Below are 72089 nucleotides of genomic sequence, written 5' to 3'. Positions count from 1 at the left end.
TGCTTAGCAACTAGGTGAGTGGACCGTACGCACTGTTTCTTAAACACAGCACGGTGCATTTATTTTTCTTTCTAACAACCTCTGGAATCAAGTTTTCAGTAACGCGTTTAAAGGCATTGTCGTGCCCGCGAAAATAAAACAACCCAAATCTCTATGCGCGGCAAGACATGATCGAGCCAGTATAAGAGTATCAAAAGACACGCATAGCAAAATCTCTGGTCTTTTCAAATCCTTTTTCGACCATCCTATCACGTGTCCTCGTTTTATGATGTGTGCATTCCGCCCGGCCAACATACGTTTTTGCAAAGAAGTGTCTTTAGGCAAGCTTTAATCCGTCGCCGGCAAATATTCATCGCTTTCCCGCGTGTCGACACCGCGTTTCCCGAGAAAAGGTGACATTTTTGAAATTTCGGACGAATAAAGTCCCACCAAATACCTGCCGCTTGAACTGTAACTAATCAACTTGCGGCTTTAAGAACGCGGTTTACGTGCTGTGCGTGAGACGCTTGTAGACAAAGCTAACCGGTGGTTATTATCTTTTTGTTGAATATTATCTTTTTTAAACAATGTTGTCGAATATGGAGTATCTTTTTAGATTTGTTAGATTGAAAATGTATTGCCTATATTTCATTCAAGAATTATTTTAGCTTCTGGCTGCTTCAGTCACGGCCGGGCGGCTAGATCGAGCGGCACACTGGCAGACATACATACATACGGACAGACAGTTTTCGCGGTTGAGTAGCCCAGGAAGGACAACCACATCTTTAAAACTAAAATCCGTGCGCTGGCTATGTCTCTTCTCTCAGTCGGCGCAAGCGCTCGCCTACGGGGACCGCCCCGCTCTGTCCCGACACCAGTCCCCGAACGCTAGCGCCGCGAGGGAGTCAAGCGGCGGCAAACGTAAACACCGCCACTCACACCCTCGCCCGTTGAAATCCGGGCGACGCGGCAGGCCGTACCTTGCGTATGGTGCGTGCGCTCTCATCCAGCGGCCGTGCAAGAAGCCGTTGTGAGAAGGCGATGCCTTGCATTGCGTTTCGTTCGTTTTCGACGCTTATGTTTATGAGTACCTATGGTATCCTGCCGCTGGGAGATGTGATTTAATATTTCCGTATGTTTGAATAAAAAACTCAAGATAGAATAACAGAGAATTTCCATCCTGTGTTCGTTCCATGCAACTTACTGCTAACGTGATGCAGAGCTCTTTGATGTAAGTAGCTGTGAACGTGATGGCCAAAATAAATCCTCGCCGGTTTACAAAAAAAATTCCCCGCATTTCCCCGAGGGGAAGAATGTGAAAGTGCGAATGCAGGAGTTGAATTTGTGCGGTTCGGTAATGTTCGCGAAAGAGAGATCACACACACACACACACAACTACAAAGAAAGAAAGATGCATTTATTCACAGACACCTATTTGTGTTGTCGTTTTACTTGATTGCTAGAGCGGATCTCAGCTTTGAAATTTCGTGTCAGTACTCCTTTAAGCGGGTGCATTAGCCCTTCTCACGCCCGATTCCTGGCCAATCCCCCACGTGGGTATGTGCCATGCACAGACACCTATTTGTGTTGTCGTTGTGCTTGATTGCTAGAGCGGATCTCAGCTTTGAAATTTCGTGTCAGTACTTCTTTAAGCGCGTGCATTAGCCGTGCACGCCCGATTCCTGGCCAATCCCCCACGTGGGTATGTGCCATGTCAGCGGCCAGGCAGCGCGCGCCCATCTCCCCCCGTTGCCAAGGAAGACGAGGAGATTCCTGGCCAATCCCCCACGTGGGTATGTGCCATGTCAGCGGCCAGGCAGCGCGCGCCCATCTCCCCCCGTTGCCAAGGAAGACGAGGAGCGCGCGCACCCGCAGCTGTTGCTATGTGGACGGACGGCGGTCAACGGAATTCAGGGTCGCTTATAAAGTGCATTCGCGCTTAAAATGTGTCACTGAACTGACTGCGCGCTTGCAGAATGCTCCTGGTTATCGATATTGCTTTTCCTCTTAATTTGCCATCTGTGTACCCTTTTCTCAACAAGGTATTTCCAAAGGCCGCAACTCACAGCGTATACTAGTAATCGCCCTTCCGCCGTCTAGATTGAAGTCAATATTTAAGGTCTTGTCGAATGGCGACAATAACTTCCAGAAAGCAAACAGAAAAGTAGTCATGGGAAATCACTACAACTTATAAGGTACGCTAAATACCAAGGCCAGAGCCGGCGCTGCTAGCACCCGAGAGGGGACAAGAATCCGACCCCGGGCAATGAGGGTTCTCGTTTTTCAAGGGGTCTTGACCCTTATTTATTGCCGGAAATAGTATTATTTTTTATTGCCCATTATAAAGTTTTATATCATCCGTCAAATAATTGTTTAGCTTGATTTAAAAACTTATAAGTGTTGCTCCCTGAAACAGTAGTTCTCTGGGGAACGCCTGTGCTCCATACATTTTTTTCATCGCAAAAGGGACCCTCGCTCTCCATTGGTTTTTTCCCCGCATGACACCCTTACCTTCTAGTAAAGACAGGGCCGGCACCAAAGTAGTTTAAGAACGTTGGCCGGCACAGTCAAGGCGGTTTTCAGTGTTGCCAAGAGAAGAAATCGCCCGCTAAACGTTTATGTGAATACCAGCTATAAGGGGTTGACAGGTGACGTGCGTGTTCTTGTACGGGAAGACACCAGCCAAAACATCGCTCCGAAAGCCATTCTACGTGCACGTGCAAAGGACGGCAAAAACAGAACTCCACGAGCCGTTCAAGACGGGGCACAAAACATAAGCTCTAAAGGCGAAACATTTCCGTTCTACTCCGAATTGTCTGCGCACGTTACACTTGGAAACCGAGGCATACACAGCTTCGTTGTAAAAGTAATAGAAAGCCCAGAAAATGAAAATTACAAGAAATCATTATAAAACACCACCAACAAAATTGGCTCCAATCCACGCTGTGAAGGTGGTTGGAATGCAAAGCTTTAAACGACACCCACAACAATTGCCCATGCGACATCACTTGAACTCACACACGTAGCCCTACAAAGAGTAAAACCAGACATTCTGCCAGCCGTTACCTGGAATTCGCGGGGGCGGCGTCCCGAACGCAGCCGCAGCGTCGGCCACGGCCGGGCTACAGCGGCGGACGCCGCCGCTGTAGCCCGGCCGTGAGTCGGGGGAAAGAAAACGGAGAGGGGCGTCTTTCGATGGGTGGAACAGAGGAACCTAGCCATTCTGAATTGCTAGCATGGGGCTACACCACCGCGCGACACAAGCGCGGACACTGAAACAATTCGGCATATGAGCTTAGTGATTTCCATTTCTGCCGATTTAAACTAGTTAGTTTAGTAAGTTTGAGAATTGTGAGAAAGCTGAGGGAGCTTTTATAATCACTATTTATCAAGACCAGTTGCTACTTTCGCCTATTCTAAACCCTTTTAAATCCCAACCGAATTGGTAATCACCAAATTAGAAAAAAAATTCCCCGCATTTCCCCGAGGGGAAGAATGTGAAAGTGCGAATGCATGAGTTGAATTTGCGCGGTTCGGTAATGTTCGCGAAAGAGAGATCACACACACACACACACACACACACAACTACAAAGAAAGAAAGATGCATTTATTCACAGACACCTATTTGTGTTGTCGTTGTACTTGATTGCTAGAGCGGATCTCAGCTGTGAAATTTCGTGTCAGTACTCCTTTAAGCGGGTGCATTAGCCCTTCTCAAGCCCGATTCCTGGCCAATCCCCCACGTGGGTATGTGCCATATCAGCGGCCAGGCAGCGCGCGCCCATCTTCCCCCGTTGCCAAAGAAGACGATGAGATTCCAGGCCAATCCCCCACGTGGGTATGTGCCATGTCAGCGGCCAGGCAGCGCGGGGTGCATTAGCCCTTCTCACGCCCGATTCCTGGCCAATCCCCCACGTGGGTATGTGCCATGTCAGCGGCCAGGCAGCGCGCGCCCATCTCCCCTCCGTTGCCAAAGAAGACGAGGAGATTCCTGGCCAATCCCCCACGTGGGTATGTGCCATGTCAGCGGCCAGGCAGCGCGCTCCCATCTCCCCCCGTTGCCAAGGAAGACGAGGAGCGCGCGCACCCGCAGCTGTTGCTATGCGGACGGCGGCGGAATGCGGACGGCGGCGGACGCTTCAGGCTCGCTTAATTCGTGCAAGCAGTGCGCAAAAAGTAGGGTTTCTCTAGCTGCCAGATGTCTGTATGTGGTCTCTACATTTTGTTTTCCCGCCCTGAAAACCAATCATTAACGTATGTTTGCCGTACGACCACTTAATTCCGTCGGGTGCGGGTTACCCAGGAGGTGCTGTCGTGCAAGATAATGAAGCCTTGCGAAGGCACCGCGCAATTGACACGAAGCTGCACTAAAATAGGCCCAAAACAACCGCGGCTAAAGCAGACAACTTAGTCGCACTGCCGCCGCCTGCGAGCAGGCACTCCAAAGCGGGAAACGCTGCATGGGTAAATTCGCGGCGCCATCTCTAGTGTGCTCCGAGGGTGGTACTGGGTGGTACTCGGCGTCTCGGCGTCGGAGGTTGTAGCGGCCGGCATCCACCAGCTGCTGGTCCGTTGTACGAACTCGAGCGAGCTGGTGGGCCTCGTCCGCACGCTGAAGGTATCCTTGGACGTCGCGGTTGAGGTCGTCGTCTTCTAGATGCGGAAGCATGGCGTCAAGCATCGTAGTCGGCAGTCTTCCGTAAACAAGCTCGAACGGTGTCATTTGCGTAGTTTCCTGGACAGCCGTGTTGTACGTAAACATGACAGATGGGAGCACTTCGTCCCAGGTCTTATAGCGCTTTCCATTGGGCGAACAGGAGCACTTCTAACTGCACTCAAAGTGCTCTCGCGAGGTCTGGCGTCTTCCAGTGGTCGGGCAGGAGCAGGGGCGTTGTGTTTCATTGGTCGAAGAGGAGCACTTTTTTGGCGCCGAGAACAGCCGAGAGCAGTTCTCGGTACTCCGTCGCCAGCGGCGGAGTAACAGGGAACGCCGAGGAAGTCACATGACCTCTTTTACGTCACTTCTGGTTTTATCCCCGGGGTGGCGGAGGAAAAATGGCGGAATCTAGCAGCCACGATAGTCGTTCAGTGCGTACGGCAGCAGCTAAGCGCCGCCGTCTGGACGAGGAATTGCTGCTACTTTAACACTCGTCGCCTACTTTATCATTCGTCACCGTGAGGAAGGCAGACACAAAACCACCGGCACGTATCTGGCAAAACTGGCGCGGAATAACTGCGGGCGGACAACGCGAGCGCGCGAAATGCTCCGGGAAACAAGCGCGGGAACAGTTTGGTCACACGACCCTTGACGCCACGCCCTCCCTCTCTTTTATCTGCTCCCGGAGCAGCGCGAATGTTTCATTCGCGGAACGAAAGCACACGTCCCCGTTACTCCCGTGTGCTGCTCTGGCTGCTCGCTGCATATGCTCCTGTTCGCCCAATGGATTCAACGTACATGGACAGCATATCCGCAATCGTCTTCTTCAAATGTTCCGTTAGTCCGTTCGTTTGGGGGTGGTGCGCCGTCGTTCTTTGGTGATCCGTGTGGCTGTAGCGTAAGATTCCTTGCATCAGCTCCACAGTAAAGGCCGTTCCGTGGTCCGTGATTAGGACTTCAGGGGCGCCGTGTCGCAGCACAACTTGGTTTATGAAGAACTTCTCGACTTCTTGTGCAGTCCCCCTCGGAAGGGAAGGTCGCTCTCTGTCCCGACTCCGTAGAACGCATTGTCTTTATACGAGTCTTGTGGTGGTGGGTCGACGGGAGTGCGCGACAGGCAGTCGACGTTAGGGTGTTTCCTGCCGGATTTATAGACGATTGTAACGTCGAACTCTTGCAGGCGCAAGCTCCACCGCCCAAGACGCCCAGAGGGGCCCTTCAAATTGGCGAGCCAACACAGCGCATGGTAGTCTGTCACAACCTTCAATGGTCTACTATACACGTATGGGCGAAATTTTTAAATTGCCCATATAATAGCGAGACACTCTTTCTCAGAGGCTGAGTAGTTTTTTTCCTCCTTCGACAGACCACGGCTGGCATAGGCGATTACTTTCTCGCAACCGCTTTGCTTTTGGACGAGGGCGGCACCCAAGGCTACACCACTGGCGTCCGTGTGCATTTCCGTTTCGGCGTTTTCGTTGAAATGAGCGAGCACGGGCGGGTTTTGCAGGCGTCGTTGCAGCTCGCAGAATGGTTTTAAATAAACGATAGTCTTTCTGGGGCTACTTAAACCCAGAAATTTTTGTCTGTCTGTATGTCTGTATGTCTGTCTCTCTGTCTGTCTCTGTCTCAGTGACTCGATTCATCCACCCGGCCAATGTAAAACAACGCCTGCGCAATCTATACCTATAAAAAGAAGTGCCCGACTGACTGACTGACTGACTCATCAACGCCCAGCCAAAACTGTTAGATCTAGAGACTTCAAATTTCGCGAGTTTATTTGCGTTATGGAGTAGGTGCTCACTAAGGCGGGTTTTTCACAAATTGCACTCCTAATCGAGGAAAATGGTGAAATTGTGGTTTCGCGAATTCGTGATTTTCTCGGTCGCCCTTTCACATATCGAAGCGCTTTTTGCCGATATATGTAGCGCTTAAGAATATCTAAAAAGTAGTTTTGGATTTCGCCCTACCCTACACTAGCGAGGTGATTCCGCATTCCGGAAATAAAACGATGTTCCTAAAGATTCTTAAATAAATCTTTCACCGATTCAGTTATCGAACTGATTTTTTGCTAGCATATGTTACTCATACAAATGCGCAGAACCGTTTTTAAGGATTTCACCCTGCGACGCCGTCAAAAGGGCCAAATTGTTTTTTACAAATGACACGGATGATGAGCTAAAAAGGCCTAAGAGATTATGTACACGTCTAGCCAAACTGCTCTTTCAAACGGCTACAGATTTCAAGGGCACATTCTGATTACGGTGTTGGAGGTCAATATTTCTAAAAATTTTAAAAATTCCAACATGGAGAGAGTAAAAAGCGGTAAAATAATTTTTCAGATAATATTTTTTTTACCGCCCGCCATTTAAGATATCGAACTGGTTTTTGTTGAAATAGGCCACTTACTAACGTATCTAAACACCGTTTTACAACATTTTTCAATGACACCCTCCCAATAGAGGCAAGCAGGATTTTGGGAAAACACTGTTTTTACACATTCGTGAATAACCACACAGCCAGTTGATATATCCCATTCGTTTTTTTTCTGGAAAATGCTGCCCATTTAATTGCCCAAAAACTATTTTCAGGATTTTGTCCTAACATGCGGATAAGAAGGCCAGCGAGATTTCTTAATCTGCATCCTTTTGGACGTAAAATTCAGTTGAGTTTTCTCGCGGTCGCTTAGCGGTCGCCATCTGTTGACAGCTTCGGCAACTACGCGTCTCCCGTAGGAGCAGGTGTCATATATCATAAATGTAAAAGAGATGTACCGATAAAAAGCGCAATGGTTAGCCCTCGGCATCTGTTGGGATTTCCCACAAACCCGCGCCTCCCGTAAAGAGCCCATGTTACTTATGATAAAACTGTAATGAGCATCGTTCATATCTTCTGAGATAGCACTTCCTACGACGAAGAATACCCCTCACCCAGCCGGCCTCCATCATGTGTTGCCAGCGCAATCTCCTGCCGTATTCAAGTTGTGTTTGCAACGTGGCCCTCTTCCTCATATCATATTAAGAGTGCAAGAGGGATTTATACACCCCCCCCCCAACACCCCCCCAACATTCCCTCAAGAGGATTCCTACACCCCCCCAAAAAAGATTCCACATGAGCACCCCGCCCCCATGCCCTCTGTCTAGACAGAGAAAAGGGGAGGGCAGAGTTCGCTTTTTTGAAAATGTGAAGGAGACCTAGTTTAACTACGCAATGGCTCTTCGCGTTTTATTTCTAAACCCTATATTTCCCTAGTTTTGAACTAGCCATATGAATGAAGAAGGTTAAAGGCAAAACACGACAGTTTTATGCATTTCTCCTTGGACTGCATGTGAGAGTGCTTGGCAGCTAAACGCCTACTTCCTTTAGTGGTGACTAGTCTTTTAAAGGCTGCAAATTAAGGTAAAAAAATGGCTGTGGCTTTGCTCGGCCAGGCCCGGTTATGCTGACATAACGAGCTCGGTAGAGTCGGCACAGATGGACCAGCGCCCTCACTCCTTCCTTCCATCGCACAACGGCTGAACTGAAGCTCGGGCCCTGCCGTAGTGAGAAACTGCGAGGTGGCAGAAAGAGTGGTGCTGTCTCTTATAACGCACGTTCTTGCAACGTTATAGAGGACCATGAAGGACAGCTCCACACAAGAGATTGCGTCTTCAGAAGGACACTCGTGCCGGCGCAAACAAAAGTCAAATAAGTGATTTACACTACTGATGCAAGCCTTCTTTGCGTGATAAGGTAGTGCTGAGAAATAAGCAACTAAAAATACAGATAAATGGGTTTTTGTGGGCTCGCAACTCAAGCTCGTTGTGCTTAAAATAAAAAAAAATGCGTTGTTTTGGAGGTGATAACAGAAATAAGATATCACCAGAGGGCAAGAATGCAGGAAAAACAGCATGGGTCGGAGGCAACCACTATAAGCGGTGAGGATGCTGCACTATCTCTTAATGGCTCCTATAACGGCGACGCAGCCGCTGAAATGGCCACATTGGGCCCGTCCTTTTCTTCGAATTCGCTCAAGTGAGCTCGAGTCATTTGAATAGGTCGTTTAACAGGTGAGCTCAAGTCAATCAACATTATCCAGTTTCACTGTCTGAAGCTAGACAAACACCATAATTACGCCATTTTGTTGCATAAATGTTATTACATGGTAAAATGCCCTGCGAGGTTTTATGAAGCTTAATGGGGATTCCAAAGTGCCTGTTCTTTCTTGACAGCGCTGAGCCAGTGTACTTGCTCACAGTTCTTCTGGAGGAGCCGATAATACCCACTCAATTTTCCAGCATGGTGGCTGATAGCCTAACAGGTCACATAGCTGGTTGTAGCAGCTAATCGCAGCTAATCGACAACTCATAGTGTCGCTAGGGCTGGGTCAGTGGGTGTCAATTAAAAGCTTTATTTCGATTAGTCGGCTTCCTTTTAATGATGAGTTACCCATTAATCGGGTGTGTTCATTTCGAGGCATAGGGCCTGAAAAGATTAAGGGTTAAGTTTTTCTTTGATTTTTGTTTTCATTGTCATGCTGTCGATGCTTCTGAATACAGATCACTTTAGGCTATCAATAACAATTCATCCAGTTGCCGAGGCAAACAAACTTGTTGACATTTTCCGGCCGCAAAGAGGTTCTTTGCTTGTTATAGCTACCCTTGGAAGTACTTTCTCCTCTGAGAGAGAGAGAGAGAGAGAGAGAGAGAGAGAGAGAGAGAGAGAGAGAGAGAGAGAGAGAGAGAGAGAGAGACTTTATTGAATGTTCCTGCGGAGCCGAAAAGCTGAGATACGCTTTCCGATAACAGCGCTGGACAGTGGAGACGCACACATGTTTAGGCGTCACTGTGAGCTCCTTTGGAGCTTTCCGTGTCGCGTGTTTTTGCACCTAATGAATTGTCTGTCGATGGTCGGAAGCTTGGGCGAAGTTGGGCGGGAAAACAGCGCGAAAAGACGCAAACACACTGAGAGTAAGAAGGACACAAATACAGCGCTGACTCAGAGGAGAAAAAATACAGCGCTGACTCAGAGGAGAAAAATTTTTTTTCTTCGTTTTTATTGCTTTTTTATCGTTTTTATCGTTTTTATTGCTTTGGCGTTTTCTTTTTTAATAATAGAACTTAATAAGAATGGCATATTTCTATTCAGTGTGTCATTCATTCAGTGTGTCAATAAGAATGGCATGTTTCTATTCAGTGTGTCATTTACTTGAGCATGAAGCAGGAGTGGCTAACGGAAGGTTAGCGGCAACCAAAGAGTTTTAGATGCAAACACTCCCAGGTTGGCAACTGTTTAGTTACCTTAAATACGGGCCAAGATGTACATGCTGTTCAGTCGGCTGAATGGGATCTTTTGCTCCAGTGTCCAGATCTTTCAGGCTACGGAAGTTCCTTCTTGACGCAATTTTTTTCTTATGCTCTCTTCAATAATCAGCACAAATCAGCACTCCTCACTACTCTTGGGCTATTGGAACTTCTGGGGCTCGTCGATGTGCGTGAATCGCCGAAGGCGATGATCACGCAGAAACCGTTCTGATCTGGGGCGTTTTTTTCAAGCTGCCTCCTTTTATCGCTCACGGCTGCTAAGTTCATGGGCCTATGTTCTGTTTGATACATTTTATTTTGCTGGGAATCATGAGATCATATTGTACTAAAACTAGGCAGGAAGTTCAACCGCCGTCCGTCAGTACTTATTTATTTCCGCCGGAACACTTCCGCCGATGCTACAAGTTAGCCTCAGCTCGGGCATAGTCTATGCTCCCCGGTGGCTACCGAGAGGCCCGGTGTATATGCGAGTGGGCCTACACAACGCGCACAGAAAAACAGTGAGCAGTGCATGAAGAAACGCATCCAGAAGAGCGAGTGCGCTAGCTTGAACGATCCACTTCGGGTGCCTTTCTACAACCTGTTAAAATGCAGCGTACTTTAGTCTCGCTTAATTTCAACAAAGCCGCTCACTGCAATGTTTGCTTAAGGATTTTCTAATTGCAACGACCAGTTATTGACCTACATTGCGTTCATAAGCTTCTTACAAACCATTTCATTACGTCACCGCAATACTGCTAACAAGGCCATATTTGGCGCTTTGCTGCTGCTGCAAAAAAAATTGCAAAATGTTTTTGATGAAGATGATGGAGAGCAACCTTAACTTTATTGTGTGAAAATTTGAAAAAAATCGAAGATAGTTATTTTTAATTGGCTTTAAAAATAAACCAAAATGCGTTACCTAGCTGCAGTAGACTGCTTTTTTAAAATTGAAGTCTTGACCACATAAACTAAAATTGGCCCGAAGATCGAACAAGAACCGAGGAATAACTCTAAAAAATTTGAACTACCTAGTTTTTTTAGATGCAGAGGGAAAAGAAAAAAACCCACATTTGGCCATTTTTCAAAAAAAATTTCTAATTCAAAAATTTTTATTAAAAAAACATTCGCTCCACACGCCAAACACGAATATACGTTAAATCATTTGAGAGTGTGCAAAGACTTCATATAGAAATAACTAGGGCACGAGCTGCGGTAGGTTTTGTTTTGCAGTGGTAGAAGTTTCAAATTTTCCGCTAGCCGCTCAATGCGCCAGTTACCCGAGCCGACATTTTTTTTTAGGAAAGGAAAGTTTTTTGCGCAAAAAAACTTCAGATATGTTTACCCCTGTGCACAAGGAGCTATATATAATTTTTTGTCTAAATTAAAGCTGTCGGCCAGACGCGCCTGACCATCTCTTGTGAAAAAAAAAAAACCGTCGAAGTTGTTTGCCTCCCAGATTGTAAAAAATGACATGTGTGCGCCCACCCATGCACGCACAAGAACACGAAGGGAGAAGCAGAACTGAAACCACATGTGAGCGCCGAAATGCACGTGCGGAAGAAAAGCTGGATGCCTTGAAGCAAGGACAAAGGCGGAGAAGAAAAATCGGTACTAGATGAGCGCATCAACTTGCGAAGCGTGCGTGCAACGGCGAACGTACGAGCGCGTGCGTGAAAAAAAGGCAGCAAAACTTAACGGAACCCCCAGCAAAAAAAAAAAAAAAAAAAAAAAAAAAAACACGCGACGTCACACGTGACGTAAGTTTAGTGGCCACGTGATGTCTTTTGCTCTTGCACTTCTTCGGCGTAGTGCAAAGATGCATTTATAAGTGCGGCGTGGCCTCCTTGTGCTCGAGCTGTGCCTTCCTCATACGAGCATCGGCTACTATGAGGAGGAGCTCTTATGAGCAGGAACTCTTCCAGCCACCCCTCAGTGTCCCGCAAGCGACAAGCGGAATCCCTGAAGCTGACAAGTTTTTTTCCTAAAGTGTCCAAGGTAAGCGCTCCACTTTGCCATAAATCCCAGTGGTGTTGTCTGGGCGTAAGGTCTTGCTCGTGAATGAAAATCTAGGTTCATGTTTGATCTTCTTTTCCACATCTAAGTCAACGTACGTACGCTCGATGCGCCGACTACGAGCACTACTCATATTTTTGTTTATAAAATTTACGATGTGCCACATTGCTTTTGTTGTATTTATACTTCAGATGAGCGGACAGAACATTCTGGTTCTTAATCTAGATACGAAGCAAAGAATAATTCAAGCGTTTCGTGCTTTAGCGCTCAGCGAATTGTCACACGCAAACCTTAGGGTCCACTCGTGCACTGTGAGAAGACAGACGGTCAGTGTGTATATCCAGTCGGGGACTTAATTTTGCAGACCACGCGAGCGCGTGGCAAAAGCCTCCGATGCGCGCTCAGGAGGCCCGGCGCCTGTTGTCGAGACCAGCGCGGCGCGCATGCGCGTCCTGTTTTACTCGCGGGCACGCCGATTTTCTCGCTTCCTGCAGCGGTGCTGCAATGGTCACTCAAGCACCGCATAGCGACGCCTTTGTAGCATTCCTTTCTTCCCGATGGCACATTTGGCGCCTAACGTGACGATTTCGAGAGCTTTGGCACAAGTGCTCCTCGCGTCCTGATAAACACTTGCGCGGAATGCTTTATTTGTTTGTTTGGGGCTTTATCGCTGATAGCCGATGAGACGAGGGGCTTGCGAACGGCGTCGCCGAATGAAGCGCGTACGAAGCAGTCTTACGGTACCGTGCTACCGACGACAAAATGCCAGCTATATGAGAAGCGAACCTTTATACACCTTGTTTATTTTGTAATTTGGCCACTGAACATAGATTTCAGCTCACTCTCCGCTGCTCATAAAGTAGGCGGTTTGCAAGTTTTATAAAAGCAATTATTTCGGTGTTGTTGCTGCCTAGTTAATTACATCAAAATGATAAAAATACGTGCTCACATAAATTGTCTGTTCACACTGCCCATCGCATTCGTAAAAATGGAACCTCGGGTTCCCATTGAATGCTGCAAAATTATTCGCTACCTTTGAGAAGCCGTTTTTCAAAGGGAACTTTGCCGGCTTACTAATAGACCAAGACATTCTGTTATCCCAGGAATTCTTGCTTACTGGGATGAATTGCTCCAAGGCCAGAACAGTTCTTCAAGGTCGGCTTGCATTGAATCATTATGAGGTTTTAACGCGCCGATACTACACAGGCGATTAGGCACGCCGCAGTAGAAAGCTCCGGATTAATTTTGATTACCTGGGGATATTTAACATGCGCCGAAATCCCGAACACACTTGACCATTTTCGCTTTTCGCCACCATTAGAAAAGGGCCACCTTGCAGATGCCCAGCGGACGGAAGGACAAGGTCAACAACGAAACCGGAGGACAAGCTGATTGTTTTTCAGTGGTTGAACACCCGTTCATTAGTGACAAAAACATTCGGAAGGCCCTAAGTAGCGATCAGTATTACGGCGAAAAGTAGCGAATAATGTTATGCCATTCTTCGATGGGAACCACGATGGGAGGTGCCGTTTTGAATAATGCCGACGCGCAGAACGAACAGACAATTAAAATGAGTACGTCTTTCAATCATTTTTAAGTAAGGAAGCAGACATTAAAAATAAAACAGCATTTCTTTTATAAAACTTGCAAATCGCCTACTTTATGGACAGCGGAGAGTGAGCTGAAATATATGTTCAGTGGCCAAATTACAAAATAAACAAGGTGAATAACGGTTCGCTATTCATATAGCCGGCATTTCGTCGTCGGTAGCGCGGTACCGTGAGACTGTGCTTCATACGCGCTTCATTCGGGGACGCGTTCGCAAGCCGCTAGTCTCATCGTCTATCAGCGATAAAGCACCAAACAAGCAAATAAAGCAATCAGCGCAAGTGTTTATCAGGACTCAAGGAGCACTTGCGTCAAAGCCCTCGCAATCGTCACGTTAGGCCCCAAATTTGCCATCGGGAAAAAAGGAATGCTACAAAGGCGTCGCTATGCGGTGTTTGAGTGACCATTGCAGCACCGCTGCAGGAAGCGAGAAAATCATCGTGCCTGCGAGTAAAACAGGACGGGCATGCGAGCCGCGCAGGTCTCGACAACAGGCGCCGGGCCTCCAGAGCGGTCATCGGTGGCTTTTGCCACGCGCTCGCGTGGTCTGCAAAATTAAGTCCCCGACTGTACATCAATTTTGCGGAACGGTGAGCATAGAATATTTGTTCATGAACTGGGCAAAGAAATAATCTACTTCAGAGTTTTTATGCTTCCATGGAAGTATGAAATTTGCGAATTGCTCCGTATGAACATTTTCTTAGATAGACGAACGTTGCTAAAGTGGGCCGAGGCGCATGGGCAGGTAGCATGGGAAGGGGGGTCCACCTTGTCGCGTTGTAAACATTTTACAGTTCGACTAAAAAAATCTGGACATTACAATAATCAGGTAATGATATAAAAATTTTAAGCAAATTTCAAGCCACCCTTTGTCCGTCTGATCAGAAATCACCCCATATAAACCACGATTAATCGACACCCACGCAATTTCGGCGAGTGTCGCTGTTCCTAATTATAGAAACAGTGCGAGGGACAAACGCTATGAGGAGCGTACCACCCTCATCAGCGCCACAACAATGGCGCTCACCTAATCCGGACTGTCGGTGCGACCAGGTCGAAAAGCGTATCTATGTTATTTTTCATTATTGCTATGAATATTACTAAAATATTTTTATCTTTTCTTTTTTAACCAACTCACTTGAATAATCAATCAATGAACTTATTAAGGTGTGCCGAATAATCGGTTTAAAATTTTTTAACCGACGCCCAGCCCTATCTGTTTGATTCCATAAGAAAAGGTTTATAGACTTTCTCACGACCGCAATCAATATGTTGGGAGCCTTGCACGCTCCATAGATACTCAATACGGGGTCCAATAAATTAAGTGCTTTGTTTTCGCAATGAAGAGTTTATTGAGTTCATGACAACCACAGTCGATAAACCTTGAGCTTTAACTGACATTTATTAGCAATATGGAAACACAACAGGGAGTTTATAAAAACTCAACGTTCATTTTCGAGAGCGATGGTAGCATTTTGTTAAAGGAACCGGAAATATCGGAATTATTTGTTAATGTTAAGTCTATAATGTTGACGATGCTCGATGCGTGACGCGTAGGATTAGCAATAAGTTGAGATAGTGAAAAATAAAGAAATAATTATAGAAAAAAACGCATGGGTTCACTTTATACTAGAGAAACCAGTTTAAACTAGAGAAATAATGTGTCCAGATATGATCAGAATAGAGATAGAGAAACGTGTACGTATTTCATACGGATCTCGATTAAATTGGAAAGAAAATAAACTATTCATATTGGGAAGACAGTAGATGACACCAATGAATACATCGATTGATAAGTATATTATAGAAATTCATACACATTCGAGGGAGGAACTAACCGTTACTGGCATTGTTACCAAATCAACTTTTATAAACAAGAGTGAACGATTTCCTGTAAGGTTTGCTCTATAGCATCAAAAGATTGAAACCCGTTTCGCTGACAAAAATAGTGTTATGTGGAATAATATCAGAGCCGTGTTTTTATTTCTGCTGCTAATTAGGCCGAGCACATACACTGATATAGCCTAATGAGACATATTATTACTCTTAAAAGGATGATCAGCCAGCACTGACTGCAACCGGACCATCACCGTGCACAGCACGCACACCCGAAGACGGTTCACCTGACAGAGAAGATGAAAGCGCAACGCCAACATATCCACGAGGCACGAGCACGTGTCATAATTCTGATTTGGAGCCCCAAGAAAAGTCATCAGACTACAAGCTCTCCGGACGCGGTAAGGAAGACCCACCAAAATGCTCTTCTCACAGTAAATTTCCCTGAATTGAGCGGACTACAGAGGGGTACAAGTGCAAGGAATGTAGCGTGGCATTCAAGAAAGGCCCATGGGTGACCATGCTGATTTCGCTGGCGTCTTCAAAAAAGCTAGGCGACAAGGTCTCCAAACATGCAAAAACTAACCAACACAAAACGGCTCTTGAAGCATCGCAGTGCCTATCGGGAGACACTGTAGAATCAATTCTAATAACCCAGTCACAAAAACAAGCCAAGCAGAATACTGGCTGCACGAAGAACCTCATGAAGCTCGCCTACTATCTCTTAAAATCGGAAATTCCACGCACGACTTCTAACTGGCCTGACTTGGTCGCAACAGCGGCATCTGTGGATGGATCTCGTGATTTTTTGAGAACATTGGCTACAAAGCCCCAGAACGCCCATTTCCTGTCATCATCTTCAATTACAGGATTGCTGGATGCCTTCGGAGAAGCCGTATCAGCGCACATAGCAAGCAAACTTAGCGAAGATCAGCCGTACTCTGTATGTGCGGATGAAGGCACGGCCGTGAACTGGTGTGCGGTTCTCAGCACTTTCATTCGACACATTAGAGCTTGTCACGAAAGTTTCCAAATGGAAGAGACATTTGTTTCAGCCGTATCCCTTGAGACGACGAAAGCTGAAGACATAACCAATATGCTCATTGGCAAGTTAAGAAAAGTCGGCTTGAAGCCAGAAAACATCTCCGCTGTCTCTTTTGATGGGGGTGCGAATTTCAGCGGAAACGTGAGCGGCGTGCGAGCGCGACTCAAAGAATATGCACCTGATTTGCTTTTCGTGCACTGCCGAAGCCACCTCCTCCAGCTTGCTCTCGCGCATAGTTGCAGGCAGACGCCCCCTATAAAAAAAAAGAGTACTGAGTGCGCCAAATAAATTGTACAGTACCTTTAGGGGAAGCCACAAGCGACTGACGATTTTGAAGAACGTTCAACTAGCGATGGAAGGGTTGTCTCATAAGCTTGTTCAGCCTGGAGAAACACGATGGCTTTCTTATGAGGGCAGTGTGAAAGTAGTGGTTGAGCACTACTGTTCTATTTGTAGCGCATTAGAGCACGTATACACGGACGCCGGAGACTATTCTTCTGGCGCCGGGGGACTCCTTCTCTTGTTCCGAAAGAAGTCCACCGTTTTCATATTGGTCTTATTGTCTCGACTTCTAGGGCCTCTTGCTCGTCTGAGCAAGTGCTTGCAATCCTCGAAGGGTAACCTAAGAGAGGCCTTGAAATTGGTGCGTGCAGTAATGTCATTCCTTGGAGAAATCCGTGTAAAAGATTTAAGGATGGAGGCTCAGAAGCTTGCCGAAGAAATTCAAGAAAACCAACTCAGAATGGATGATGACGAAACCATCACCGACGCGGATCTTCTAAAAATTGGATCAAGTTACCAGACTAAAATCCTGGAGAACATGCGTGCAAGGTTTTGCGACCAGTTTCAAGAGTTGGCATTATTCCACGACATCTTTCATGCAAAGCAGGAAACTCCTGATTTTAGGCGTGTCTCTCAACTGTGCGGAACATCAGAACAGGACATGGTAACCGAATATTCAATTTACAGACGATATCCCGGAGAACTGGCCTCGCAGCAAGCGCTATTAAGGCTTGCGTGCGAGGTCGAGAGGAAGACAATGTTCCCTGCTTTGGCATCAGCTGCAACGAGAATACTGCTTCTTCCCGTGGAAACGGCTGCCGTCGAACGAAGCTTTTCAACCATGAACAGAATCCTAACATCAGATAGATGTCGCATGACACCGTCCCATGTTGACGCGCTGATGAAGATTTCTATTGAAGGTCCAAGTATCCCTAGTATTAGGAACGCAACAGACGAAGAAAGGGGGGATACTTGAACTTTCTAGACAGTGCGTACATTATGTGGGCCAAGAAACCGCGGAAGTCACTGTGAACGGTCAAGGTGACGCGGTGTAACTATACAGTTTGTGTGCTCCAATTTAATTTCTTTAACCTTAATATTTTGTGAATGTGGCAACTACTGTCGGCCTATTAGTCACAGTGTACATACACTTTTTGTTCATTGTTACATTTTGCCTGTGTTGCTTCGATATATTGGCTCCATTTCTCTGGTGCTTATTTTTTTCTTGTGCCATATGATGTTGCACTAAGTTTGAAAACGTGTGAACTTTGTTCCATCAGGACCTGTAGATAAAAAACTTGCCTCACCTTGTTGTGTATATGAAGAAAGAAAAAAGAAGAATAAACTTTGTGCAACCGAATGAAAATTATACCGTTCCTTACGTTCTTGAAATTTTCAAACGTGGTGACAGCATGCTATGGGTTTTTAAATGTAGTATTGCATGATTCATCCTCCAAAACGAGGCCCACATTTTGACCCTCTATGCAGCCTTCCTTCGTGCCTTCCTGCCGCGACCTTCACCGTACACAGCCAAATAAACCAACATATCGAGGCCAACCCAAAGATTGGGGTTTACGTAGTAATTATAACTTAAAGGATACAGAAATTGACGCTTACAATAGAAAAAAAAAACAGCACAGAAACGAGCTTTCAAACTAACAGAGGAAGATTCTGGTTTGTACGCTGGCAAGCGTCGTAATACAAACGCCCACTGAAGTTCGTACTTTGTCTGCAATATCCGATCAGATTGTTTCAACACAGGGCAGTTATACATTTTTTTGAAGAGTACTGAACTGGATGCCAGATCTTAGGCCAACCATAGTGCTGCACGATTATTGTGTATACGCGTCACTTCCGTATTTTAATCATCATGTACAGCTCATCATTTCCCCCCGTGTAAGCTGCGAGCCAGAGCACACCAGACCGACCTCTTTCTCTCGTCCAATAAATTATCTTTACTTGTCTCTGCAATATGCTTGCTTAACAGTTTAGTTTACTTCTGGGAATTGGTAGCTTTTTCGTCACCATTACTCTACAAAAAACAACGTTAAGCCTTAATAAATAAAACAACCTGGTAAGCGCAAACCCCTTATACACACATCCATTCGCATACTATTTATGATATATATATATATATATATATATATATATATATATATATATATATATATATATATATATATATATATATATAAATCTAGAGAAAGATAAACTCACAAAGCGCGCAGAAATAGTGTAAGTAAAGAGTCGGATACACAGCAAGAACAATAACAAACAATGTTTACTTACGTAGCGGCAACGGGACTTGCCTTCATCAGAGTAAAGTTACATGATTTTGCTGTCGCAAACATTTTGAACACGTTTCTTATACAGGTTTGCATAAAACTGTGAGAAGGAGCGGAAAATGTTTCGGAAATGGAGAGTGTGCATACAGTCAGGCTACGCCTGTGTTACATCAACAAACAAACAAACAAACAAACAAACAAAAAAAAAGGGGGGGGGGGGAGCGAGAGAGAGAAAAAGGGGTCGTGTTAACAATGTAGCGTTCAAGGTTGCACCATGACGGGTCAACGTATGCCGCACGGGCTGCAAGTTCAGACAATGGGGGAAACTGGACAACCGCGGTTTGAAAAGAAAGGGAAGAGTATACAATAAGGTATTCAGTGGCTGGGGAGACTGGTTCCGGGGGAAGCGAAGATGGGTGTGCCCCCCGCGGATGAAGAGAATAGATAGGGGGCACAAAAGAGCATTTCACAGAAGCTAGCAATTGAACAGGAAATAGGTAGGGTCACAAAAGGTTAAACATGAATAGATCACAAAGAGTTCCTCTCCGAAAGAAAGAGGAACTACTTAGTCAGGAACTAAGCAAAAGAGAATTGAACCTTTTAAGCAACTACGAATCTAAGACGGCCTCCGCCATATCCCGAACAAAAGACCGAAAGTTTAACCGAGATAAGATTTCTAACACTGGCCACATGCGTAAGAACCTAACAAGCTCCGGCACTAGTAACTGCCCCAACTCTGACAATACGGCCGATAATGTCACTACGACTGTAATAAATGCTACGACTACTGCCACCCGAAACAGTTCAGTTAAACTCCTGTACTAATATTTTTCCCTCGCCGGCCGTCACAAAAGAAAACCTTATCGGGAATATAATGAACCTTTCAAGTATAACCCTCTCCCCAGCTCAGATGAACGTCTTGTCAAAGGGCCTAAACTTTTGCCCGGCTACTGGTGGTTTTGATGAATTTCAACTTTTTAAGGACTTAGATAACTTCGCCAGAAACATGAGGCTACGAGAATACTTCTACGATCACCCCTCGACGGAAGAAGCCCGCAGAACCCTACCTAGCTATAAGCACTGGACCCCTCCCACACAGCGTGATAGTAGCCTCGACATGTACATCAAAGCTGTCCAACGCGATGTGCGAAAAGCATACCAAACACAAATTTCTTTCCACCACAACATGACTACCAACGAAAAGAAAGCCCTAGAGGAACTCGCAAGCGTTCCCGACATAATTATTAAACCTGCCGACAAGGGAGGCGCAATCGTAATCCTTGACAAAACCGACTATGTTAACGAGGCCAATAAGCAACTATCAGTATTGACGTTCTATAAAGCACTACCCAATGATCCCACTCAAGATTATAAGCAAATTGTCAAAGATAAACTTGCTGAGCTTGTTAAAAATAAAACAATAAATGAAACCACGGCTCGTTCCCTGATCCCCTTAAGCCCAGTAGCCGGTAAATTCTATCTTCTCCCAAAGATTCACAAGGTGAACAACCCAGGGCGCCCCATTGTTTCTGGCATTGGCACTGTTACCGAAAACCTCTCGCGCTATGTGGATAATCTCATTTGCGACATTCCGCCCAGCTTTCCCTCCTTCATTAAGGATACCAATGACTTTCCCTCAGACATCTCAAAAATAGAAATTCCTGATAACTGCCTTCTAGTCACCCTTGATGTTGCGTCACTGTATACTAACATCCCCCATGAAGATGGCATCGCCGCTGTATCCCTTGCGTATGAGCAGTCATCGTGCGACAAACCTATCGATTCTTCTGCTCTCCAAACATTCCTTAGGCTTATTATTGAACTTAACAATTTTGAGTTCGACGGAGTTCATTACGTGCAAGTCAGCGGAACGTCAATGGGAACTCGAATCGGACCTAACTACGCTAATATCTTTATGGCTCACCTCGAATCAAACTTTCTTGACACCCAAAATTTAAAGCCAATGTACTATAAAAGGTATATTGATGACATATTCATGATCTGGCAACACGATGAGGCGGAGCTCCTCACCTTCATTGAGGCATTTAACCTAGCCCATCCTAGTATTTCCCTTGCTCATTCCTATTCGGAACACAGTGTAAACTTTCTGGACGTCACCGTTACTACCTTCCAAGGTCGGCTTCAAACTAAACTGTATAGAAAACCGACAGACACGCGGCAGTAGTTGCACTTCCGAAGTAGCCATGTCAGACACTGCAAGACAGCAATACCTTACAGCCAAGCCCAACGATTTAGGAGAATTTGCTCAAACCAAGCCGACTTTGACTCAAACTGTCGAGAACTCAAGACCGCCCTCCTGAATAAAAAATACCCGGAAAAAGTTATCGACGACGCTATTGTGCGAGCCAACCAATTAGACCGTAACGAAATCTGTAAGAAAAAAGCCCCGAACGGGAACCCGCCAACTAACATCCTCCGCTCCAAGAGTGTCTGATTGATGATTGTAGGGTTTAACGCGCCGACGCAACAGCGGCGATGAGGCGCGCCGTAGTGGAGGGCTCCGGATTAATTTTGACCACCTGGGGATCTTTAACGTGCGCCGAAATCTCGTACACACGGGCGTTTTTGCTTTTCGCCTCCATCAGAAAAGCGGCCGCCGCGGCCGGGAATCGAACCCGCGACCTCGTGCTCAGCAGCGCAACGCCTTAGCCACTGAGCTACCGCGGCGGGTCGCTCCAAGAGTGTCAACCGTGCTAAAAAAACATCACAATATCCTAATGCAAAGTGACCGCTTAAAAAGCATATTCCTCCACGTTTTCTACCACCACGCGTTTTCTACCGGCGTAATAAGAATTTAGGTGACTTTCTTACTAACTCTCGTATCAACCGACCGGCAACTACTGGCTGCATGCCCTGCAATAAACCCCGATGTAAAGTATGCCCACACATAACCACTACACAGCGCGCCACCAGCACGGCTTCAGACTACTACGTAAATATAAAAAGGTAACTTTAACTGTGACTCCGCTAATGTCGTATATCTTCTAGAGTGCACTGTTTGTAGGCAACAATATATCGGCCAAACTGAAACGCCCTTCCGAATGCGGTTCAATAATCACCGCTCTCATGCAAAAAGCTGCCCTTATTTGCCCCTGTCAAGACACGTGAACAGTCCCGGGCATGCATTTGAACATCTTAAAGCAACGATTTTAGAATCCGCCTTCAAAACGCACCACGACCGCGAGGTTCGGGAATCTTATCTCATTTATAAGTTTGGGTTAGCGACACTTGGAATCAATGAAAGTTACGGAAAACTAACGTGCTTATCCCTCGATTAAAATCAGCGGTTTCATAATTTTTATAACTATGTTCATTATTCCTACCCTCGAGTTTGCCCTCAGAATTCGCAGAAACTCTCCTAATACAGCAGCTTTATTAGCCTAATGCGGCTCAACAATGCCATTTGTCCTGGGGAAGGAGACCTCGTTCCCACCACCACTTAAGAATGTTTAACTCTTTGTGATCTATTCATGTTTAACCTTTTGTGACCCTACCTATTTCGTGTTCAATTGCTAGCTTCTGTGAAATGCTCTTTTGTGCCCCCTATCTATTCTCTTCATCCGCGGGGGGCACACCCATCTTCGCTTCCCCCGGAACCAGTCTCCCCAGCCACTGAATACCTTATTGTATACTCTTCCCTTTCTTTTCAAACCGCGGTTGTCCAGTTTCCCCCATTGTCTGAACTTGCAGCCCGTGCGGCATACGTTGACCCGTCATGGTGCAACCTTGAACGCTACATTGTTAACACGACCCCTTTTTCTCTCTCTCGCTCCCCCCCCCCCTTTTTTTTGTTTGTTTGTTTGTTTGTTTGTTTGTTTGTTGATGTAACACAGGCGTAGCCTGACTGTATGCACACTCTCCATTTCCGAAACATTTTCCGCTCCTTCTCACAGTTTTATGCAAACCTATATAAGAAACGTGTTCAAAATGTTTGCGACAGCAAAATCATGTAACTTTACTCTGGTGAAGGCAAGTCCCGTTGCCGCTACGTAAGTAAACATTGTTTGTTATTGTGCTTGCTGTGTATCCGACTCTTTACTTACACTATATATATATATATATATATATATATATATATAGCGATGAATAAGTTCCGGGATTCGGTTTCAAATATACACGAGAGGGTAGACACACGTACAAAAACGATGATCGAACTAACGTTTCGACCGGGGTCCGGTCTTCGTCAGAGAGTAAACTTCGGTAATTGAGCGCGCTGAATATATAGGCGCGAAATGATAAAGGCTGACGAATAGTCTTGCCACTTTGCAGATACAAATCAACAATAATAAAATAAGAAGAGCACACGTGGTGTTTGTACACGTGTGAATTAACGTGACGTTTTCAAATACAGAACTTGTACGGAATATAGGAACGGATCAGGGAGGATCAACAACTACCCTTTAGAAAGAAAATGATAACGTTCGTGGATTACAGCTTAGCACTTAATACGCAAACACATCAGGAGCAGTATGTAGATATAAAAAGAAAGAAAAGATGTCATCGTTTCTGGAAACATTTCATATCGCTTCCGTTCGCGTAAAAACACAAATGAATCGGTAAAGCCTCATTGAAAATGGTGGCTCTGCTTCTACGGTTCCAATGGGGATAATGCAATGACGCCAGCATATCAGGGCAAGAGGCACGTTAACGTTCCTACACTTTCATTGATACCGTGTTTGACTGTGCTAAATTTATGAATTAAAAAAACTCAGGCACTTCCCTTTCGTGATGCGAACGGAAACCTGATTCCAGTATAGTAGCCCTAATTTTTTCGAAAGAGTGACCGGGAATATTTACATGCTTAGACAAAGGAAGCCCAGGAGAGGAACGTGCGTGCGCCCGGTGGTTATTAAAACGGTGCCTGAAAGACGTCTCGGTTTGGCCGATATACTGGAGTGCACAGACTGAGCACTGTAGGAGATATACTACATTCGACGTATCGCAGTTAAAATTGCCTTTAATTTTTAAGGAAAAGTCAGAAGCTGTGCTGTTTACCGTTAGTGACGTGGTCATATGGGCGCACACTTTGCAACGAGTTTTTTGGCAAGGAGAACATCTATGCGAAGATGGCGATGCGATCGTGGAAGAGGTCAGCATGTCCCGTAGGTTTTTTGAACGGCGATAGACTACGTGTGGTGGCTCTTTAAAAATGCTTCTAAGTCGCTGACTTTGCATAAAGATATTATGATGCTTCTTTAAAATACCTGCGACTCTCGGCGCAAACGCCGAGTGGGTGAGAATGAGATTGGGTTGTGAATCAGCCGTTGTGTTATTCTGCGGTTCGAGAAGCGTTTTGCGGTCCAGGGAATCCGCACGCTTCAGAGCATCGTCAATTAATTCTTGAGGGTAGTTTTGCTTGATTAGAGATTTCCGGAGTTTGCCGCAGTTATCAACAAAATCTGATTGCTCAGAGCATATTCTTTTGAAACAAAGAGCTTGGCTGTATGGTATACTAGTTTTATTGTGTTTAACATGGCAGCTTTCGAAGTGCAGATACTGATGCCTGTCAGTGGGCTTTCTATAAAGTTTAGTCGACAATTTTCCATTGACTAGGTTCACGGTTACGTCGAGAAAGTCAATTGGAGATTCTGAGATATTGTGCGAGAAGTTAATAGACGGGTGGGCGTTATAAAATCAGCTATAAAAGCTCAGATTCCCCATGTTGCCAAATTAAGAAGATATCATCGATAAAACGCCTGTAGAAAAAGGGTTGAAGGCAGCGGTCGGCAAGAAATTTGTCTTCCAGGACACCCATAAAGATACTTGGCCCTGGCTTGACGGCGTTCTTGGTTGTGGTCAGGGTGCATATTCTTAGGGATAGGACTGACGTGAATATTGGCTCGGATCGTGTCGGGGAGGTTGGAAAGGTGTCTTCCCGTGACTTGGGGACCATAGCCGAGGATCTCCAGGATGTGGCGTCCCGTTCTTGTGGTTGCGAGGCGTTCGCGCTGGGCAGCGAGTTGTGCTTCGATGATTTCATCGACGCGGTTGTGAACCCCCAGGTGGGAGAAGCGCTCGTTGTCTGTGGACTCGCGTAGTCCGAGTGCCCGTTTGTAGAGCCTGCGTATCATGGCGTCTATCTTGTCCCTTTCGGTTGTGGTCCACGTGTGGTAGGCCGCCGTGTAGGCAATGTGGCTGACGGCGAAAGACTGTACTAATCGCATCATGCCGTCCTCCCGCATTCCTGCTCGGGCCGTGGAGACTCGACTCCCGCGCCCGCTACGTCGATGCGGCCGAGTACGGCAACGGCCGTTACGTGATGGTTGCGATCAACGCCTGCACGGGCCAAGCTACCCAAGCCGCCAGCGCATGCTGCAACAACGCCACTGCGGCCGAAGAGTTGGCTATCGCCCTCGCCATGACCGAACCGGACTGCGACACTATCCTCAGTGATTCACAACAAGCCCTCCGCAACTTCGCAAGAGGACGCATCAACCCCCAAGCCGCCCGCATTGTAGAGCGAACAGCAATCTCGCCAGGCCTACGCAAGGAACTAAGATGGATCCCCGCCCATGCGGGAAATTGTTCACCGTATGCACCGAACCACAATGAGACGGCCCACAGGGAAGCGCGCGCTCTCACCCACCGCGCCCCCACCGCAAGTGCCCGTCCGGAGTGGGAATGGTGGACGGCGGCTGAAGACTCACCGAGTGGATATGGAGAAATCCTCAAGAACATGAGGGCTGCTCGCCAGCTATACCCCTCACCCCACAAATCTCTAAGCAGGGAAGAAGCCGTACACCTACGACGCCTCCAAACTGCGTCGGTCCTCACACCGGCGCTCCTCCATCACATGTACCCCGACGATTATCCGAGCGCACAGTGCGACATCTGCAAACAAGGTACGGCCAATCGCTGGCACATCCTATGGGACTGTGCAGCCATACAAGACGGCGTCAGCTTCACAGAATACCCCGCAGATCTCCAAATCGCCATCACCTCAACCAACAAGTCGGATCAAGAGTGGGCCATCCAGCAGGTTCTCAAGGCGCTCGAAAGGCACGGACTCCGCAAAGGGGTTCCTGTCGAGTAGGGCTGCCCAAGAGGATGCAACGCACGGCCACGTTGAGGTCGGCCCGTCAACCGGGCTTTACCTACTGCAGGATTTACACAATAAAGTCCTTTCCATCCCATCCATCCATAAAGATACTTGCATAATTAGGGCCTATTCTTGTGCCCATAGAAGTTCCACTTACTTGAAGGTAGTGCTCATCGGAAAATTGAAAATTGTTTAGTTCAAGTATTAATTTGAGCATGGTTGCTAGCCCGGACCTGTCAATCGGTTTGTCATCATCTGAGCGTTCATATAAGTTAAGAACAGCCTTTATACCGTCTGCGTGCGGTATGTTAGTGTAAAGCGATGCCACATCAAGAGTTACAAGAAGTGAACCATGCGGAATTTTAAGATCGGCTATATCAGATAGGAAGTGATTCGTGTCTTTAATGAAAGACGCCAGAGTTGGAGGTATTTTGTTAATGAGGTTATCAACAAAGCGCGAAAGATTCTGTCACAGTGCCTATTCCAGAAATAATGGGACGCCCCGGGTTGTCTTTTTTATGAATTTTGGGTAACAGATAAAAACGACCAGCAACAGGGCTGAGTGGGAGGAGCGATTTAGCAAGATTCGAAGTTATATTCCCTGTCTCTAAGAGGCTCTTAAGAGTATTTTCGATTGTGGCTTTGAATTCTAAGGTTGGGTCGTAATCAAGGCGCCTGTAGAAAGAACGATCAGCAAGTTGCCTGTGGGCTTCATTGACATAGTCACTGGTATTCATTATAACTATGGCGCCTCCTTTATCGGCAGGCTTAATAATAATATCACAACGCTCTCTCAGTTTATCAATAGCTGCGGTTTCATTACTAGAAAGATTTCTGCGGAAAGATCTGCGGCCTTGGTAGCTTTCGATAACATCCTGCTGTACTGCTTTAATGTAAATATCAAGGAACTTATCCCGTTGGGTTGGTGGGGTCCAATGTTTGCAGGAAGCGAGTAACGAAGGTTCAGGATTTGAAGCGGGACGGTCGTGAAAAAATTCTCGCAGGCGCATGCTCCGTGCGAAATTATCTAAATCTTTGAGTAACTGGAACTCGTTATAACGCCAGTGGCCGGGCAAAAACTTAACCCGCGCGACAAGACACTAGTTTCTGCGTCGGATAAATCTACGCTCAACAAGTTGACAATGTTTCCACTAGATAGGCGATCAGGTTTTGCGCTGAAATTAAGTTGACGACCAATCGGGGCAGATGCAGGGGGGTACTCAATATTTAAAGGGGATATACAATCGCGCGATAACTTTCTTGCCTTAGTTTAATTGATTTTGTGCAATTTTTTCTGCCTATATGTTTCCAACGCGTCGCATTCGAATGGCGTTAGCTCAAATGCGCGTCGTAATTGGTTCTCTTTGTTAAGCAAGTCTTTACTGTTTGATTGGTAGTGATTAATAAGGACAGCTGCTAGTCCGAGAGAAGCATCCTTTAGTATCTGCTCCCACCTAGAAGCGTTGTTAGCGGACATTTGGGAAGTAGCGGGATTTACGTAAATTCTTAAACCTTTCGGAACTATACCATTGTCTATGTACGTCTTGAGAGTTGACGCATGCATTTCGTAACGAGTTCGCTTCTCGAGAACCTTCCGTATTCGTAAAAAATGGCTAGATAATACTGAAGACAAAGTGTTACCAGATGTGGCGCGGCTAGTCACTTCGATGCCGCGGCTTTGGCGCCGTCCTTACGGAGATTGTAGCGCGGAGCAAGGTTAGTAGGGCTTGACGGCTGGCTGGCTGGCTGGCCGAAGAAGTCGATGGTCCCTCCTGCATGGGCTCTGCTGAAGGCTCGCGGACTAGTGGCTGGCTGTTGGAGGTCACGGGGGGCTCCTTTGAGGGAGGTTTGATGACTGGGCGCTGGTTACTTGAAGGCCTTTTGCTTGACGATGGTTTGACCGGAGGCATTTTACTCGCAGGTAGCAGGTTTGGGGATGACGGGCCTCTGGGCGCACGCTTGGTCGTGGACACAATAGATGAAGCCTCCGCTATTGTGGGAAACGATTCCGGGTTTGGCAGGAAGGACGTCTCACCCGCAGGAGAACACCAAGCTGAGGTAGACGGATCAAATCGTGCTTTAAAGCAGATGTGACGGATGTGGCTTGCCAGCAGTGCCACTCCTTCAAAATTGGGGTGTAAACCGTCAGCCGCGAACACACGCGCTGAAGGCAGCCATTCAAATCCATGATCAACGACGAACACTTTCTTGGATTGTCGGCAGAAATCACGTAGAAGGTTGTTGAAAGAACAAGCCTCCTTGTTGCAGCGACGAACGATGCTGTGATTCTTGTAGTTATGGCGGCGATTAGTAGTCCTGGGTAGTACAAGGCTGGCGTAGATACGTTGTATTGCAGGCCGCTCCCTCGAAATGAAGTCCAGCAGACACACACACACAACTACAAAGAAAGATGCATTTATTCACAGACACCTATTTGTGTTGTCGTTGTACTTGATTGCTAGAGCGGATCTCAGCTTTGAAATTTCGTGTCAGTACTCCTTTAAGCGAGTGCATTAGCCCTTCTCACGCCCGATTCCTGGCCAATCCCCCACGTGGGTATGTGCCATGTCAGCGGCCAGGCAGCGCGCCCATCTCCCCCCGTTGCCAAGGAAGACGAGGAGATTCCTGGCCAATCCCCCACGTGGGTATGCTATGCGGACATCGCCGGTGGACGCAGGTTCAGGGTCGCTTAAGAAGTGCATTCGCACTTAAAATTCAGACCTTTTGACAAGGCGCTCATCTGATCTGGTGACAGGGTAATACTAGAGAGGTTTATCACATTTCCGGCGAGATTTTTGTTAGTTTTAGTAGGCTGGGGAGAGGTTACAGAAGGGGAAAAAATTCCCCGCATTTCCCCGAGGGGAAGAATGTGAAAGTGCGAATGCACGAGTTGAATTTGCGCGGTTCGGTAATGTTCGCGAAAGAGAGATCACACACACACACACAACTACAAAGAAAGAAAGATGCATTTATTCACAGACGCCTATTTGTGTTGTCGTTGTACTTGATTGCTAGAGCGGATCTCAGCTTTGAAATTTCGTGTCAGTACTCCTTTAAGCAGGTGCATTAGCCCTTCTCACGCCCGATTCTTGGCCAATCCCCCATGTGGGTATGTGCCATGTCAGCGGCCAGGCAGCGCGCGCCCATCTCCCCCCGTTGCCAAGGAGGACGAGGAGATTCCTGGCCAATCCCCCACGTGAGTATGTGCTATGTCAGCGGCCAGGCTGCGCGCGCCCATCTCCACGTGCGCGGACATCGCCGGTGCCTCCGACCATGGTCTGAACACTTCTCCTGAACTGGAACACCTCAGGTACCGCTGGGAGAGAAGTTTATGCCAAACTCGCTTGTGCGAAGTATTGATAACTTCTTTTCGTTGTGGTGTGCCACCCCTTAATCGGTATTTATACAGGGCAAATCTGATAACCACCCCTTTGTGCCACTTTTGCCAAGAAATTGAATCCGTAGAGCATTTCTTTCTTCTTTGCCGCCGATTTGCTAACCATCGGAGAAGGCTGCTGGAGATTCCCCTGCTACGTCTTGGTCTGCCTTTAACTGTACCGGTGCTCTTGTCGTTTGGGGGGACTAGGCTGGGCCGATGCCATAGGGACGTGTGCAACGCCATCCACTCCTTCATTTCGGAGACAGCTCGTCTGCAGTGCTAAAAACATTCCGATTAGGCTGACTTTTACTATAAATTTCCTATTCTTCTCTTTGTTTTTTTTTTCTCGTGTTTTCTCTCTCTCTCTCTCATTAACCTAGACCAAATTCTTTCTTCTGCTCCATTATTTTGCCTTGATTGATTGTAATGAAAACATAACTCTTCTTGGCCAATCCCCCTAAGTGGGTATGCGCCATTTTTCGGGCCACCACCACCACCGCCGGTGGACGCAGGTTCAGGGTCGCTTAAGAAGTGCATTGCACTTAATAAAAATTTGGGTTTGCGTTGGCAGACACACTAGTACTGGCACTAATGTGAGCTTGTGAATGGTTAGTATTTGGCGCGTTTAAGGGGCGAATTTCATGTGCATTTCCAGATAATGGACAGCCATTAGTAATGGGGCTAACTTTATTCTTGCGGTTGTAGTCATTGCTAGGGATATTATCTCGGGAAAATTTCCGGACTTTTGTTTCGGATATAGCGGATGCCTTTTTGGATTTGTAGCTGCGTAGAAGGTCTGATTCTCTTTCGCTTAAATCCTTACTAAGAATTTCCTTTTCTTTGCGGAGGGAATGGGATATAGTCGTACTGATCTAGAATTATCTGCGTTAATTGCAAGGATGCGTTGTCTAGCACTTGTTGCCACTTTTTTGTTGGAAGGGGACAGTTCGGCAGTTGCAGGTCTCAGCCTAACCCTCAAACCCATGGGAGCTACTTTGGCAGACAAATACTGTGAAAGTGCGAAAACGTGCATTTGGGAACGTATGGGTTTTTCAGTAATCTTTCTTAATTTTAAGAAGTGTTTTGATACTGGGTAGGAAGCTGCATTACCGTTTTTTTTGGAGCCTAGTCACTTTGTCGGCGCAGAAGACACTTTCTTGTGGAGGTTGTAGGCTGGCTTTGGGGCGTCCGATAGCAGTGCGGATCCGATAGCAGATATATATATATATCAGGGTGTCGAACCGAAAAAAATACCGGTTCGGTTACGGTTCGGGTTCGGGTGAAATAATTTCGTTCCGGTTCAGTTCCGGTTCGACAAAATTATGTGCCGAACCGGTTCGCGAACCGGTTCGGGAGCTTGAACCGGTTCGCGAACCGGTTCGATGAATTGAATTGTCACTGAAATTAGAAAAAAAAAACATTTAGTAGTTTAAAGCGACAGTAAAGTCAAAACACAAACAAAAATTCAAAATGCTGTTGTTCCCCAAGGGCAGTGGCGCAGTTGCAAAGCAAACTTTAAATAATCACGAGATATTAGAAAAACAGATGAAGTGGTGACGATTTACTACCTACTTTCTCGTCCAGACTTTATGTTGTCCTAGCGACTATTCATAGAGCCACCGCCGAGAGATATGACGGTGGGATATACAGGGTGTCCCAGCTATCATGCACCAAGATTTAAAAAACGAGTAAAGGCGTAACTCGAAAGAAACCAGGTGCATAATGTTTGCAGTACTGTGAAGAAGCGGACAGTATTTTTTTCTTTAATGACACTTAATTAACTAATTGTAATTAATTATCTAACTCGAGTAATACTCTCGTAATCACTAAAGTGTCAATGAGGCACTTGAAGGTAACCACGAGGGGCATCTAACTGCGGTATTTTCAGCGATGAACTAATTGCGTACACATTTATTATGACTGATAAAGGAAACCCGCGAAATATGAAAAATACCACGTGACGGCGCCTCCGCGCGTACCGTAAAGCAACGCCCTCAAACAGGCTGCCTCTGAGTTAGCCAGAATGAAATAAACAAAAGAAAGAAAGAAGAAATCGCGACCGAGTTTGTTCCTTATCTGCACACGCGTCCCGGGAATCTTGCTGTTGCTGCTCCTTCCATGCATGCTATTATCAAGGTGATGCGCTGTCTTTTCGGGCGGATAACACGCGAAGCAGTTGCTTTCAATCAGCTTTGTTTGGGGACGCTGCTTTACAATGCGCGCGTAAGCGTCGTCACGTGGTATTTTTCATATTTCGCGGGTTTCCTTAATCAGTCAAAATAAATGAGTACGCAATTAGTTCGTCGCTGAAAATAGCGCAGTTAGATGCCCCTCGTGGTTACCTACAAGTGCCTCATTGACACTTTAGTGATTAGGGAAGTATTTATCTAGTTAGATAATTAATTACAATAAATTAATTCAGTCTCATTAACGAAAAAATTACTCTCCGCAACTTCACAGTACTGCAAACATTATGCACTAGGTTTTCTTCGAGTTACGCAATTTCTCTTTTTTTAAATCTTGGTGCATGATAGCTGGGACACCCTGTATATTCTGCATTTTCATTTTTTGTTAAAATCGCAATCGTCACTATGGAATCGCCTATCACGCTTACCTTGAAGCCTTAAATTTAGGTCTGCGTACTGGCGTGTTGAAATATCAGCGCTAATTACCAATGGCGCACATTTTTTTAATATTTGTAACAAAACAGAACAACCGTACTACAGGCACATAAATACTACCAATGAATTAGATCATTTGGTCACCCTGCATAATTTGTTAGCTGTCACCCTATCGAATGTGTTAGCCACACTTTTGTTAAAAGTAAGCTTTAGTTAACGCTCAGTCACTGCATTATTTCTCTGACCACTGCAATTCCTTTTGCGAAAGCTATACTGGATGTGTGCATTACAATCAGTATGTCATCGTACCGCCTGACCCCCGGCCATCGTTCCGTGTGCTACATTGCGTAATCTTATAACAGATTATGCTGTTACAAAATGAAAGGGAAATTTTACGCGCGGAGCATAAGAAGAACTTTTTTGGGTAGGCGCTCTTTAATTCGTCCACAGCAGTACTCCCTTCTGACCTGCCTCGGTGGCTCAGTGGCTAAGGCACTGCTGAGCGCGAGGTCGCGGGTTCGATTCCCGGCCGAAGCGGCCGCTTTTCTGATGGAGGCGAAAAGCAAAAACGCCCGTGTGTACGAAATTTCGGCGCACGTTAAAGATCCCCAGGTGGTCAAAATTAATTCGAAGCCCTCCACTACGGCGCGCCTCATCGCCTGTGCTGGGTCGGCGCGTTAAACCCCACAATCAAATCAAATCAGTACTCCCCTCCGGATCGAGTAGCAGTAGAAGTAATGTAGCGAGTTGGGCAGTCAGTACAAGTGCACCTTCGAAAAAAAAGCAGATCTGAAAGAGAAAAAACTGCAGAACAAGCAGAAAAGATGATCGCTCGGCGAATGGGACAGTGTGAGGTACCGGCCGTCCTTTCTGCACGTGTCATCTGCTTTATTACTGTTTCTGCTTCCAAGACAAGGTCGAGGACTGCAGTTTCTTGCCAAGAGATTAAGTGCGCACCTTAACAGTTTTCCCTGACATATCTGTTGTTATTTGTACTTGTAAAAAACGGAGCTTGTCCACTGTACTGTCCTCAAAAATGGTCGTGGGTAAGGGACATCGAAGCCACTTGTAGTCAGCATCAAGTGGTTTAGCCACTGAGCCGCTCCTGCGGTCAAATTTGTCAAATATTACAATTTGCAGGTGTCGGACCTTTTAAACAAATTATGAAATGGAAAAAGTTTGCACACATCGGGCTTTCGCTGCTGCACACTGGAGCACTCCTGCAGCCTGATTGCTCCACTAAAGTTGCAGCTAGGGAAGGGAAAAGTCGTTTTATATCCCCTGCAAGCTGCGGAGAATGACATTTCCTTTGGTCAGCTTCCACTACGCTCGCGCTTCCAGCAGCAACAGACCATTGCTACATTGGTGCTCATTCATTTCCCTTGTTGTTACATAGAGTGTGATAGTGTTCAATTGTCTGGAGGGGGAAGTGAGCGAGCAGGTACGAAGTTGATGGTACGTGAAAGAAAAAAAAGCTTGAATTGCATTGACTGTGCAATGTCAACAACAGAGGGTCGAACCGTTTCGGCATGAACCGGTAACCGTTATTTCTTTTTTCGGTTCAGTTCCGGTTCGGGTTCAGCGTGCTCAAAAAATAACGGTTCGGGTTCGGGTTCAGTTCCGGCAAAAATACCGGTTCAGTTCCGGTTTTCGGTTCGGTTCGGTTCCGGTTCGACACCCTGATATATATATATATATATATATATATATATATATATATATATATTACTCTGATGAAGGCAAGTCCCGTTGCCGCTATGTAAGTAAACATTGTTTGTTATTGTTCTTGCTGTGTATCCGACTCTTTACTTGTACTATTTCTGCGCGCTTTGTGAGTTTATCTTCCTCTAGATTTATATATATATATATATATATATATATATATATATATAATATATATATATATAACCACACGGTTCACACCCCTCCGCGGTTTGGTAACACCCCCCCCCCCAAATCGAAATTCTGGATAAATCCCTGAAGCAAACCAAGCTTCTGCTTCTTCCATCCATTTATCTCGACCGTGAGCTGTGGGAGGACCTGGTGACTAACAGCAATCTGGATGTCGAGACAATACTTCCTCCAGAGCGAAGGCTCCCCACTCATCACATGGCTTTCTGAAATTTGGAACCACTCCCACTTCGCCGGCTCAATAAAACTTTTTTTCACTTACTCACTTCCTCACTCGAGCGCGCCACCTTGGTGCAATTTGTTTAGCGAGAGTTGGAGTAAAACACGAGTGCCAGTCGTTTCACATTACCACGACGCGCCTGCAGTTGGAGCCCATGTACTGACAGCAGGCAGGCGCTCCCGAGTGGGTACTATTTCCCAATTAAGTAGCCTAATATGGCGACTAACAAATAAACGAACTTGTGTTATACTCATTGCTGTCCTTAATATAATGGCCCACCCGGGCACCGCCGGGTACTACCGCTAGTATTCTTATATAGTCACAGTAAATCCACCCGTCTAAGTCCGGCGTATTGTTCATACTTGTCAACAGTGTTGATAAAGAACAAGACATTACGCAAATATAAGACAAATAATTAATACAGAAGTGATATTTGCAGTGTTCCTTTATAAAAAGTCATACATGCTTGATTTTTGCGAAATTAAATACTTCATCAACTGCAGAAAAAAATCACTCCGCCGTCGCCTGTTGTCGCCCGCGCCACTATAGCTTCTAGCGCCATTCTGAGAAATCAACCGGCAAGATTTCCGAAAGGTTCCATTAGATAGGTTCCACGTTCTGTTTGCAACGCACGTGGAGTAGGAAAACGCGGTTCTATAAACGTTGAAGTAGGGCGCGTCGATTCACGCGCGTCTTCGCCGTACGGCAGCGTTGGCATAGAGACACCCGGACTGGAGCAGTGGAACGCGGTAAATTTAAAACGATTTAAGGAAACGTTCGGCATCTTTACCTTGGGAGGAGCGCGGCGCAAGAGGAACAACATGATAGGTGGGAAAGCGAAGGGAGTTATTTACTTGGCAAAAGTCGGTAAATACTATCGTTTTTTTTTTAATAAAATGGATTGTTGGGCGAGTTGGTTCATGGCTTCAAGAAAATTAAAAAGAGCGCAAAGTACGAGGACGAGAGCGCGCGTCCCGTCTAATGTGTTTCTTTGTCCTCGTCCTTTGCGCTCTTTTTAATTTTCTTGAAGCTATCGTTTTTTGTCGACATTTGCAAAGGAGCAGATACGCGGCCATTTTTTTTCTTGGGCGTTTTCCCAGCTGAAAGGGGTACAATCCTTCGTCAAGCGCGTGAGTGGCTCTGCAATGCGTGCGAAGTTTCCGACTAAGCGCCGGTAGTATGCGCACAGTCCGAGAAATCTTCGCATGGCCTTCTTGTCTTTGGGTCTCGGGAAATTCGCTATGGCTGAAGTTTTTGCCGGGTCAGGCAGGACTCCTGCGTTGACGACGTGGCCCGAAAACTTGAGCTCCTCGTACGCGAAAGTATTAGAAGTATAAGCAAGAAGTATAAAATTACCTGCCGGAGATGTGCGGTGGAGAGCAAAAAAATTCCATGTGTATGCAAGCACAAATACACGTTTTCTGGCGTTGCTTGTTTTAATCGCTTCGGTTAGGTGCCTACGATATAAGAGCTTGTTATTTTAAGGACGGCGTGAAATTTTTCTTGTTTTTCGAAATGGCCTTACTTTGCTGTTCCTTTGAAAGCATTGTTGAGTGCACACGCCAAACTAATGACTTTTATGTAAGCTTTCTACTGCAATCCTGCCCATGCATTTTTAAATTGTTTCGCTGCGAAGTATTTTTTTAGAACGTAATCTCCGAAGAAGGTGACGCCGAAATATGGAACACATAATAATTGTAGTTAATAAGATTATTGCTTATCTTATTTTATTAGCGTCCTGTGAGGTCACAGACCAGCTTTGCCCAAGTTAGCTGAAAAACTAGAATTGCCACCATTTCAAGTTAACTCAAGCGCCTAAGAAAGAGAAGTAGCATAACTCTAAGAACTCTGTTGCATGTTGGGTAACGTTGTTAGCTTAGCTCTGTCTTTTTTTCCCACTTTTCGCTAATTTTTATCCCTAGACAATGTCCAAACATAAGCCTCCCGCCCCCCCACCCACCACTCTTTCTTAAAAATGGTATTGAAGATCCGATGCCGCGTGACAATATAAACTATGCTTACCATTACATAAATTGTCTTACCTCCTTCAAAGCGGCATTGTTTTCACGGCGGGTTTTTTTTTCTCTCTGAAGGGGAACGTAAAAATCTTTGCTCGCGAGGGACGTTGGCACGGCTAGAGAAAAGGGCTGATTGATTTGACATTTGTTTGCCTCCAAAAAAGTGTTTCACAAATATTTTCCCATTTTCTTTTCACTGCACGTGCTGGTGAAATTTCCCGCGTAGAGAATCCGAAGTACGAGGACTCTGATGCACAACGCTTCATCTGCGCTGGCTACCGAGGTGGCTGAAAGGCATTCATTCCTGCTGCTTAGTAATGGCAAAATTGGCCACTCGACTGAGGTGTACAATAAACAAGTTTCAAACTGCCAATTTTTGCGCATACATGCTGTTCTTTTCAGTCATTTGCTGTCCCGCATTCCGAGCATGGCCGGTTTACATTTTCACAATGGAGCATATCTTTAGCCTAGTGCCTATTAAACTTTTTGAAACCACAATATGATGTTTTCTAGCTGAATGTTAACAATTCCCCCTAAGACACATTGCCATGGCATCTCTCAATGTATTTCGGTTTTATTTAGAATAAACTAGTAACACATTTTGAGTATATTTGAAGCAGTATTTTCTGTGCATTTAAAAGGCATTACTAATACATTTTGCACGAATTTCAAATTACATTTTCTGAGCATTTGAATGCATTTAAAATGCATTAAATATATATTTTTCATGCACTGCTTATGTATTTTTGAGGTACATTTTAAATACATTGTAAATGTATTCGAAATGCATTTGGAATGTGGACAAAATAATACAGAATAAATACAAAGGTAACATATGTATTAAATGCATTCAAAATACATTAAAAATACGGCATCTTTTCGCTAAGGGATGTGCAACTGATGGTAGTATATTTTCAGATGACTGAAATAATTACAAAAGATAGACAACTCAACAATGCATTTCTGGATATTACTACCATTTCGCAGTTCTTGTAAAATAATTCTTCCAATCTTGTCATGTCATGCACAGGTAACTGCTGTTTGCAGAGGCTGTTTACAACATCTTGGGTTGTAATAAAATTTTCCCATTGCATTTCTTCTGGGTGAAACAGGATATGTGACGTGCCACTCATCAATGCTTGCTACCAGCGTTCGTGGTCAGGTTTCATTTTATGCATGACAAAGGTACAGCAAGTGCATCTTAGCTGCCACCCACAACCGACAACTTGAAGCCTAATTCGCACACTGACAACAAGCAACAACCACTCCAAATGATTGCCTGGTGCTGCACAAATCCACCCCTGTATGAGCAGCTACCTCCTAAGTTGCGGGGCATCAGAAAAGTAAACAAGGTGTCCTGTAAGTTGTTGCACACAAGCAGCACCACATAAACCAACAGAGCGTACTTCCAAGCTTCTGGCCAACAGAAAGGAAAACAAAGTACCTCGTCACTTGCCACGCAAGGCCAGCACCACATAACCTACAAAGCGTACTTCCAAGCTACTGGGCATCGGAAAGTTAAACAGGGGGCTCTGTAAGTTGCCACGAAAAAGCAGCACCAACCGAGGGTACTTCCAAGCTTCCGGTCACCACAACCGTAAACAAAGCACCTAGTCACTCGCTACGCACGACCAGCACCACATAAGTCAGCGCACACCGATTTCATCACAGTTCCTCTACGCCGCTCATTTCGCTGTCACTGCAGTCACTACAGCTGTTGGAGTCGGAACCCAGCGGAATCACGACGTTGTCGATTCTGGTGTCGATTGCACCATCCCTCTCCCAGGCCTCTTTCTCAAGACGCTCCACATGAGCGCAGTCCCGGACACAGTTTTCGCGAGTCACGAGGGCGATGGCTTCGTTGACTAGTTGTTCAACGTCAGCGAGAGTGAATGAAGTGTTGTTGGTAGCAATATACCCCTTAACCTGGCCGCACACCATTTCAATAGGGTTGAATTCACAGTGGTAAGGACGAAGCCGAACAATGTCATGACCAGCAACTCCGGCCAGGGCTTCAATCCGGTATCCAAAAAACTTGTGTTTGTTCTCATTAACCAGCCGAAGGAGCTCGGGTTTAAACTGGTCATCACGCCACGGGATGGTTTTTGCAGTCAACCAAGACTGAATGTCGGCCTTGCGCCACGACGTCGAGGGCAGCTTTTCGGTCCGAACACTGTGTTACGGGGCATTGTCCATGACAATAACACTGCGTGGTTCAATGTTGGGTAGAAGTTGTTCTGCGAACCACTTCTCAAAGCGTGGGCCATTCATTTCACTGTGGTAGTCAGTGGAAGCACTCTTTGACGAAAGCCGATAACCTTTGTCTGTTGGTGCACGAAGCCCAGTAGTTAGACCCTTGCGAAAGGCATCTTCACGGGATGACACAGTGGTGTCCTCCCACACCGTGCCCTTGGTGTGCCCAGCATTGACCCAAGTCTCGTCGAGGTAGTATATACTCCTACGAAAACGAAGGGAATACCTGTCAGTTTTTCTTTGGGGAGAAGGGTTTGTAAAGACAGAAAAGGCACTTATTGCTTGCACCTAACATCATTCTACTACGCAGACAGGTATGTTTAGTTTTTGGTGGCACCGCAAAAGACCAAAATAAAAAAATGTTCGCAGAACGTACACCACCAACATGGCTAACGAAATCCACTCACTGAGTGCTATCCATACATTATTATAACATGTCGATGCATACTTGTCCCTTCACAAGCTGAAGCAGAATAGCATGCAAAATACGAACATGAGGCAGGGATACAGAAAAACGCCATGAAAATTATAAAGTGAACGCCAGTATGCACGTGGAGCGGTGTTGATAAGTACCTCTCAGCAATAAAATATTTGGCTGTACGAGAACTTCCATAGTTATTTTTTCTTGTTACATTTCAACTGTCAAATAATGTTACATACGAAATTTTTATTTTAATCGCAGGAATGGACGTTTATCTATCCGTCCGCCAAATCGAAAACACGTACCGTTTCTGCTTTCGCATTTCTCGAAGAGTCCGCAGATATTTCCGCCGCCACACGATAATGTCATCCCTTTCAAGAAGCGCAGAGGTACGTTTTCGCTTCCGAAAAGCAAATCCAATGTCATTCAGAAGCCGACGCATCTTTCTGACACTCAGCTTCGGCAGCCCCATGTCGGGGTCGCTGGTCACATCGCTGAGGATCTTTTCTGAAGTTGGCGCCTCGTTGCGAATGAAGTACTGATGCACTTTCCATCGGAGAGCAGCAACGGTGAAGCTGTCGTACCGCTGTACTCTTGTCCGTCCTGTAACTGCAGGCGGTTTCCCAATCGATACACGAAGCCTTTTGCGCTTTGGGGACTTCAGGGTGCCACGCAAAACCTCATTCTTGAGCCGTGCGACCGTACGCTCGCTTACGCCGGTAAGCTGGCTAACCGAACGAAATGCGGAAACGACGGAGAGTCCTGGTTGCTTCAGTCTCACTTGGGCGTACACGTTGCAGACAACTTGCTTGGTCTGGTTTGACAGCTTTTGGTTGTGAAGCTTGTTGAAAATCCTTTGAGGCGAATTAACTGGCGGGCTATCGGACGGAAAAGTACCTGCTGTGGATGAAGACGCCATTTTTTTTAAGAGAACCGTCGTGCCACCAGTGGTAATTTCCGCAACCAACAAAACCGATAATATAAAAAAAGTAACGCATACTGGCGATTATATTCTGGCGATTTATTCGCATTGTCAAAGCAAGGCTCGAAAAAAATAAATATATATTTTTGTATTGCATATGTTATGCGCATTGAATAATGTTTGTAGAACTACTTCCAACTGCGCAGCGAAATGTCGTGGTTCGACCGTCACGTCGCCCCCCCTCCCGTAGCTTTCTCTCCATTGCCACAGAAAGTTGTCCCCGAGTATAGTGACGTTAGGGCGAAACGCTCTCCGTATCAGAATGAGATAACCCGTGCGGCATAAACATAAAGAATGGAACACGCGCTACGCTTGGGACACAGATAACACAGCCCGTCGCGGCCGGGCAGTAAAAACAAAACATAAACAAACAAACCGAGTGCCTAGTTCGCGGCACTATCTTCCCGGAAAGAAACACTCATACCAACCACCACGCAAGCAAACATTTCTTCGCTTCCTCTTCTATGCCCATTTCCGCTCCGAGCTCACTGCGCCATAAAATAGAAGCTATGGGGCCAACTCTTGTCTTTATAGTGGGCAGAAACTGAGAGGAGTGTTGCTCAGGATACCTGGTCGCCGAACGTCATGCAGTACAACGGTGTAAGTAAATTCCACTTCTCATTATTGCTATTACTTCACCTGAACTATGTAGTCGTGTAAGCAAGTTGTAGCGAAAATCCGCCGTGTAAATATTGCGAAAGCCGTATCTTTAAGGAGTTTATGGGGTGCATATACTATGACTACGTTCTTACGGATTCACAAGCTATTAGCTACATAACCGCATCGGTGATATCTATGTGTAAAATATATTATTTGTGGTTGTACTTGTACATTGTATAATGCATTCTGAACAAAAACAATGTTTCTTATGCACAGAGCCAAGTATGGTTGGTCCACGTTTCGAACGGTGCAACGTCAGTTCCTCACACGTTTAAAGGTGGGTTGACTTTTTAAGTCAACCCACCTTTAAACGTATGACACCAACACTACTGTGTCTTTTAGACACTGTAGTGTTGGTGCCATTCCAATCACTCTGAACAATAGGAGTTGGAGAAATAATTCACGTTTACAAACGAGATCAAGACTCAATAATTTTGTTAGAGCCTTACAAATTCTATATCAGTAGGTTTAGCTTACGGATATTGCTGAAAATAAGGTAATTCCCTATGTGGGACTTCACTACAAGGTGCAGTACTCCAATAATACTACAGTTTAATGTACGAGTCGGATCTTAAGGAACAAACATGCATGTACAGGGCCAATCTATTGCGTAGCAAAGAACGGCAAGTTTATACACTACAAGTACCCATGGTTGTTTGCTAACGGTTGAAATATTCAAAAAAAGTGCAGGTCTAGAGAAACAGAGGGCAGCGCTTTCAACAAACGCGTTTCAGAAAAATCTCAGTCAAAAATAGTAAAATTAGTGATCACTTTCATGCAAAAAGAAATCACCGCTTTATTTTTTGCAATTGAAACGTGCAGTGCTTCGACATTTGGCGAGGGAGAAATCGCACCCGTTTTTATTTTATTCAGTACTCGTGACGTTAAAAACATTAGTTATTTGATATCTACATTCGTAACTGTTCCAGATTGCCATACGTTGGAAGACGCATGCGTTCTTTCTGTGGATCTGGGTATGTTCAACCGAAGGAATCTCGGCCTATCTGCCCTGCCAGCAAACCACGAACCGGACGACACTCCCCCGTAAATTCAAGAACTGCAACTTGAGCTTCGATGAAAACGGCCATCTACACGCTCTTTGTAACATTCATGTCAAGCCACCTATTCCTAACGGGTCTGATCCTGCTAATACCGATGTAATGACAATGGAGCAACTACTGGTTTCAGAAGATGCCGTTCGCCCTGTGTCTCAAGGATGTGCTCCAGTCTCCCTGTCTCTCCGACAGGTGCGACTAAAGAAATGGGACGACTTTCATGACCATTTAGATAGTAGCTACGATCACATCGAGATGGAAAAATGTAGCAACCAGGGACTGCTTCTTTGGTTTGGAATGCAGAGAATCATGCGGCAGATGACATTTGACGTGACATTCGGCAAGCCCCCGCCGGTAGCTGTCGCCATGTGTGACAGCAAGCAGGCCAACCGAAGTGGCATTTTCAGCGTTTACAGCTTTGCTGACCCGTTACTCTACGCATTCCCGGGCCCGGAATATTTTCGTGCTCCCGCAAATACCACCATGCCCTGGAACATTTCCTTCTTCTCCACTGATGCAGTTATTACGTTGGATGAGACATGGGAAGAAATCCCCACGACGATTTTGGAGTTTGTCGCGGACACACCTATTAGGCATTTCGCGTTCTACAGATGTAATTTCCACAACATCTCCTTCAACGACATTCCTCCCATGAAGAGTATTCAGAATCTTGAATTTTTACAATCTCCTATTAAGACCGTTCATCCGGAGGCGTTTGACCACATTCCGTCGGTTAAGAAAATTTCTCTGACAGGCACGAAGCTCCCCGGTATACCAGAAGCAATATTTTCTTTGAAAACACTGGCATGTGTAAACATGTCTGACACAAATGTTCCTCCTGAAGTGGAGTTTAACTTTTGGCCCGGCAGCCGTAATAGAAAGAGCAATGCTGAACAATTAATCACAAGTGGCAGCAAGGTGACAGTTTTACGTGATCGTGATCTATGTGGTTTCCCGAATTTGCATGAGCTACATATGGACGGGTGCGACCTGAAGATTCTAGAAGGCTCCCCATTTATATGCCTGAAAAAACTGCAGGTTCTTTTATTGCAGGCAAACAAAATACCAGAGCTCAATGAAGCGACGCTGGCAGGTTTGACAAGCTTATTAGTGTTGAACCTGAACCGCAACCGCCTGACGGTCTTTCATGGCACTAATATACTCATTCAGCTGGTGTCCTTGCGAGTGCTGGACATATCCTTCAACAGCATACAACAACTCCGTGTGGACAAACCTCTCAACAGTTCCCTAGATGAGCTTTTCGCCCAGCACAACGCAATAAAGAAGTGGACGCCGCCAACCTTTTCTCGGATGACTAAACTAAAAATGTTGGATCTCAGTTATAATGAGTTCGCATGGCTGGACAACGAAATGTTTCTCGACCTGAACGGCACAAAGAACGTGAGTCTCAGCTACAATCCCTGGGATTGCTACAGTTGCTACCTCAACAACCTTCACAACTTTCTTGACAAACCCGAAGTGCAGTGCGCGGAGTGCATGACTTGCAAGGTTCCAGAGGAACAACACGGATACCCCGTTCGGAGCGTTGCATGGAGAGAGGAAGAGTGCGTAGGTGTGGACTATTATCGCGTGTACGTTGTTCCGGGGATACTTTGTATCATCGTTTCCGCCACGCTTGTTTATGGCGCTTACAAATCCCGCTGGTACTTCATATATATATCTTTGTACCTTAAAGTTGGCATCAAAGGCTACAGGAGGAAAGTGAACGTGGGGAATTACGTATGGGACGCTTTCGCATCCTACCATGCCTCTGACTCGGATTGGGTTCACGACGTTCTGCTGCCCAAACTCGAATCGCCTCTTCTCAATTTTCGCGTTTGCGTCGCCGAGAGGGACTTCATACCGGGTACTCCCATCACCGAGAATATATGCCGAGCCATTTCGCAGAGCCGCGTCTCCCTCTTCGTGCTGAGCCCTGAATTCTGCCGCAGCCGCTGGTGCATGTTTGAACTGAGCCTCGCTCAACACAGGTTGTCTGACAGCGAACGTCACGACGGATTGATCTTCATCAAAAAGGAGCACATCCCTGAATGTGAAATGAGCGACATGCTGCTGTTTCTCACAGAATCGAGAACCTACATAGAAGTGCCCCCGTCAAATGCAACTGAGAGGCGGAATAACCTTTTCTGGTTGCAGCTCCAAGCGGCTTTGCAACGATAGAATTCTAACAGAAGCTGTGATTTTAAAAATAAATAGATAAAAGGTATGCAAATTTGCCTTTGTTCTTGTGATTAGAAATTCCTCTGAAGTCTTGTTTGTGCCCATCATAACGTTACGCGCTCAGTTTATTGTATAGCCCCGTATTTTCTGATATGTTTGGTTCATTTGCATACAAAACATATGAACAATTTGGCAGTGTCGCCTCAGTCATACCATTCTAATTTCACTCCCGTTTCAATTTCCCTATGCAATTCCCTTACGTTCTACAGAACCGAGGAGGTTCTGGATTATATGAGCCGCGTGAAACACGAAGCCAACTTTTCCGCTTGTATTCGCAAGGAAACCGGCCCGCAGAAAAAAAAATTCCTGTAAATTCGTTCCTTATATTCAGTTCATTTTATTTAAGGGAGCTAGTTTTCGGCACTATGTTGAGCGGTATCAACCTTGCGCAATTACGAAGGTCGCATGCCTTTGGAGTAATATGGACATACCCTACGTACCTACAGTAGAAATTTAAGCTGGTAATTTCTTTACAACTGAGGTCATTTTAACTCTTAACAACATACAACTGAAAATACCCCATTGAGGCATAGCGTTTTTGTGCATGTGTGTTACATATGGTTCACAACCTATTAGTATCTTAACCTTTGTTCTGTTGAGCTCGTAGCCTGACACAGCTAAATTACGAATAACCAGAAGGATATTTGGGTTAAGGGCCCCTTTTGTCTTCTAGTTTCTTGTGTGAATCTGCAAGAAAGATAAGTTGAACGTAAGGCTGTCATACGGGGCCATGTATTATGGGTGGAGGCAGGAGGAGATAAAGAAAAAAACAACAACAATAAAGTTAAGCATCGTTAGTCGATTGCAGCAGCATGCCGCTAGTTTTAACAAAACGCAGTGGCGTAACTAGATAGGACGCCGCCCATGGCTAATTTATTTTCGCGCCCCACATATTGATAATGATTGTGATTACTATTATTATTATTATTATATTATTATTATTCGCTATGTACAGGACAACAAGTGGTGTGCCCCAAGGCTCTGTGCTGGGCCCTCTGTTATTTTCTATTTTTATAAACGATGTGTCAGCTGCAATCAAGAAGTCTTCGTTCCTAATCTATGCTGACGACATCAAAATATTCAAACGTATTGAGTCTGCTGAGGACTGTGTTTAACTAAACAAAGATGTGTCCTCATTCTCTAAATGGTGTTCAGAGAATAGATTAAATCTTAATCCAAAGAAAACAAAGGTCATCTCTTATAGCCGAAAAACAAACATCCTTTATTTCCTTACACCATTGACGGCGGCCCCATGTCTAGAGTTGATGGTATCAGAGACATTGGAGTGCTCTTTGACAACTTTCTCGCCCCATGTCGATCAACTTACTCTGCGGGCTCTTCGCTCTCTTGGTGCTGTATGCAGATTTTCACGGGACTTTCGGTCTCCTAATTCATTCCTGAAACTATTCAAAACACTTTGTATTCCTCAACTAGAATATGCCTCTGACGTGTGGAATGGAACCTGTCATTCTAACAGCAAACGTATAGAGCGTGTTCAGACCAAATTTCTATCAATATACAGCCATCGTTTTTCCTCTGCTCCTCCCGAGACTGCCTTAGCAGTAACCAGATTCCCATTACCTGTCTCTCTGAGTTGTCGGCGAACCCGCCTAGATCTTCCTTTTCTATATAAACTGCTTCATGGTATTATCACAAGCCAGGAACTACTTGCACAAGTCAGCCTTCGTGTTTCGCAAAAAAACAACAAGGTTTACCCCCCCTTTCCTTAATGTACAGCACTCAACAGCCATTTTCCTCTCGAAAGAGTGCAGCGTCTCTATAACTGTAACTCTGGGAAACTTGATATATTTCAACGTCCCCTTCGGGAGTTTTTGACTGGGTTGTTAGCTGTGATAAAATAACTACTCTTCTTTCCGGCAGAATTTTTTTGTTAGTTTTTTTAGGTCGTTTTTATGTGTGCAATGTCTTCGCAGTTCTTGTTTCTTGTTTGTACGTCCTATATATTCGTGACTTTGTGGCTGTAATTGCTTCATTGACTTGTCATATATTACGGTATTCTACTTGCCTTCCATCGCACCCGATTTATTGTGCCACGAGGAGCCACAGTGATGTGTCTGGTACTTTCCATCTTCTGTTGCTGTAATTTCATAAATCAGTTCCTGTATTTTGTTTCATACATTCTTGTTTAATTGAAGCTTTTTGTTTTTGCTATATCTGCGAATATGTTTTGATGTCTGCTTGATTCACCCAACTGCTGTGACCATTGTTCCACATACTTTTGCCATTGATCCACCATTAGAGTTTCTTAATCGTCTAATTTTGGTTGGAATACCTTTTTATTATCCTTAGAATTTTATTGCTCTTTTTTTCTTCGCTCGTTCTTCTCGTTGACTGTTTATATTGTGAGTTTCTGCTGTATATTAGTGCCGCATTTTGTCTTCCTCTGTGCGCCAGAACCAAGGCCTCGGCTATGATTGATTGACTGATTGAATATTATTATTATTAATAATATTATTATTATTATTAATAATAATGACTAGTTTAGATGTTTTTTATCAGAACGTGCGAGGTCTTCGAACTAAGGCGACTGAATTTTTTGGTAATGTTCTGGCTTCTTGCTTTCCGTTAATAGCTATATCTGAAACTTGGTTGTGCCCTGATATTCTATCCAATGACTATTTTCCTCAAAATTACCATGTATATCGTAATGATCGTGCCTTAACTGGATGCAAACAAAAGGGGGGCGGGGTACTTCTCGCAGTTAACAAATCTCTCCCGTGTGTGCTACGTAGCGATATTGAAAACGCAGGTGAGTCTTTATGGGTCGAAATTCATATCTCTAAAACTGAAAAACTTCTAGTTGGTGTTTTTTACGTTCCTCCTGATGTAGTTCCTGACGCGTTCAATAAGTTAGTCTCCTCCATTGAACAGGTGCTCACTACTCATTGCGACCTCAAGGTCCTCCTCCTTGGAGATTTTAACGCTCCTGGCGTTCAGTGGAGCCACCTCACCTGTTCCCACTACAACCACCACTTTCAACAGAAGGGTAATAGGTTACTAGATTTTTCGACTTTCACTTCCATGGCACAGCGTAATCACATAAAAAACTGCAGTGGAAACATTCTGGACCTGTGCTTTTCAAACTTCGATGGCGTTAATGTGTCGCGCTCTGATTGTGCTTTAGTAATACCCGACAAATATCATCCTCCTCTTTCTATTTCCTGTTGCCTTCCTACAATGCTCCACCGTTCTGTAATTTCAAGCAATGCGCAACCTCGCTACGCTTTCGCCCGGGGAGATTACGTTGGGCTGTATGGCTACTTTTCTGCTGCCCCTTGGTCAACAGTCATTGACCACTCTGATGTCAATGAACAAGTTGACCGTTTTACTGAGATTGTGCTTTTGGGTATGAAGAAATACATCCCGCAATATTTACCAAAGAAGTTCAAGTTCCCACACTGGTTTTCTTCTGAATTGCGGGATGCCCTGAAACTCAAAGAACGCGCGCACAGAAAGATGAAGCGCTCTGGTGCGAATCAGTTCGTTCAGGAGTTCCGGCGCCTACGTGCCCTATGCAAAATATTGCACAAACGTGATCATGCTTTGTACCTGGCGTCAGTTGAAGCTAAAGCAACTCATCAGCCGGGAGCCTTCTGGAAGTACATTCGTTCTAGATCTAGTACAACGAAAGAATCTATTCGTCTACTGGATTCCAACGGCGATGAGGTTGCAGATGCGGCCGACTGCTTTGCTCGTCAGTTTTCTTCTTTGTTTGGGCTTAGCGGTGGTAGTGATGACGGCAGCGTCTCTTGTCACCAGGACGGTTACTCCGCTTGTTTCCAATTGGATGAGAACATCGTGCGGGCCAGCATCAAGCGGCTAAAGCCCTCGTTTTCTTCTGGGCCAGATGGTATTCCTGCTGCAATTCTAAAAACGTATGCAAATATATTTGTTCCTGTGTTCACCTCAATATTTAATAACTGTCTCCGGTCTGGCACGTACCCTCGATCATGGAAAATCTGTCGTGTATTCCCTGTTTTCAAGTCAGGCCCAAAAACCGACCCCATGAACTATAGGCCAGTGTCGCTTCTTTGTTCTGCCTCTAAAATATTCGAGTTATCTCTTCATAAGGTCTTGTCTTTCTCACTTAAACACGTCCTCATTCCTAATCAACATGGCTTCATGCGTGGTCGCTCAACTTCCACAAACCTCGCATGCTTCATGGAGCAGGCTGTCCCAGCAGTCATTGGTAGAAGCCAGCTTGATGCGGTCTACTGTGACATGAGCAAGGCCTTTGATGTAGTCAACCACTCGTTATTGCTTGCCAAGCTCATTCTGTTAGATGTTCACGCTTCCTTAGTGGGTCTTATACGTTGCTATCTCCAGGAGCGATATTGCTATGTAAGTGTTAATGGTCAAACATCATTTAGGTACAAAGCAACCAGTGGTGTACCCCAGGGCTCCGTTCTGGGCCCCCTTCTTTTTTCCATTTTCATTAACGATGTTGCTTCTGCCATTAAAAATTCTTCTTTTTTGTTGTATGCTGATGATGTGAAAATCTTCAGAGAATTGCGTAATGTTCAGGACTGTAATTCTCTTCAGGCTGATATCGTGTCATTCCATCGTTGGTGCACCAAAAACGACTTAATTTTGAACCCCTCAAAAATGAAAGTTGTTTCCTATAGTAGGAAAACTCAACAGCTGCAATACTCCTATCAAATAGCAAGCACTGCACTGCCGAGGGTGACCGAATTTCGTGACTTGGGAGTACTATTTGATTCTTCTCTGACTTTCTCTTCCCACGTTACACAAATTACCGGACGCTCTCTTCGATGTCTGGGTGCTGTCTGCAGGTATTCTAGAGAGTTTAAAAGTCCTCTTCCTTTCTTAAAGTTGTATTCGGCTCTGTGCTTACCTCTTCTCGAATACAATTCTGTTGTTTGGAATGGAACTTGCAAGTCCAATAGTGACCGCATCGAAAGGGTTCAAAATAAGTTCCTTTCTATCTTTAGGCACCGTTTCCGTCATGTACAAGAAGACGCAAACGGCAGCACGTCTTGTCTCAAAAGTATTCCTTCCCTTTGGTGTCGACGAATGAGAGCTGACATTATCTTTCTTTATAAACTTCTTCATGGTGATATTTTGTGTGATGACTTGGTTGCACTTATCAATGTCAACTTGCCGAACAAACTTTTCCGAAGATTTCGAACTTTCAGAACAGATGCTTTAAGTAAACGATGCTCGTTCATCTGCAGAATACAATGTGCATATAATGAATATTCCGATCGTCTTGATATATTCCAGAGCTCTTTGTCTCTGTTCTCTAATGAATTGAAAACTTTTGTAACTTAAGTGCCTTTATGTCATTTATGTGCCGTATTTCTGTTCCGTATTTATTTTATGCAAATCATCATCTTGCTTGTTTGGTTTTCACTTTTCCTGATTTTGTGTTGCTTGAATTTCTGTCGGTTTAGGTGTCAGTGCTTGTAACGCTGAACTTCGTTTTTCCATTTTGAAACTTCCTGACATTTTGTTACAAAACCTTTGTTTTATGTGTATAATCTCTCTCCGTCATGTGCATTGAGTATTTGCTTGTGTATTTTCAATTTTTCACGTGCCTTCAACGTTTTGCTGGCCGGGTGTCATGGCTTCTAACACTAGGCTTCCTTTTTTTTGCTGTTTTGCTGTTTTGCTTTCTGGGATCTCTGTAACTATTTTTATCTTATTGTTTCTTTCATATATACGGTTTTCTGTGTTGTGTTGTCTTGATTTTAGTTTGTTTTTATGAATGCTTGTATATGGTGTACCAGTACCAAGACCCTAGGGTTGTTCCTGGGCACCAAAAATAAAGGTTGATTGATTGATTGATTGATTGATTGATTGATTATTACATAGAAACTATCTTGATTCACTTCGTTTCCATGGCACTAAACTTTGTTAACATTTATGTATATTTTTGAAATTGTCTCTGTATGAAGACCACTGGCGTGATGTCACATGCCTTACTGCAAGGCACTGTACTTGTTTTTTTGTGTATGTGCGTGTTTGTGTTTTCTGTGGTCGCATGTATATTCCAGTGTACGACAGTGTGTAATTTTTGTGTGGGTGTGTCAGTATCGATGTCCTTTAATCGCATTACTTGGGAGGTGTGGGCAACTTACATTGCCTGTTTTTTTTTCTCTTTTGCGCAAGCACAAAGGCCCTCCGGCTGTTCCTGGGCGCGTTAATAAACGATTTATTTATTTATTTATTATCATTATTATTATTATTATTATTATTATTATTATTATTATTATTGTTGTTATAAAGGGAGCGGGCGTGGGGCGTGTGTGGGTGCGTCTGATTCGCGTCGCATCTCCGTGGTCCAGCGTTCTAAACGTCCTAGGCACATCCTTGTGTCAAAACTGTCCCCTTGCACCACCTCAGAGCAACAGATGAAGCCCCTGTCGACAGTGCACGTCGTACCCCTGGCTTGCCAGCGGCTGAAAACTAAGTATACCTCGTACTCCTCTTTGTGTGTGACTGTCGACGAGGTCTCCTTCCAGCGTCTGGGTGATCCCTTCTTATGGACCAAGGGCTGTCTTTACAAACGCTTCCATGGCAAGCTGCATGCCGATATGTTATGTCCCATCGATGTTCAAAATGACGACTAACAGATGCGAAAGGGTCGACATCTATTGCCGGTATGCACGTGGCCTTCGCACCAAAGTGTCTGAATTCTTTTCAAATGCGATTTCTTCAAATTTTCCGATTATTGTTATTTCTGAAATCTGGTTTTCTGATGACATTAGCGCGTAGGATCATTTTCCAAAAATTAACAGGTTTTCTGGGGTGAAACAAAAGGGAGCGGGGGGGGGGGATGTTAGATACGGTCGATTGCGCTTGTCAATCTATGCGGCGTCATGAACTTGAGGGCGATAACGAGTATGTCCGGCTGGACATTCGTCTGACTGGCGGTGAGAAGCTTTTACTAGGGGCGTTTTACAATCCACCTGATGTTCCTATATCGCCGTTTAAAAAACTCCTTACATCTGTAGAAGAAGTTTGCTCATCGCACCCGAATCACCAGCATATTATTCTGGGCGACTTCAATACACCGGGTGTACAATGGGAACACCTTACCCATCAACACCACAATTATTACGTAAAGCAAAATTCCAGCATGATTTTAGACTTTGTAGATTTCCCATCCTTGGTGCAACTTAATAATATCAAAAACAGCTCTCAAAATATCTTAGATCTTTGCTTTTCAGACATTCGAAACGCGCAAGTATCGTTGTTTGACATCTCTTTTGTCAAACCCGACAAGCATAATCCTCTTTTTCTAGTTTCTGCTCCCGTCTCAATTCAGCTTTGCAGGGCTACAATGAAGAATAATGAATTCCCTCCCTACTGGTATGCCCGTAGTGAGAACATTGGATTGTATAACTTTTTTTCTTCGTTTGATCGGTTGGAAATTCAAGAACTTCATTGCGATGTACAAGTCGAGCGGTTCATTGAAATAGTCAAAAGCGGCATGAATCACTTTATACCTAAGTATAAAGTGATACTTTATACCTTAGTACAAAAACACGCCTTTTGGTTCTCTAATGAACTTCATACCACCCTTAAGTTAAAAGACCGCTGTCATACAAAATATAAGAAAACCGGGCTTGATGAATGGAAAGAGGGCTTCTGCTCTTACCGTAAAACGTGTAAAAGTCTTTATGAGCGGTACCAGCGCTCTCATCTCGATTGTGTGGAGAGCAGCGTTAATTCCCAGCCTGCAACATTCTTGAAATATATTTGATCCCGTTACAATAGCTCATATGAGCAAATCCGCCTAGTTGATTCCTCTGGGGAAGAAGTTCGTGATGTTTCCAGCCATTTTGCGCAGCAATTGAACTTTCAAGGCGGACTTCTGGGCAAGTTGAAATTCCATTGCAAAAACCGTTCGAAGCGCAAAACATAAACGAGGGACGACGAGAGAGCAGAGAGACAAGCGCTACTTCCAACTAAGATTTATTAGGAAAAGAAGGCATATATATATACACAGAAATTATGTGCACACCGGTACATTCTTGAGGTCACGCCGCACATACCCAAGACACGCGTGATAAAATAGAAATAAAGATAAAATCCCCCACAAGATTCGTGAACGTGAGAGGATTAGGTTTTTGGATCTCCGGCTTCGGTTTCCTTACAAACATGCGTGCTGGGAATACGAGCCACGATCGATGAAGCCGCTGCTTCCCCACTCTTCGGGCCTCTCAAAACTCGTATAAAGTGGCATCGCAAACATTTGCCTGAAGAACGCGCTTAACAAATCCGGCGTTCACAAGTGCGAGCGCAGTCGGTTGGCACAAGTGAATCGTTTAGGCAAGGCGGGATACCCACTGGCGCTTGTTACCTCTGTGGCAAATAAGTTCCTGGGAGACGTCAAACGTTCCCTCAGAAACGTACCGCCCGACGTTGACGTGAGGGACCAGGCCAGAGGGAAAACCGCAGTTGTCCCGTACATACACCATTTTTCACACAAGCTGAAACAGATGGGTGCCCGCAGCATTGTGAAGATAGTTTTTTACGCTCCTGAAAAGCTTTCAAAGCTTTGTAAAGAAACTTCTTTAGGACAGAAGCGAAAAAGGACCTGCAAGGTCAAGCACAAGAACAAGTACTGCGTGTACCGAAAATGTGGTGTATGTAATTCCCCTCTTTTGTGGTCGCAAATACGTAGGCCAGACATCCCGCTGTTTAAATGATCGACTGCGGGAGCAGAAATGGAATGTAGAGCGTGGAAACACGGGGAACCTTAGTGCGCACTGCCAAGATTGTAAAAATGTAAACCTACCTTCAATCAGACTATAACAATAGCAAGACATCACAACCAGTTAACAAGATAACTTATCGAAGCTTCTGAAATGGCCCGCCTCGGAGGAGATGCATGCGTGAGCAAGCCATCTCTGACTCTATCACAAAAGGAACTTTCGTATCTGGACATACGAATCTGAATACGCGTGTCGCACAAGCTGCTGTCGAACAAATATTTTTTTTATTTTTCGTTATTTTGTGTTATCGTTGTTTTTATCGTTATTTCCATTTTATCACGCGTCTCTTGGGTGTGTGCGGCGTGACCTCAAGAATGTACCGGTGTGCGCATGATTTGTGTGCAGATATATGCCTTCTTTTCCTGATAAATCTTAGTTGGAAGTAGCGCTTGTCTCTGTGCTCTCTCGTCGTCCCTCGTTTGTGTTTTGCGCTTCGAACGGTTTTTGCAGCAATTTAGTACTACATTATTGCTAGCGCGATGATAGTGAAATAAACGTAATGTTAAATAATGTACAGGCTTCTAGCTTAGTACAATTGGACGAGCAGTTGGTGCTTCAGAGTCTAAGGCGCATGAAACCGTCGCTGTCGTGTGGCCCTGACGGAATACCTCCCGCAATTTTAAAACCATTCAGCAGCGTTTTTGTTCCTGTTTTCACTGCGGTATTCAACCACTGTTTAAAAACAACACATTTCCTCGCAAGTGGGAAATTGCTCGAGTGCGTCCCATTTTCAAGCCAGGCACCAAATCTGATGCAAAAAACTATAGAGCAGTTTCTCTCCTATGTGCTTCCTCCAAGCTTTTTGAGGCAGCGCTGCACGAGGTATTATCAAGTTTTGTACAGCATTTTCTTACACGTAAACAGCATGGTTTTATTTCAGGAAGGTCGACAACAAGAAATCTCAACTGCTTCATAGAGAAGGCCTCCGCTGCACTTTTCGAGCGAGGCCAGTTGGACGTTGTCTACTGTGACCTGAACAAGGCATTTGATGTTGTCTGCCACGCGTTGTTACTTGATAAGCTTTTGAAGTCAGGCATTGGTATACCACTCGTGGCATTGCTGGGTAGCTATCTATGCAATCGGTTCAGTTTCCTTAGCGTTAATGGGCAGACGTCGTTTATGTATGAATCAACAAGCAGTGTGCCCCAAGGCTGCGTGTTGGAGCCTCTCTTGTTCTCAATTTTTGTGAATGGTGTGTCAGTCGCAATTAAAAAGTCTTCTTTTCTTATCTATGCTGACGACATCAAAATATCCAGACGTATAAAGTCCATCGATGACTGTGATGCCCTGCAGCAAGATATATTCTCCTTTGCTAACTGGTGCTCAGATAACAGATTAAATCTTAATCCTGCGAAAACGAAGGTCATGTCTTATACCTGAAAAACGAACCCCATTTTCTTTCGCTAAAGTATTTATGACGGTTTTCTGTCTAGAGTCGACGAGATCAAAGACATCGGACTGCTCTTCGACAGCGCCTTAACTTTCTCGCCTCATGTCACTCAACTGACTCGGCGGGCGCTCCGCTCGCTTGGTGATGTAAGCAGGTTTTCACGAGACTTCCAGTCTCCTCATTTGTTCCTGAAACTTTTTATGGCACTTTGTATTCTTCAACTTGAATATGCCTCTGTCGTTTGGAATGGAACCTGCATATCTAATTGTCAACGTATAGAGCGAGTACTGACCACATTTTTCAATATTTATGCATCGTTGTCCCTCCGAGCCTCTCCCGATAACTGTCTCTGTAAGTTACCGGCGAACCCTCTCAGACCTTCTTTTCTTATACAAACTGCTTCATGGTACAATTTCATGCCTGGAACTGTTTTAGCAATCGGTTTTCATGTTCCGGAAAAAATATACATGGCTTAGCCACCCTTTCCACACAGCTGCACAACTTAGCCGATGTTCTCCTCCTGATAGACTGCAACGCCTATATAACCTTCACTCCAGGGAACTTGATATTTTTTGCCGTCCCCTTGGGTGGTTTTTGGCCGGGCTGTTAGCCATGGCGCGCTAACTTCATTTCGACAGTACTCGCGTTCTTCAGTTATTTTCCTCATGTGTGCGTTGTTTTCACAGAGTTTGTTCTCATTTGTTTGTATATGATGTTGGTGCTACGGGCGTAATCGTTGTATGTACTGTGACACACTTCTGTAGTGAACTCTTGATACATATTTTTAAGTGGCCCGGGCAGGGCACACTAACAAACGTTTCTATAACTTACCACTCTCTGTGAATAGTTACAAATATTTCCTGTGCTTGGTTTCATACATTCTTGTGTAACTGATGCTTCATCCTATCGCTATGGTCATTTCACGATGTGTTTTTGCAATGTACCGTAATTTAGTCTCTGTTATTCGTGTAATTTAGTTTGTATACCACTTTTAATTTTATTCTCTGTAGTATTCCAGTTTATAGTTCTTCACTCACCAACCTTTTTTCATGGCTGCTTAAGTGTCAGCCGCTGATGTATTTCAGTGCGGTCTTTTTCCCTCTCAGTGCGCCTTTTTCTTGCGGTGTTTCTGGGCACTTTATTTAGAGGTTGATTTATTGATTAATCTCGAGGCGAAATCAGGCGGACCTTCACCTATTCAAAATTATTCACTGCTCAGTGTCTTGTGTAGTGTGCTACAACATGTCACACTCTATGTGCCGCAGAAATTGACCAGGAAACACGAGGTTTTTCATAAACCGAACTCTCTGCGTGGCTTGTGCCCTCTCTTCTGAATGCAGTGTTTGTACAGCTGGTACCCTGAATACTTAGATATATTTATTAATTCCCCGACTCTCTTTCGCAAGTATGTCCGTGAGCGTTTCATGCCATAACTTTGTGCTTTTTCATTATTGTCCTCATGATGTGCAGGCTGACTTTTATGCTGTTACTTCGGCGTGAAGCACTAGCAACTCCAACCTTTTTCCTTCTTTCTTTTTACTTTTTATTTTCTCTTATCTTTTAATGTATACATTCCTTTTATGCTGTTTAGATCGAGTGGAAGCCATCTGAGATCCCTCGGTTTTTATACGGCGGACACTATTCCATCTGGATATTTATCTTGCCCGTTTATTTGCATGCGCAACAACCATTCGCGTGCATTGACCCTTTGCTCTACGCACTACAATTTGTATATATTGAAAGGGGGTTTATTTTCTTGTAGACACCGATGGTGACAGAGGTCCATAACCGCGGAGGGGGCCGACAACCTATCCCACCCAAAGCCGCGCAGACCGAGCTGCTTCTTCGTTCAAACGTGCGTCTCGTTGTCTGCCAGCAACATGGCGATGTCTGATGGCACATAGCCATTACAAGGAATTGTACGCAGTTCCTAATTCATGCAGCCCGCGTTCCCGAATTGCAATATATACGTATGTGTCTGTTTGCCAAAGCGTGTAATTTTTGTTCAGTGCAAGAAATGATATTTTCTCTTTTGTTTGTGTCAGATGTGCACATCTTGCGTCACCTGTTTCCTTTTGTTTTTGTTTTTTTTCCTTGTGCGCCAGTACAAAGGCCCCGGGTATTCCTGGGCACGCTAATAAACATTGATTGATTGATTGACTTATTGTTTATGATTTTTATTATCGGTTTGCGATAACGGCCATTTGGATGCTTTGGGCAAGCGAATGAGCGATTACTTGATTTGTTGTTACCAACAGCGCATCCATGCATCGTACAACACACTAGATGTCCGCAAGGATAGATAGATGCATCGCAAGGATAGATGCATCGTACAGTACACTAGATGTCCGCAAGGATAGAAAAACCGCAGTGCCTAGAGTTACGTAGGAAAAAACTAAAATTAAAAATTAAAGTTATGTCCTGCGGAACTTTAGCATATTATTTAAAGTTATGTCTGATGGCCCCAAAAATTTAAAATTATATTTACAACCGACAAAACTTTCAGCCAGTGTGTTCAGCTATGTCCTACGAACCAAAAATAGTAAGTGAAATTTATGTGCGACAGAACTTTATGCCAGTGTTTTAAGTTACCTCCGGCGTAACAGCCTGTAAATGAAATTTAAGTTACGGCCGACGTATGCCGCAGTAAAAAGGTAAGTCCGAAATGAAAATTAAACCGACGTTCGACGTGAGGTAAGCACTGAAAAACGTTTACAGCTGTCGGTACTAAATACCGCGAGGTTCAATGAAACCTAAGCAACATCATTGCAAGGGTCCGTTGTACGATAGCTGACGTCAAATTGGCAAGCAACACGAACGTTGCTGATATACGGCCTAACCGAATTGGTAAATAATAGTTGAAACGCTTCCGTCGGTTCGTCCTATCATCGTAGATATATAGGGCGAGATTTTAGGACTAGTTTTTTATGCAATCGTTACAAAAAAATTCCGATTTGGTCGAGCGGTTTGGAGCGTTTACTTGGAGCCGTACAATGAAGCGATGTGCGTTAGAATTACACCTGGGCCATTGGAGTTCTCTAAAAATTTTTTTATACGAATGCACGTACACTTGTTTTCATATGTGACCTACGAAATGAAAGTAGAAGTCGGGAATTACAAAATATAACTAGGGCAACGGAGTTCCATTTCATAGCGTCTGCAGCTCGTGCCGAGAACTAAGTTTATATGGGCCAAGAATTTTTATAAATACACTTAATAATTGATGATGGTTAGAGAAGGGAATGTCTTGGTACTCTCTTATTCTTCCTAGGAAAGAAGAAATCTCAAGAAATTTATTTATTCTAGCTGGCTGACTAACGAAAATGTATTTTATGAAAGCGGCAACTATTATGGGCAGACGGGGTGGTTGTTACGCCATATTTAATCGTGGCGCGTGCAGTCACTTTATATGCAGATGTCAGTAAAATGATATCTATTGAAGTATAAAGCTGAAATGTTGTCTTGAAAGAAATGGTTCGCTCGCATTTCTTGTCCGGGAATTAAGAACATCCCAAGCTTTATTCTTTGCGTTCATAGAGTTCCATACTGAAATACGCATATAAGTACCAAACTATATATTGGCGTACACGCTCTACAGGAAATAAATAGGTTGGCACGCGGTAAATGGTAAAGCAGAAAACTGTTTGTGAGCAAGACAATATGTCCTACAACGGGTCTAGGAAGCCACGTAGCACACGGAGCAGCACCCGCACCGGTACTATGATCACTAAAGACCTTCACGCGGTCACAGTTTTTATTATTATTTACAAATACTGCAGCCCAAATAGGGCTATAGCAGGAGTAGGTACAGAAAGTACAAATACAATAGCAGACAAGTTCAAGTTTGCACATCAAATAGCTGAAAAAAATAATAAAGAACAAACACCAGGCTCAGACTAGGATAGGAGCAAAAGCAGGTAAGGTAAAATAACACAAATCGGTAAGCAAATTACATATTCGTTTGGAGAATTAAGGTATCATTTGTAGAATTATTCTCACTTTCAAAAATGCTCGCTGAACATAGCTTTTTTTGGTGCGTGCAAGACAGGATTTCGGTAGTGAACTACCGAAATCCTGTCCTGCACGCACGAAACATTGATACGTATGGCTTGGCGTATCTCAGTGACATTCCTCCAGGCCTCCCTTAGAGTTCAAGATTTTTGGAATAAGCCTTGCGCTGTAGGAAACGCGAGGCAGTGAGATGAAGATGCATGCGTTACGGCAGCCTTAGCAGCTTATGTTGGGATAATGTTGACCTTTCTCTCTAGAAAGGGCAAAGGTGAAGCGATGGGTTCATGACGTTAGTGATGAAGTGGCAGGTTCTAAGTGAACGGACTGCTACACCAGGTTTAAGGCTATCGTCGACTACATTTGAACGTGCTTGCATGTATTACGTCTGCGCGTTAATAATGCGAAGCTTTCTGCGCTTGACTTGTGGCCACGTTTACCCGAAGAACACTGCAGGAGAAAGTTAACTTTCTGTGATGATGATGATGTTTGTTGGTGAAGTGAGAGATGGTTGAAACGCGAGGCTTTCTCCTATTATTGAGGATGTGTCTTCAAAGTACAACGATCAATATCAATATCGTCACGCCGAAAAGTCATTGTAGGAAACCCAACTAACATAATGGCTTTTCATAAAGGCCCATCAAGCGCCCCAAGGGAAAAAACGCTTCTTGTGGTCAGAATGCAACTTCGGTCCCTCGCGTTACGAAGGCAACGTCCACCCAATTTCGCCATTTCGATTCGATCGAAGCAGTTTGGATTTTGGTCAGTGAATTTAATTAAAGTTGCGTGGGAGAAAGCTTCACGTTTTAATCATCTTTCTTTTAGCAAAGGGCGGTCGATTGCTTAGCTACTTTTGCGTTTCTCTGGAATAATTATACGTTAGTGTGCAGGGCTGTGGTGAATAAAGGCAGCCCTGTGATACCACTTTTCCATCGGCCAAGTGTGAAAATAGCCGTAGTAAATTCACGTGCGAAAATATTGAATAAATGAAATACGTTGAACTGAACAAAAACGACAACCGTACCACAGGATAACCGGCAACGAAGAAAATGTTAAGTGTGTCTTCGTGAAACGGGCCATGTTACCTCGCTGTGTTGAGAAGGAAGGTGAACTCAGATAGTGTATTCGCCCGGCAGCGAGATAATCGAGTGCGGTGTTGCAAAAAGCACTCTTATAGCATGTCAGGAGCCACGTTTTCCGCTAAAGATGCTCCGCCTATTATTTGGATGCGGATCGAAGAGCTTCGATTTCCGCTTATTGCCATGGGGCCGCTAAAGCCGTTGCGAATACCTTCTCAGAAATGTTTTCTTTTGGAGTCGTTGTTTCATTCGGACGTTCAGCTTAAACTTCAGTCTGTAACGGTAATCATTGTTTCGGCCAGGGATTGTAGCCGGCGATTTTATGAAACCGGGGATACCATGTCTGACTAACTGTGAAAACAAGCCCTTCTATTACTATCTTGAGAAATACTGTCACAGCTTCAATGTTCGTTCTATTTTTTAAGACTAGTTCGTCCTATTTTAAAGTGACTCAGGTTACTCTACATACGTTTTCCCCCCTGTTCTTAAGCCGCTCCGTTTATTTTATCGTAACCACGAGTTTTTGAAGCCACATTGACTAGATGAATAAACACTACATTTATTTTCGTGGGCGCACATATCAATAAAGCTAGAAATCTACAGCGGCAGTCGGCAGTCTACACACTGCTGAACCGCTATGGGTGACGTTTACAACACATTACTGTGTCGCAGCTTCTGCACATTGCGAATCGGCGAGGAAAAACGTCCTGTGCAATCAAAGGCACCCGGACTGGTTTCGCCGCTGTCGTCGTCGGCCTTTTCCATGTAGTCATGGTTTTGGGAAGACGCTCAAGAAATTTTATTATGGGTAGTGGCGCCCTATATTGGTGAATGCCACCTTATGCCGGATAGTACAAGCATCAAAATTTCATAGCTAAAAAAGCGGCGAATGTCAGCTGCTCACGTTCCACTTGTCTTTGGAATGGGTCATGAACAAGGTGGAAATTTGCCGCTTGCAGAAAAATAAACGCAAAATATTAGGGCGATAGCATTTTTAGGCTCATCTTAGAATTTTTCCATCGGTATTAGCCGCGCTCTGAAAACCATGCTCATTAGGCGCCCATAGAAGTGCGCCATCACTGCCAACCGGAAGATACTGCTGAAGCAGCCAAATACAATGGCTCGCCTGCATCTCCAATACGGCGTAGCGGCAACTGAAGTGTGGAAAGGAGTGCAGAGATACTGCGACGGATACCAAAGAAAAGACACGCGATTTCAGCAGGCGCCAGGCCGCACCTTGAAGGGAAATTTGTTGTGCACACCGTTGTTCCTCGCCTTATCTACACTTATGGTCATTACCGATCCGGCAACTTACCTCATTCCACCAATGCTCCTTTACCACATGAACTGATGTCTGCCCTAACATTGTGTCAGGTAACTAAAAAAGAGGAAAACATTAACGCCAGGTTCTCAAAAACCAAGGAAGGCCTATATCAGAAATACGAAAAAAATAAATACGCCCTGAGAAGAAGCAAAACCGAGCATAGTGTGTCGAATTACCGAAATGTTTTAACTACTATTATTATTTTACTACTATTATTATAATGATTACACAATGACATTATTGCCCTCCAGGCACTCGATAAGCGCGGCTAGAGATCTTTGGGAGAGGCCTTCGTCCTGCAGTGGACACCACCGGGCAGAACATCAAGATGCGTCTTTTCCGCACTGCCACCGAAGCAAGCTCTGTCAGGAACATGATGAATGATTCGAACCAGCCACTTCAAAACTCCACCCTACATTTTGGTTGGGGGGAAACGAACGAACTTCCGGGACACTACCGTCGCCCTAGGCAATGGTGAACTTAAAACGCCACTTAATAAAAACAGGACAAGCAGCAGTGCCTAAACTGCACTATTCATCACCTACGACATCTAAATAAGGGATCTTGGTAGGAGTCGCTACAAAACTCAGAAGATATGCAGCGATGACAGATACTACGTAAAAGTTGTCGACAAACTGAAGCCCAACCCAGCAACCAAGAGTACCTAACCCGGTCTGCTAGCTGCATCGGACCTGGGAACGTTCATTCAATCTAACATGGGAGGTATCGCTGTAACAACAGTGTTGAAACGAACTCACCGGTCGCAGGCCCTGCTGACCATATATTCTTACGCGCTCCCTATTAGAAACACTATTGTCACGTAGCCAAAGACGACGCAGCTGTCTTAAAAAAGTTTTTGGACCGAACTAGTGCTCTTGTAATGACTAAAAGAATACACAGGCGGTGAAGCAGCAGTCAACAAAGTGACGTGTGCAGGCCAGTATCAGTGAATCGGATACTGTGACGGCTGCGCCGGAAGAACATAGCTTTCGGAGCAACTTTTTCTAGAAACGTCGAAAAGAGAGTGAGTGAGTGAGTGAAAACTTTATTGCATAACAGCCAGTAATCCCAGACGACGGCCAAGAGCCCTTGGGCTCTAGCAGCTCATTCAGCCAGCTGAATGGCCCAGACTTGATCCGCTGGGTTTGAGCTGAGCAGAGACAAAAGAGATTATTCTAGGCATGTGACGTCAGGGCCAAACACTCCTCTGTTGGTGTCATTCCAATCATTCCAAACTATAGGTATGGGAGAAATAATTCACGTTTCAAAACGACATCAAAGCTTATTAATTTTGTTAGGACCCTAAAAATTCTATATGAGAAGGGCTAGCTTACGGATATTGCTCAAAATCAGTTATTTCACTATGTCGGACTTCACAACCAGGTGCAGTACTCGAATAATACTAGAGTTCAATGTACCACTTTGATCTTGGGGAATATGCAAGTACTGGGGCAATCCGTTGAGCAGCAGAGAACGGCAAGTTTCTACACGCCAAGTACCCATGGTTGTTTGCTAACGGTTGAAATATTCAAGAAAATTGCAGGTCTAGAGAAACAGAGGGCTCCGCTTTCAACAAACGCGTTTAAGCAAAATCTCAGGCAAACGAAGTAAAATTGGTAAGCACATTCATGCAAAACGAAATCACACTATTTTTTGCTATTGAAACGCACAGTGCTTTGACATCAGATTAGGAGGAAATAACTGTTGTTTTTATTTTATTCAGTACTCGTGACCTTAAAAAATGAAGTTATTTGATATCTGTATTTCCAACTGTTCCAGATACGCATGCGGTGGTAGACGTATGTGTTCTTTCTGTGGACCTGGGTATGCGCAACCGCAGTAATCTCGGCCAATCCGCCCTGCCAAAAAAACCACGAACCTGACGACGCTCTCCTATGAATTCAAGAACTGCAACCTGAGCTTCCAAAACGGCCATCTTCATGATCTTTGTCACATTGTTGCCAAGTCCCTTCTTCATAACGAGTCTGATCCTGCTAATACCGAGATAATGACAATGGAGCAACTACTGGTTTCAGAAGATACCATTCGCACTGTGTCTCATGGCTGTGTCCCAGTCTACTTGTCTTTCCGACGGGTGGGAATAAAGAAATGGGATGACTTTTCTGAGAATTTAAATAGTAGCTACGATCATATCGACACGGAGGAGAGGCGCTACTTCGGACCGTTTAGTTTGTATTCACTCCTGCTGTACATTCGGAAGATGACACATGACGTAATATTCCATAAGCGCCCGTACCTGTCGCCACGTGTGACAACAGGCGGGGCAACCGAAACGGCATTTTCAGCGTTTACGGTTTTGCTGAGCGGTACCACGTAATCATGGCCTCGCATAACATAAGTGATTTCACAGATTTCATCAGGTGCTGGAACAATGCCTTCATCTCCACCGATTCTGTTATTAGTACGTTTACAGAGACTCTGAAATGAATCCCCACGATGCTTCTCGAGCTTGTCGCCTACACACATATTTGGCATTTCGCATTCTACAGATGTAAGTTCCGACATATCTCATTCAACGTTATTCCTCACATGAAGAGTATTCAGCATCTTGAATTTTCACAATCTCCTTTTTAGACCATTCATCCGGAGGCGTGTGACCTCATTCCGCCAGTTAAAAAATTTCTCTGACGAGCACGAAGCTCCCCGGTATACCAGAAGCAATATTTTGTTTGAAAACACTGGCATGTGTAAACATGTCTTACAGAAATGTTCCTCCTGGAGTGGAGTTTAACTTTTGGCCCAGGAGCCGTAACAGAAAGAGCAGTGCTTATAAATTAATCAGAAGTGGGAGCATGGTGACACTGTTACGCTATCGTGGCCTATGTGGTTTCCCGAATTTGCATGAGCTACATATGGACGGGTGCGACCTGAAGATTCTACTAGGCTCCCCATTTATATGCCTGAAAAAACTGCAGGTTCTTTCTTTGCAGGCAAACAAAATAACAGAGCTCAATGAAGCGACGCTGGCAGGTTTGACAAGCTTATTAATGTTGAACCTGAACCGCAACCGCCTGACGGTCTCAAAGGGCATGTAGTTATTCCGCTGGTGTCCTTGCGATTGCGTGACTTATCCTTCAACAGCACACAACTGTGTAGACAAACCTGTCAAGAGTTCCGCAGAAGTGCTTTTCGCCCAGCACAATGGATTAAAGAAGTGGACGCGAGCAATCTTTTCTAGGATGAGAGAACTAAAATGTTGGATCTGAGCCATAACGAGCTTGCATGGCTGGACAACGAACGAAATGTTTCGCGACCTGGACGGCCAAAAGAACGTGAGCCTCAGCTAAAATCCCTGCGATTGCTTCAGTTGTTACCTCAACAACCTTAACAACTTTCTTGACAATCAACATGTGCAGTGCGTGGAGTGCGTAGCCTGCCATGTTCCTGAGGAACAACGGGGATTATCATGTTCGAAGCATTGCACGGAGAGAGGACGAGTGCGGACCTGTGGACTATTCTCGTGTGTACGCTGTCCCGGCGGTACTATGTATCATGGTTTCCGCCATGCTTGTTAATGGCGCTTACAAATCCGGCGGGTACTTCATGTATGTGTTTTTTACCTTAAAGTTGGCATCACAGGCTACAGAAGGAAGAGGAACGTGGAGAATTATGCATTAGACGCGTTCGTAAGCTATCATGCCTCTGAATATGATTGGGTTCACGGCGTGCTGCTCCTCAAACTCGAATCGCCTCCCCTCAAGTTCCGACTTTGTTTCGCCGAGAGGGACTTAATGCCGGGTATTTCAATCAACGAAAATATATGCCGAGCCATTACGCAGAATTGCGTCTCCAACTTCGTGTTGAGCCCTGCGTTCTGCTGCAGCCGCTGGTGCATGTTTGAAGTGAGCCTCGCTCAACACCGGCTGTCTGACAGTGAACGTTAAGATGGTTTGGTATCCGTCAAAAAGGAGCAAGTCAGGGAATATGAACTGAGCATCATGCTGCTGGTTCTCACCAAATCGAGAACCTACATAGAAGTTCCACGTCAAATGCAACTGAGATGCGGAATAACCTTTTCTGGTTGCAGCTCCAAGCGGATCTGCAGCAATATAACTCTACCGGTATCTTACTAATTTTAGCAGTAAAGAGATGACAGATATGCACATGTGTCTGTCTTTATTGTTACTAAAAATTACAGTATAGTCGTTGTTGTGGCGTAAGATACGGTTAGTACTGGATTTAGTTTATTGTACCAAAGCTTGCTGATGAATTTGGCTAATTTGCGTAGAAAACGTAGGAGCAATTTGACAGTACGCCGGAGTCTTCCTAATCGTATTTCACTCACGTTTGAAATTCACAAAGAGATCCCCGTGAGTTCAACACATCCGAGAAGGTTCTACGTTATACGAGTCGCTCAAAAAAACGAGGCAACTTTTTCCATTTTTTAGATTTTACGGAAGCAAACCAGCCTGTTAAAAAATTCTTGTGAATTGGCCCCTTCTATTCAGCTCATGTTATTTATAGGATGTTTTTTTGACCGTATGCAAAGCTGTAACTACCCTGCACAAACACGAAGGTCGTGTACCTTTGGAATAAAATGGATATCGTCTACGTACCTGCTGTAGTAATTGGCGTTTGTAACGGGTTTGCAAGCGAGGTTATTTTAACCCTAAAAAACACGCAGCAGAAAATACCCCATCGAGGCACAGCCTTTTATGAATGTATCTTTCTTATAATTCGACACCTATCGGTACCCTAACCTTTGTTCTGTTGAATTTGTAGCGAGATGAAACTAAATCCGAAAGAACCTGAGGGATATTTTAAGGGCCCATTTGTCATCCAGCTACGGTGTGCGTCTGCAAGAGAGATAAATTGAACGCAAGACTCTGATACGCAGCCACTTTTTTTTGTGAAGGAAGGATTAAGAAAAGAAAAAAAAAACCAAAATGCCGAGCATTGTTAGTAGATAACCTCATCACGCTGCTAGTTTTAAAGGAACACTAATGTGGCCTGCAAATATTGTATAAATATTGCAATAAAGTAAAATATACGATTCATGGCTGTGCCATGCGGAGTCGCCGCGATTTATGTGCACTTGGATGATGAAAAGCTTTGTAAAGGGCAGGTTCTCTTGCATCATCTTCTCCGCCCATTTTTTACGTCGGCTAATACGATACCGTTGTAAGACGGCCGGGCCAAGAAAAGATACCAAGACTATCTAACTTGAGCACCCTTTATGTGAACAAATAAAACGCATGCATACATATTTTGCATACGCATATGTTTATACAGTCGAGTCCACTTATAACGATACCGTTGATAACAATATATCAGATATAACGATGAACAGCTATGGAACCATCAACTTTTGTATTCTTTTTATGGTAAAATAAATCGCTTATTACAATGCTCCAGTGCCACGATATTAGGTATAACGACTGAATCCGGTTATATTGTGCACCAAAAATGCAACAGTGATGACTCTAATGACGTAGTTCCACAGCATACTCAGGTAGTGTCTTCGTAGGAGGCCCAATGCTTGACACAGCCCCTCGGGGACTCTGTTTCCGCCAAGGACGTTTAGCTCAGCTAGGTGAAGCACCTATAGATGCTCTTGGAAGATTTGTGCTAGCTTCACACGCGGCAAAGAAAGGTGACCAACTGTGGCTTGTTTTCCGCAAATTAGTAGTAGTACGACCTTGCTGGCATGCGAATAAAATGTTTTGAGCTCTGTTCCGTCTTTTTATTTCGCAACCCGCTGATAAGAATTATCGGTTATAACGATGGAATTTCCTTGGCACTTGGATATTGTTATAAGTGGACTGGACTGTATACAGATGCCTAAATCGAATTTCGAAAACCGAACAACCTCAAACGACCCTGTGAACCAGCGGGTTATTAGTGCGGTGCTTGATGGGGTGAACGCGAGCAGCGCAATGTATTTACTGTTCTGCTAAAGGTTACCAATGAACTAAGTGTATATTCTCTCACTAAACAATCATATATAAATTGAAAATAAAGTACGAACTGCGTCCACACATATATTTCAGTAAACTTTTAGAATGCTTGTTCAGAGGGAGCAGTATTGATTGACCCTCTCAGAAAAACGCCCTTTTGATAAGTGCCGGTATTCCTTATTGGGGTGTTTTGTGGTATCACTGACAGGTGTGCTAGTTTCAGCAAAGAACTTTAGGACTGGACAGAATTGAAATAATCCCTCTGAAAATGATGTGTACGAACGGACACCACAAATGCAGCTCTGGTGATAAGCAGCTGTGTATGTAGTAAATATACTTAAATATTTATATCAGTTAGACATACGATCAAAAAGACAACTAATGTTCACAAACCTCCGAGGAGATTTAGATTAGATAATGTCTATATAAGAATATTTAACATTCAGCGAATTGTGTGCCGTCAGAGCTTAGGGCGATTTACTAGGATCGCATCAGGTTGTAGCTTATATTTATTTCTAAACAGAAACTCTCCTTGATGTACAAATGTAGGGCAACTTCCATTAACCCTTAGAAAGTGAGCTGTCTTGTAACGCATCATTCTACTTTTATTAAACAAACGTCTAACGCGGTTTCGACAGCTTCCACTCGTCCGACACGTTTCGGTGCCAGAAACAGATATGTGAGTGCTAAAATAAGTGCTCGGTGCCTGCTGTGGAAAGGCAACATAAACAATATGGCACACGACAAAAGCGCACAATAAAGTTGTTTTAAAGGGTGAACGTTCCTTCGCGTAATGCTGGACCTTAGCCGGAACAGCTTAGTTGAATATCGAGTTTTTCTGAGGTTTTTTCTTTGTCTATGCACAGGTGTAACCTCTTTACAACCCCCTGTGCCAGCTCAATCGCCATGAAACCATCGGAGAAGCCCGCTCCATTCCGGTTTCAAGGTTTTTGTTGCTCATGCCAATTTGTACTACTGCTTCAGGCTGAGGTGAACATCGGCCCCGTTTGCTGCGCGAAGCGGTCTTCGTGCTTGAAAAAGTCCGGAAATGGGAGAGTTCTAGCTTTTTGAACCAGTTATACAGCCCTATTCCTCACGCGTAGCACTGCAGTATTACTAAGCGACCTTCAGAGTACGATGTACCCGCCGGAACGCTGGACGTCTTAGGACGGAAGTTTCCCAACAGAATTGTCTTGTCCACAATGTTTTTCTCGATACCAGAGCCACTTGCTGCTTCACCCCTCTTTGTAAGAGTGAGTACGTGAACAACACTGAAGCTCAGGTTTGCTGTTATCACTTCTGTTGAATCGAATCATGCATGGAGCGAGACAAAAATGATTTTGATAATCATTTACGAACAACCGAGGTAACCTGAAAAAGAACATATCTCACTTAAACTACAATGGCCCAGTTCCAGCTTCCTTTTACAAATTAACTTGCTCGTAATAAATAATTAAACAGGCATGTCCCTACACTGCTTGTTTCCTTTGCATTTGTAGAGGTACATGCGGCCAATTCTGTGACATTGTTACATATTTCGAAGACAAACAATGACACCGGTATCGTCACTACAGCGGAACCTGGAATTTAGGCCCCACCAAAATGACCGGCGGATTTTCTGGCACTGAGAACGCACAGTACGTAATAAAGGAGGCTGTGGCGTAGCAGAAGGCTAATTATTGCCCAATTATAATTAGTTGTCAACTCAGTTATGCAAACCAAACATTTGGGTGTCATGTCTGTTGCGGAAATACCAAGGGTCGATCCCTAAAATTTATTGTACGTTTAAAGGCCTTGAGAAAAATAATCTGGGATTCTTCGACAGCGCGTTTCCCCCACTGCGAAAGAATGTGCCCCCGCTGTTCTGCTTTATTCTTTGAGATAAAACTTTCTCAACTTTCACGCGTACGTATATATGGCTTGCACGTTTCGTCATCATAACCCTTTGAAGCGACCCCATCCCAACTTTTTGAGCGCTCGAAATGATAAGATGTCATATAAACATTGCAGGGTGTTTTCAGGAGATGGAACGGGCAGGTCCGGTCGACATTTTTAATTAGGAAGAAAATTTTCTGTTTAATCCATTACGCAGAGGGTGTAATTTATGTGGAGAAAGGTTTTGCCTTTCTCCACAAGGAAAACATTTTGCCTATCCCAAAATAAAATTCCCAAACCCGCCTCGGCAGCCGAATGCAGTGGACGGTCGCGCAAAATTCGAAACTTTTCCAGTTACAAAACATAACGATTGTAGCTGTTGCCGGAGATTTTTTCTTCGAAGTCTTTGTATACTTATAAATCAGTTCACATGCTTCATTTTATTTTCAAAAAATATTTTTTTTTCCGAGATACAGTCTTGACATATCTCTAAAAAATGTCAAAATGTCTGGAACATTTGTCTGCATCTAGAAAAGGTAGAAAGGTCAATTGTTTTTGTTATATTTCTCAACCCTTTTCCATTCTTCGCACAAATGTTAGTTCGTATAGCGACAATGGTTCATTATTAAAAACGCGCTGCGGTGCTGATAAGTCGCGCGTTTTCGTCTAATTTGAAAACTAATGTGGAGAAGTCAATTGTTGATTCTGCTTTTCAAACTTTCACAAATCTAAGGTAAAGTGTTCCTCTAACACCGGCTTGAAACGTTCTTGCCTAGTTTTTTGCTTCGAACTTTTTTCGCCTCGAAGCCGCAGTATGAACCACTCAGGACTCGCCAGATGTAAACCGCCACAGATGACCGAGGGCGGAATACATTGCTTATAAAAAGGCTTAAGAGGCAGCAGAACCACACCTTAAGGTCTGGAATACTGGCCAGGTGCATTTAGGTCCCGGCGTATTATGACCAAAATGTACACCAAGCTTTTCCTTAATTCCTGATACTTCTGTATTCTATGCTGAAATAAAATGCGTTTCAATAATTCCCTTCTACAGTATCCAGCCGCTGTAAGGAAACTTTCATTTGCAAAGCGCTGTTTGCTTTTCACATATGGTAAACGCTCGTTTCTTTTAAACCTCTCCGGGCTTTTTGGAACAAAGTAGGACCACGGGTATTTTTTTCATTAAAAAAAAAAGCATAGATACACATAAAGTAGCCTATATTGCAATTCCTCATCCTGTATTTGTGAATAAAATGTTGTTCATATTGGATTTTATTTTTGTACTGTTGCCTAAAGAACTCGTCATAATGACTTATAAGATCATAGGTTCGAGTCTTCTTGAATAGAAACAACTTGGTTCACTAAAAACTTCCGTCTAGAGACCATACTGTTAAAACGAAACCTGACCTAAAGACACCACCGTACTTCATATAAGCTCAGAAAAAGAACATCCCGAAGCTCTGTAGTGGGCTAACATTATGTTTAAAATTGTAAGCTCTAGAAAAGCTATATCAACAAAAAACAGGAATCGTGGAGGCAGGAACGCCGATGACGACGCGAATCTCTTTCATACTCCGGTTCCGGAGTGAGTCACGTGTGCTTCGCTAAACTTCCTTGTCTATAGGTTGCACTGGTTCCGGTGACCTCAGAAGTTCCAGCCATGTGGCAATCTCTGGAACGTCCGCTTCCTCACTGGGCGCGTAGCAATAAGCTCCACGTTCTTGCTCCTCTGTTGCATGCACTGAGTAGAGCAGGAGCCTTATCGCCTGCAATTTTCTTACTTTTTTTATAGCGCGTTCGTGAACTGACACGGAAATTTCATTTCGCGTTGATTGCTCAAAAACATGGGTTTTATTGTTTGGCGAAGTTTATTTCGATGCGCTAGATTACACAGGAAATAGTGGCAGAAATATTGTGCGTTTGCTACACATTGTATTCTTTGAGATAAAGTTACTGCCGATGCTTCGAAGATTATGTGATTTTTTAATTCCGAAACGGAATTTTGTTCGGGCAAGCATGAAGGAAAAAAAAAACAAAAACACTGAAGCCAGAATGTTCAACAGTAAACCTCACCTTTTACATATAAAATGCTTTCTGTGCATCTGTTCCCTTTTAAGCGAAGTTAGATCCTACTAAAGGTACCTTGAGAAGTGTGTTTATTGTGAACTGTTATTGTAAACCCCATACCTCACCATTATCCCCACTCAACAACGACCTGCGCCTGTGTTGTTGCATGCCCTGCTCTGCGAGACCAATTTGCGTATTAGAAATATTTTCAGGAAATACGAGCCTACGTATTTTCACATGTTTCCATGTCGGGCTGCACCCTTTACCCTACCGGCTGTGTTGCAGCTTGTTCGATGTTTTACTAGTTATTTTAGATTACAACTCAAGCTGCACCCTAAACACATTATTTAGACTGTGAACTGCGCTTCCCCATATTTGGCCGACAACATAGAAGCACTTTAAATACGCGAACCCGCCGGGATGGCTTAGCTTCTATCGCCTTGTGCTGCTTATCCCAAGGACGCAGGCTCGATCACGGCTGCTTTTCTGATGGGGGCGAAAAGGGAAAGCTCCCGTGTTTGGAGTTTCGGCGCACGGTAAAGATCCCCGGTAGTAAAAATCAAACAAGAGCCTTCCACTGCCACTCGCCTCTTAGCCGACGTGTAGCCTCGGAGCGTTAAACATCACAATCATCATCAGTCGCACAAACACGTAGATTGCCCATGTTATTCCCGTGTAAGCAAGCGCAATGATTAAACCGCGATCCCTGAAACCCACAAGTGTGGTTGCTAGCGATTATATGCTGATGAAAAAAAAGCCGCGAAGTACAGACTGCTCTTATCTGTAATGAGTAATTTTGAAGTAGCGCTACTTATTTCTGCATTACAAAACAGCGACAGATGCTAGTTGAGAGAAACATCAATGCCGAATGAAGGTTTGTGTCTTTTTTTTTTAATCCTGCAATTTTTGTCCTCCATCAGCTGCTTCGCCAGCATGATAGAATATACGCACTCGAAATTTTCCGGGATAAAAATGGCACCCAACTTTATTTTAATACATGAGCCACTTAAACATCTCCACAGGAGTTATCTTCCCGATGAGAGGGGAAAGAATTTAACGTTCAATTTCTGGGCTGGCACAGGCTCACGACTTAGCAGGTATTTTTGTTACAATTTTTGAGCAACGTGTGTAATTAAGTAGAGCAAGCAACCACATGCAGTTTTACAAAACTTTTTTTTGCCACACAGGATACTGAAATCCTGTGTTTTGGCAGTGTGCTCGTGCAAACATTAAAAACAACCTTAGAGAAATTTACCCTCAGATTTTTGAATGGTCAGTTCAGACAATTTGATAACCCAACGGTCACTTCGAAGTAAGCTTATAATGTGATTTTTGATTAATTGTAGGGTTTAACGCCCCGACGCAACGCAGGCGATGAGGTGCGCCGTAGTGGAGGGCTCCGGATTAATTTTGACCACCTGGGGATCTTTAACGTGCGCCGAAATCTCGCACACACGGGAGTTTTTGCTTTTTGAAGCTTATGATGCGCTAAAATAAAATGCCTGAAAGAGTGTTTTCCGAGCTAACGTGCAGATGAATTTTCGTTTTACTTGTCCTAGTGACACTGTTACCACTCGCAAGCGTAAAATTAGTATTTCTTTCATTTATTTCATTCATATAGTTTTTATTACAACAGACCTAAACACGTGACCTGCTTCAGCGGCAGAGACCAGATGCGCAATCTGCTTATGTGGACTCGGCCCCTCTGCAATTCATCAACAGCCGTGCGTATGAATTTCACACGTAAGAAAAACGCATTTGTCATATTGTGGATCTGTTGAGAAAAAGCTCACAGCGTAATGTAGAACAGCCGCCGTTCTAGTGAATAGAACGTCCAGAAAACAGCATCAACAAT

The 72089-nt window shown here is 44.6% G+C and overlaps 2 protein-coding genes across 2 annotated transcripts; one reads left to right on the top strand and one right to left on the bottom strand.

The window, feature by feature from the left end:
* Positions 1 to 39042: 39042 nt before the first annotated feature.
* LOC144164745 (uncharacterized) lies at positions 39043 to 39792 on the bottom strand. Its single transcript, XM_077695033.1, has one exon. It carries the CDS (start codon positions 39790 to 39792, stop codon positions 39145 to 39147), a length of 648 nt encoding a protein of 215 aa, XP_077551159.1. The 3' UTR covers positions 39043 to 39144.
* A 478-nt stretch (positions 39793 to 40270) lies between these two features.
* On the top strand, positions 40271 to 47097 carry LOC144164742 (toll-like receptor 2). The gene is made up of 2 exons (XM_077695031.1): positions 40271 to 40455; positions 41445 to 47097. The coding sequence occupies exons 1-2, from the start codon at positions 40441 to 40443 to the stop codon at positions 43749 to 43751; spliced, it is 2322 nt and encodes a 773-aa protein (XP_077551157.1). The 5' UTR covers positions 40271 to 40440; the 3' UTR covers positions 43752 to 47097.
* The last annotated feature ends 24992 nt before the right edge of the window (positions 47098 to 72089 follow it).

This window comes from Haemaphysalis longicornis, unplaced genomic scaffold (assembly GCF_048455015.1).
Source record: "Haemaphysalis longicornis isolate Haplotype H1 unplaced genomic scaffold, Haemaphysalis longicornis Haplotype H1 scaffold_137, whole genome shotgun sequence".
In the NCBI taxonomy this organism is placed as follows: Eukaryota; Metazoa; Arthropoda; class Arachnida; order Ixodida; family Ixodidae; genus Haemaphysalis; species Haemaphysalis longicornis.
This window is presented reverse-complemented; position numbering and strand designations above follow the sequence as displayed.

Coding starts and splice junctions, on each gene's coding strand:
- LOC144164745 (XM_077695033.1), bottom strand. CDS start 39,792: ATGGCGTCTTCATCCACAGCAGGTACTTTTCCGTCCGATAGCCCGCCA.